At 38.7% G+C, this 60211-nt stretch overlaps 4 protein-coding genes across 12 annotated transcripts; 2 read left to right on the top strand and 2 right to left on the bottom strand.

The window, feature by feature from the left end:
* Positions 1–8870: 8870 nt before the first annotated feature.
* spns3 (SPNS lysolipid transporter 3, sphingosine-1-phosphate (putative)) lies at positions 8871–25567 on the bottom strand. Of its 8 annotated transcripts, none has more exons than XM_077240725.1 (13): positions 25215–25567; positions 23769–24018; positions 23612–23677; positions 15619–15755; positions 15254–15405; positions 13907–13973; positions 13190–13332; positions 12746–12898; positions 12164–12353; positions 11655–11720; positions 11290–11388; positions 10795–10966; positions 8871–9566 (listed from the first exon to the last, which is right to left on the bottom strand). In XM_077240725.1, exons 2-13 carry the CDS (start codon positions 23974–23976, stop codon positions 9523–9525), a joined length of 1497 nt encoding a protein of 498 aa, XP_077096840.1. In that variant the 5' UTR covers positions 23977–24018; positions 25215–25567; the 3' UTR covers positions 8871–9522. The 8 variants fall into 8 exon arrangements, with proteins under 8 accessions (XP_077096840.1, XP_077096846.1, XP_077096841.1 ...); XM_077240731.1 differs by having other exon boundaries at positions 15619–15742; XM_077240726.1 differs by lacking the exon at positions 23612–23677 and adding an exon at positions 21436–21501.
* A 1127-nt stretch (positions 25568–26694) lies between these two features.
* ube2g1a (ubiquitin-conjugating enzyme E2G 1a (UBC7 homolog, yeast)) lies at positions 26695–35688 on the top strand. The gene is made up of 6 exons (XM_077240724.1): positions 26695–26888; positions 28669–28771; positions 31852–31949; positions 32821–32999; positions 33156–33279; positions 34175–35688. Exons 1-5 carry the CDS (start codon positions 26843–26845, stop codon positions 33240–33242), a joined length of 513 nt encoding a protein of 170 aa, XP_077096839.1. The 5' UTR covers positions 26695–26842; the 3' UTR covers positions 33243–33279; positions 34175–35688.
* A 769-nt stretch (positions 35689–36457) lies between these two features.
* Positions 36458–56577, top strand: ankfy1 (ankyrin repeat and FYVE domain containing 1). 2 transcript variants are annotated; one of them, XM_077240722.1, is made up of 25 exons: positions 36458–36555; positions 38628–38832; positions 40188–40306; positions 40474–40609; positions 41854–41977; positions 42540–42689; positions 43075–43240; positions 43466–43670; positions 43801–43869; positions 45837–46036; positions 46122–46219; positions 46772–46982; positions 47066–47164; positions 47242–47395; positions 47926–48094; positions 48224–48342; positions 48928–49084; positions 49230–49430; positions 52493–52669; positions 52772–52919; positions 53011–53101; positions 54078–54202; positions 54342–54488; positions 54577–54667; positions 54835–56577. In XM_077240722.1, the coding sequence occupies exons 1-25, from the start codon at positions 36546–36548 to the stop codon at positions 54965–54967; spliced, it is 3504 nt and encodes a 1167-aa protein (XP_077096837.1). In that variant the 5' UTR covers positions 36458–36545; the 3' UTR covers positions 54968–56577. The 2 variants fall into 2 exon arrangements, with proteins under 2 accessions (XP_077096837.1, XP_077096836.1); XM_077240721.1 differs by lacking the exon at positions 36458–36555 and having other exon boundaries at positions 38285–38832.
* On the bottom strand, positions 56395–58150 carry cyb5d2 (cytochrome b5 domain containing 2). Its single transcript, XM_077240723.1, has 4 exons — positions 57770–58150; positions 57554–57694; positions 56902–57088; positions 56395–56826 (listed from the first exon to the last, which is right to left on the bottom strand). The coding sequence occupies exons 1-4, from the start codon at positions 58065–58067 to the stop codon at positions 56649–56651; spliced, it is 804 nt and encodes a 267-aa protein (XP_077096838.1). The 5' UTR covers positions 58068–58150; the 3' UTR covers positions 56395–56648.
* Between the last annotated feature and the right edge of the window lie 2061 nt (positions 58151–60211).

Raw genomic sequence — 60211 nt, 5'->3', positions numbered from 1 at the left:
GTTTCCTGTACTGCTTTTTTGGCTGAACTATTATTAAAAAATTTGTTTTTATCAAATGTTGGTTGTTTGTGCGAATTCGCAGTCGGTACTTAATGTGATGCAATATTAAAACATGCACTAATGGGAAGTTCAGATCATTTTACTGACTCTGAGAGCCATTGACCGCAAACAAAATTACATCAAAATGAACGACTCTTCGAACTCTTATGAGCAGTTTCTTTAATTAATAGACCAGTTATCATTATCATTAGGTTATCATTATTTTCAATGTCCATATCAAAATTCTTTATTTTAAAGAATTTAAATTTTATTTTATTTTTATATTATCAAACTCTGTATTGTATTTATTTAGCATATTTCAAGCTATTTTTTCAAAAACATAATTAAACAGTATAGGAGACCCCATTAGTGAACTGCAGTTCATTAGCAGAATGTAAGCAACCCAATCAGCACATTCACAACAGGTCCTTGAGTAAAAGAAGAGGAACACATACAAGCGGGCAAGGGTAAAAAAGAGCTCACTACAAAACATTGAATTTATTACACTGACTGGATTATTCACATATATTATCTATAAAGCAATAAAATTAGATTTTTTTTTACACCGTAGCACCAATGAGTCGAATTTAAAAAAGAAATAGGGTCAGTTTTCATTTCATGTTGACCATTTCAGTTTATATTCCTTTTTAATTGCACGTGTCAGGGGAATACAAACTTTTCTTGTGTGTCAGCCCGTGTGTGTGGCCTGTTCGATTTACACAAGTTATAAAAATAGATACTGAAATTGGCATAACTCCATTCATGCTCTGAACTGACAGACAGTGTGATGAGTCCGTATTATGAAGACACATTAGTAATCAAATGCATGTAGGGGCCCTCAGTGATGTCATGGACCCCTCCGGACGAGGGTGATAAGACAGGGAGTGGCTCTTCCTCCCTGACACGAAAGACACTGATAAGAAATCTTTCTTTTTGTGCCATCTGGCTGAATAGTAGCTGGTATGAGACAAATAGTGAAGGTAGGCCTATGTCTCAACACTGGGGAAGGTACTTTAAAATAATATATATACAGTAATGTGTATGTATATATATATATATATATCTCTCACACACACACACACACACACACACACACACACACACACACACACACACACACACACACACACACACACACACACACACACACACACACACACACACACACACACACACACACACATACACACACACACACACACAAAACATAGGCCCAAAACATAGGCCCAAATGAGAGAGAGGACTATTTAGGATGAACCGATTCACTATGATAAATTCCTATTGATAATGCTATGAATTATGGAGAAAGCGAGCAAGAAAGACGAGACGAGCGTGTTTTATTCCCTCAGCTCAGATAAAACAGCGATGTATTGGTCGTGTTACACCGCTACATGTTGGAAAAAGTAGCACATTAATGAAAAGCAGAAAAGACAATATGGGCAAGCTTACTGAAAAACATCATGACTTTTACTTAGTTATTCAACATTATACTTAGCACAGGTATGACTGAGCATGAAGATGCATAGCTTAGAGCAGCACAGCAACATGCAATTCAACAATAATTACAGCACTGTAAAGCAGAACATGATTTATAAAGATCATAGCATCATCATAATTCTACATATGCAAAGCTAAGGGCATTTTAATCAACAGCACAGCAAATTACAAAGGAAAATGTAGCATATCCCTTGTTCACCCCGAGAGTTACTGTAAGGCGCTTTGTTTTTTCATATTGTTCCAGATCAGCACAACAATAATTGACTGTTTATAAAATTATGAGCCTGTTTGTGCATAGGGTATTGTGTGTGCTCACACTGTGTTCCTCTTATTTACGGTTATGAAAAGCACACCAGGTCTAAATAAACACACACAATGTCAGTTACCTCTCTCTCTCTCTCTCTCTCTCTCTCTCTCTCTCTCTCTCTCGCTCCTTTTGGCTCACCGCTTCTCATTGATCGCCCTGTAAATTTATTAGCCATTGTGACAGCTTCCTGCCAGGTTCAGCAGGCGATCAGGGGAAACACACAACTGCTCAGATAAAGGGGGGGCACACAATACCTATTGTGTCCTGATTGCAGGTCAAAGTATTACCCTGAAAGGAATGTTTTTCAGGTATGCATGTACATTTGTGTCTATGAATGTGTGGCCATGTTTTCTCAGTGTGGTTATGCATGCACCTCCTCATCCAGTGAAGCTGAAGAATGAAGATTGTCACTAGAAAGGCTTAAAAATTCCAAACACAAGGTCAGAAAAACAAGAGTGCGGATGAGAAGAACAAAACAGGGTAAAGGAAATGGATTCTAGCCAAAGGCAAACAAATGAGCGGCAATGGCTTTAAATGAATTACCTTGACCTTTTAGCACTCCGAGTTTAAGTTCAGTGTTTTGAGGAAAGTATTCGAAAGGGTGTGCACTGGACTACTGGCTATAAATGGAAAACAGTATTATCTGTCCTTTCAATACCGCCAAACAGCAATGTTACATTACCTATTAAGCTCACGACTAATTTTAAACCTTAGGAGTGAGCTTTGACTATGCAGGTCTATTTGTATAAGTGATGACAAAATGACCGTGTAACTGTTGCATGTGTCTCAGTTTATGTTTGGAGGTCTGTGTTTGTGTATGTACTTTTTTTTTTAAATATGTATTTTATGGTTTCTGTGTGAGAGAGGTTGGGGGCTTGTCAGGGCTTGTTTGCATGTCTGTTCATGTGTAACATGTCATTAGAATTAACACTGATGGTATGACACTGGTTAAGCTGGATGATTGACAGCTCCCTTTTTCAAAACAGGCATCAAATAGACAGATGCACACAGTAAGACATAAATAGGATTGGTCTTATGGTTTTTTTCCTAATCCTAACCAAAGGGACATAAGTGCTGAGGTTCATGTAGACTTAAAACATCTTATTACACATCAGCACCAGTTATTCAGTATACCACTTAAGCAATAATCAATAACTGAACAATCCTGACTATAGAGCTCGGGATCGTTTCGTCACGTCGCGATGCATTGTGGGAATCACGGTATGGAAGTAGATGTACTGTATAGTAGGCAGTACGTAATTACGTTTTTCATTAGATAATATTAGGTTTAATTTAGGTTATTTTTAGGAAAATGCTTCAGTATTGCTGTATTGTGAACTGCTGTAATCGGTCTCCCGATCGACAGGGCAAACGCCTCATAAATCATATAAGTGGTGGTCTTTTTGCTTTGCTTTGTAGTCAACTCCGTTAGTGCTAACGGCTAACTATAACTGATATTTTTATCACATGGTCAATAGATTTTCAGCTGCCAGAGTTAACTAGCTAGCTACATTTACATTGAATGTATTCATTTGGCAGTTAACTAAAGTTCTGCTGTTCAGATTATCGTTAAAGCAGTAAGTACGTTGCTGTGTTTTGGGAGCAAGCTGTTATACTGATGTAGCTGCTGTTAGCCAAATCAGCATATCAATTCTCGATTAGCAATGTCACCTCATTTATTCATCTAGATTTTGGTGGATAGACTAGGTTAGTGTAATACTGACAAGCTATGGCATAATTTGTACCTTACACTTCTCTCCTCTGTACTGGACCTTAAATAGTATTCTGTCACTGAAGCTGTAGCTCTGTAGCTTAAATGTTAAAATGCTTTATTATTACTAACAGCTTACATATTATTCTATTGCTGGAGCTCTGTGGTTTAATTGTTATTATTACATGGCTTGGTTGAATACTAATATTGAATGCGGTCTGTTATTTCTTGATAACAGACCACTGCTAAGTATAACACAACGTTGCCATGAAAAACAGAGTGTTGCCATGGACACAGTTCTGTTCATTCTGGAGCAATACAATCGTTTTTAAATCAATAAACGGAGATCGGCCGGTTACGCTATTACCTTATTCCAAACCGGCTTATGTGTGACCTCTAAAATGGCCGCCGTTACCCACAATGCACCGTTCCATGACGTCTACGCCCGAGCTCTATAGAGTGCCGAAGTTATGACGTCACTTTGTAGGCCAAAACGCAGAAGTGAGTTCCCTCCGGTTCCCTCGCTCTAAAGTCTATGGGTTTTTCCAATGGGTTTTTGCTAAATCGCCTGAAATAAAATGGTTAACAAAGCCTCTAAATTTTTTCACATTTTGATCTATGACATAAAACACACCAGTTATAACCTGCTTGTGGTTTTTAAACTTTATTGTGTCTGCTTGTGTTTTTTTAAACTTTATATAGGCTTCAAAATGTATACATTTTGGATTAACTTGTAAAGATTATCTTGATAGACAAAACGTGTAAGGGTCACAACTCTTTGTTGAACACTTGCGATTTTCCAAAAGTGTATGGGGAACATGCATAGCTATTCGATCGAGGGAACCCATGCGCCGCTAACTTCAGAGTTGTCCTACAAAGTGACGTTATAACTTCCGCACTCTATACATGGATTTCCTCGGCGACGTCATCACTGCTTGCTCACGCAACCAGGAGGCAAAAGACGCGCGGTCTTCGTACCGGAGTAAAGGGTTTAGGCTAGTAGCATAGTGGTGGTGTTGTCGCAAGTCAAAATGCCAAGGAGTTGTTGCGTGGTCAATTTCACATTATATGCATCAAGGGATTTGTACGCTCTAAAAATTTTTTTTGTAGACACACTTGGTGTCTGAATTAGATAATTATATATATCAGGCCATACATTTGCTGGCCACTTCTTGTCATCCACAATCCAAAGATCGTCAGGTAGTGCGTAGGGATCCGGCAAGATCTCACCATTGCTGAGAGTAGGTTTTTTAATAATCGCCACGGTCGGAGGTACTAAGGCTTCCCACATAATCCAGCGTCAAATCTTTGATTTACAGTAAAGTAACGTTATATGTGTGCAGTCATGATATGTTGCAGGACGTAAACAATGTTAACTTATACAAAAGCAAATTCGGGCTCTATAGAGGCTATTAAATTACTAACTTAGTCTAACATGATAATTCATACATGCATCACAGCCGGATTTTGATTCGTAAACAGTTGGACGTTTTACATAATGTCATATTAATATGAAACACAAACAAACAGATCCAACTCTGAAATTGCTGTTTATTATTGAGTCAACAAGAAATTACAAACAATGCGAAATCTAAGTTAATTACAATGTTCTTTTACAGAACTCAGCATAACAGATAGTGTTTTTTTGCCTCCTGGATGCGCAGGCATCCGGTTTTGTTTGTATACAAGAAACCCCTGCACCAGAGAAACGAGGGCACCGCCATCTTTAGAATATTGTCTTTGAACTTCCGTTTTTGCGGTCGCTCTGTATATTTCTAAGGCATCGCTGTCCAGGAGTAATTAGCTGGTGAAGTGGATTTACTTATTGTAGAGTTAACGAAAGTTATCATGAGCATTGTAATGTTTGTCATAAGCATTATAAAGCATATGTCTTAAATGGACCTTGACATTTTTTTAAACGAGCCGTTCATTCATAACTACACAAGATCGCTGTGAAAATACAGACCGGAAGTCAAAAGACAACGAGCTCAGCGCTGAAAGGGGGCGTGGCTACATAAGGTCTATACTGGTATCAGATGACATGATATGCTTTGTACAGGTAGCTCATTAAACTGCTTAACACACAATAAAGGACTTTGCTAACACCTGGAATAGATTTTTAATGATACCTTTATCAGGTGTCCTAATGGTCTCTAATGACCAAGGTTATTTTCGTAAACGAAAACTAAGACTAAAACTATTGGTCAAAAAACATTTTCGTAAACTGAAATAAAATTAAAAACTCATAATAAATGAAAAACTAAAACCAAACGAAAATAACAACAGTTACTGAAAAACAAACTGAAATAAAATAATAATCAGTAGTAGTAATAGTAATTAGTAAGCCATTTACTTTGGCGGAATGACCTCCAGTAGGGGTTCAATCTTCAGCTGGCTGTCAGGAGCCGCCACTGGTATGTCACGTGACCTGTCAGTGGCCGGCTGGCAGCTGCCAGTCTGATTCTAATAAGAAAACAATTAATTTCCGTGCAGCGAGAGTGAGAGGCAACACGTTATACTCGCTGATCAGCCGCGGCTGACTCATGAGCCTCGAGCGACTCGAGCAAAGCGTCAGTAAGCTGCCAGTCTGATCATGGCACATTTGACTGGTTTAATAGGGATAACAGTCCCCAAAACATCAAGTATACTAAAGAATAGATGCATGACATTATATGCTTAATAAGAAAACAATTAATTTCCGTGCAGCGAGAGTGTCAGGCAACGCGTTATACTCGCTGATCAGCCGCGGCTGACTCATGAGCGTCGAGCAAACCGTCAGTAAGCTGCCAGTCTGATCATGGCCATTTGACTGGTTTAATTGGAATAACAGTCCCCAAAACATCAATCATACTAAAGAACATAATCATATCAACATTTGTGTAATAAATGAGCTAGAAAAGGGAGGAACACAAAACACAAAAACTGCTAAAAAAACAATGGATTTGAAACTTGGCAAAGGCAGACTGCCAGGCAACTAGCCAACCACTGACAGGTCACGTCACATGCTAGAATCAGACTGGCAGCTGCCAGCCAGCCACTGACAGGTCACGTGACATGCCAGTGGCGGCTCCTGCCAGCCAGCTGAAGATTGAACCCCCACTCATGACCTGTGGCTGTTTAGGGAAATGCCTGTATATGGCACTTCATGCACGTTAAGTTGCTGAGGCGATTAACCTCTGTCCTGTCCCACGCTCAATGAAGGACCGCGTATCCCGTAACATAGAACACATCGCTACTGCTAAGTGGCTGTTCATGAAGGATGCATCTGTTGCAGTGGAATGGGAAATAACACAAGATAATGAGACGCAAGTTGTACTTCTTTTAACTTGAGCGCGGCACTTTTAGAATGCCGTTTCATGTGCGAGACGCGGTTGCAAAAGCAAAACAAGTCCGTCAAGCACAAAAAAACAACTTTAATGTACTACTACTACTGCATGTTTGAGATGTCATGTTTTCATGAATGTTGACAGGTGCTGTTATTATCTTTGTTTTTACAAAACATTTAACGTTAGGCTATTGTCCATGTGGAGACATTTCCCCACAATGTAGGGAATACCAGGACACACACACACACACACACACACACACACACACACACACACACACACACACACACACACACACACACACACACACACACACACACACACTATCTTTGTGGGGACTCTTCATAGACGTAATGGTTTTTATACTGTACAAAATGTATATTCTGTTTCCTTCCACTAACCCGACCCCTAAACCTATACCCCATCACACACAACATTCTTCATTTTTACATAAAAAAAAAAAAAACTCATTCTGTGAGTGACACGAGTCCCCATTAGTCTGTGTGCATTCAGGTTAAAGTCCCCACGGAGATAGAAATACCTTATTTAATCACACTGGCATCAAAGCAGGTTGTGTTGGCTGTAGTCAGATGAATTGAGCTGGTTTTTTTTGTGTGTGTGTTTTTTTTAAATGTAGACTACAAGTGATCACTCTGCTACATTGTACAGCTGAAAAAAGTAAACTTGGCATGTTTAACAAGATTTCATTTTTATTATGAATTAGTTTGTCTGAATTTTTTTATAGTTTTTTCTTGTATACTTTTAAGTTCCATTTATTTGGTGCTTTGTTCAATCTCAAACCATTATTTCATTTTTATTATTAAGATGTCTGCTCAAGAGTTAACTGTAATCTGTGCAAACATTAAACTTTGCTGAAATTAAAAGTCTCGAATTTGGTCTACACTGGAAGTGTTCTGTTTGCTCTGCTAAACTATAATTACTAAAACTAAAACTAAATAAAATAAAAACTAAATAAAAAATGCATTTGCAAAATAAAAACTAAAACTAACAAAACCATTAATGAAACTAACTAAAACTAAACTGAATTTTAATTTTCAAAATTGAAAACGATATTAAAATTAACTAATTTATTAAAAACTAATTTATAGCAAAACTATAATGGCTATTACAAAAGGTTCAACAGTAATGCCACTTTGGTGTCTCTTGGCATAAATACCATGTTTTATTGTTTTTTGGTAGGACATAGATATGTTTGATAAACTGTTATCTAACATTATTCACCTTGCATGAAAAGTAGCTAGTTTTAAACATAAAATAGCTGAATCCCCCTTTAAAATGTTTTTTATCCTGCCCCACCTCAGAGATATTGAACTTCTATTGAAATCCAATTCACTATAGTAAACTCACTTTAAAAAAAAAAAAGTTTCTACCTTAAAGTACGTACAATCAACTAAAATTGCACTAAACTGACTTTAAAAAATTAGCTGAAATCTTGTTTAACTGAAAAATGCTTAACTTATTTTGGGGAGTTAAAGCAATTTTAATACATATGTTGTCATAACTTATTGATCATACATTTTTTACAGTGCAAATTAATTATAAGTACAAAACAAATTTAAGCCGTGTCCTAAATTAATTTGTGTGCAACCGTTACCGCCTAATGAGTGGGCGTACTATTACACACATTTTTTATTGTTAAAAAGAAAAAAGTTAGCAACCCATTTTTTAAATATATTTTTGCTATTAAATTCTGATGTTTATTTAATGTTTATTGTGTTTAAGTTGCTATATCAAACAATTCAAGGTTTTAATTAGCACTTAGACCTATCTTACATTTTGATAACAGGGTTGAATAAAGGATTCATGGTTTGGCTTAGTAATACTACATCTGTTCAGGTCATGAATGTTTTGCAGTCAACGGGTGCTGGTGGTTTAAACTTGAGTATATTCTGCTACCTACTGTTGCTTAAGGGTATGACAGAATTTAACTACTGTATGTGGAAATTACACTGCAGCCAAAACATAAAAATAAAAGCATATACATTTATTTAAAAGCTTTTTTGTACAAAAAGAAATTTAAAAAATTATATAAACAATACAAACAAATGTAAAAGTACAATAAAAATGACATTTAAATGACCTATAAAATGCTAAAATTATCCAGTCTCAGGACTAATTTGGCACATACAGTATTTCAAGATTTAAGTTTTAGTCCAGGAGGGGATGTTCTCTCCCCTTGTTCCCCTGAGGCTCTCATTAGTAGCACACAGCTGCTGAGAGAAGAAAGCAGGCCGAACGCTTCTAATGACAAGTACATGATATGCTGTGTCAACATTTTTTTGTTTAGCATAAATGGGTGAAAACGGCAAAAAACATAGCAGGCAGTTTAATTTCCCTTATGGAAAATATGTAAGCAAGACAATAAGTTACACATACAGTAGGTGTGAGTCATGACTAATTCAAACATGTTTAAAACATAAAAACGCATTCTAGTGCGTTTGTTTTTCTCAGTAAGATGCCAGTCCAGTGTTTTAGTGATGTAAACTTGTACATTCCACGTATCCGGTCACAATGCATGCTCATTGTCATTTGAAAGTTTCTAAAATATGTCCATGTCTCATTTACAAGCACTTGCTTGATGTAGCAAAGCTCATCCAAGGTCTTGGTCGGTGTGTAAAAGGTCACAGTGACTCTGTGGATGTCTCCGGTGGTGCAGGAGCCTGTCCTGAATTGAAGAAGACAGAAAGGAAAGAAAATTATTCAAATATATGCTTTTATGTACCGCTATGGAGTAACATCCAAAACCAGCTTCAAGATAGCATAAAATGTGACAGCGTTTCACATTTTAAAACGGGTTCTTTGGACTGTGATATTATTAGAGTTCGGCCCTCAGTAAAACAGAAATATTGACAAGAACAGAAAGAGCTGCAGTAAACAGTATCTTCCGTTCTAAACAAGCATTGTGCCGGTATGAACAGTTTTTAACACATCTCTGGTTAATCTTACTTACATCTGTTTACTACTAATAGTTTTACTTTCTTTATAGATATAAGAGAATACATGGTAATATACATGAAAATAAAACAGAATATTTGATGATTTGTAAGCTTAAAACAAAGAAACAGTGCCATAAAATAATTAAGGAAAAGTTCAGATTTTGCAAATGTTTGATAATATACCTTGTATATGCACTACTGTTCAAAAGTTTGGGGTCCTTAAGATTTTTAAATTGTGAAATAGTATCACACTTTAAAATAACCATTTTCCATTTTAATATATTTTAAAAATGTAATTTATTCCTGCGACGACAAAGCTGAAATTTCAGCATCATTACTCCAGTGTCACATGATCCTTTAGAAATCATTCTAATATGCCGATTTGCTGCTCAATAAGCATTGTGTTTGTCAGGATGAATAATAATAAATAAATACATAAAAAATATATAGGCCTTTGTCCCAGACTCAACTTTGAGACTTGTGTAAAAATTTAACACGCGTTTCGGCACAGATTTGGTCACGGTGTAATCTTTTATACTTTGTCTCTAGCTAGGATGTGTTATCATCTGTGCCAAGTGTTGGCTAATAGAGGCCATTAGGTGTGTTTAGAATAAACATACAATTGCAACAGCAAAGCTTGTGAACTAAAATGACAATTAATTTTTCACATTTAAATAAACTTTTTATATTTAATCATTTAATAGCTTGACATACCAGCTTTTGTTTCAAATTAATCAATCATTTTAATTGCCGATTTTTAATGTCCCTTTTTTACTTATTGTTTGTCTTTTTTATCTGCCAACTACTGGATGTGTCTTGCATTCATTAAACGCTTTATATTTATTCATTTTTAACATCGAATTGGCTGATCATGTCCAAGAACATACAATCATTATCTGAAGGCACCAAGAAGACAGACAGTTTGGACAGTCTGTAATTACAATAGCCTGTTATTACCTGAAGTGAGCAGTTCTGCTGCTTTCCTGTCCTCTTTGATATACAGAGAAGTCATTAGGAAAAACAGGCCTCCCAAAACCCCAATGAAGGGGCACAGAAGAAAGCTATATTCCAGTCTATGGAAGTCCCAGCTGAGAGAGTCTGGCTTATACTTACGCAGAGCATCTGAGATCTGAAAGAAAAATAAACAAATGTTTTTATTTATATATATATATAGTGCTGTCAAATTGATTAATCGCATTTAAGATAAAACTTTGTATGTATAATATATGTATACATATTAATACAGTATATGCTATGCAATTAATCGTTATTAATCATTTCAATAGCACTGCACTGTATTAAAGCCATTGTAGTTATGCCAAAATAATGCACAAGGTGCAATTTTGTATCCAGTAGTGCCATGTGTTCTATAGCACTTCTGGATAGTGACAGCATAGCCTTTGACCCTACTGCTATTAAATGTGAAAGTATTGTGGATTCAAATATGCTTACCGCACCAATAAGGTAAGGACTTCCCGCATCTCCAAGAAGATGACAGACCATAATCTGTAAGGCCTCAGCTGTACCTCTTCTAGTAGGCACGACAACATACTAAAAACAATATGAATATAATTTAAATGATGCCTTTTACACGCAACATTTTTCAGCAATTCAATCTAATCACACACTGGAAACAATAAATCCCTGTTCTCAACGTTTCTATATTTAATCATAATGGAATTTTACTTTTATGCTATTAGCTTTATTGAATCACTTAGCAGGTTTTCACATGCTTGTCGCCCTGCGCTAATTAAAAAGAGTTTTTTTCCATTTCTGCACTTTTTTTAATGTTGTATTGAGAAGTGTAAACCTCTCACCAGCAGAATGTCCGCCAGAAGAGCCCAGTTGAGGGACAGCAACAACTCTCCAATTGCAATGAATGTCTGTAAAAATGGCACAAACATAAGAAACACACAGTATATTTAGAGAGCATATCGCAACCTGGTGGTCACACTGTGCCATAACAGCAAATACTCTGTGTTGTTCTGTATGCACTCAATGTCCCTAATAGGATGAGCAGAAGTCAAGAAAAATTCGCGACCGAAATTAACTTATACTAAAGCAAAATATTGAGTAGTTATTGTCTGATAAAACATTAAAAACTCCGTGGAGGTTGAGTAGTGTAGAGAGGGCAGCCGCGAGCTCAGTGAATGAATGTGCAGGCAGCCAGTGGTAAAGAAGTGATTGATTTGTCGCGGCCAAAAATACTTCGGCAATGAACAATTACTACATATTAGACTACAATTTACCAATTTTAATATTAACACAGATACTGAATCACAAAATAAACCTGTCAAACGCAGAAACGTGTCTGAGCTTTGCTTACATAAGTGGCCGGGATGCTGGTGCCTGCCAGGACGATGGCAATGAAAAAGCAGGGGGAGGAGCTGAGCATGCCAAAAGCACAGATGAGAGGGTCTGCATTCGGGAATCTGTCTCTCAGCTTCTTTGATATGTAGGTGCCCAGAAACACTCCCACAACACCTGTCACCACTGTGATTGCTCCAAAAATGTAACTTTCACAAGAAAAAAGAAGAAACAGTATGATATTACTCAAATTTGGCCTCAGTTTCAGAAAAAATGTTTTATTCCTCATAGGAACTACCAGACCAGTCTGACTAGTCAAACTGATAAATACTCTCTCAACTCAGTTTGGAGGTACAAATGGCTAAGAAACATACTTAATCAGATATATTGACAGGATTGTGAGAGCAAAAACAGCTGCAGTAAACAGTATGTGCCATCTAAGCAAGGAACAAGCAGATATGAACACTATCACAGAGGAAGTCTCTGCCGTTTAACCAATCTTTGGCTAATCTCACTTTTACTAGTCTACTGCTAACCTCAGTTTTCCATTAAGACCCGTTCAATTATATCAAGTCAGAAAGCATCAAGAAACTTGCTGTACCTGTCTAAAGGGTTACAGGGCTCTTCACTACAAGGTGGTCTGAGACCCTGTGTAACCTGTGCACGAGACAGAAAGTTGGGGGTCCAGAAGGCCAGAGCTCCTGTGACAAAAGCCATGGCAGTCACGCCAAGAGAAGACCAGACAAAACTCCGACTGGAAGGAGGGCACAGAACAAAACAATAAAAAAGGTAAACTTTGCAACAACCTTTAATAAGTGAAAACCCTTAGAGCAGTGGTTCTCAACCTTTTTGACCTGAAAGGCCTCCATTGTCCAATACAATATTTGAAGCCCACCCCCCACCCCATTTTTATTAATAAAGTTATATTACTTTTTAGTTTTTTTTATGCAATTAAAAAAATAAGCTTTGAAGATTGTTGTGAGCACATGCAGATTTAAACCAAATGAACATTTAATGTAGTGTGGGTCTTTAAAATGTGACCTACTTCTTCCAGAGGTACTTGACATCCTCAATGTAAGAGGTACTTTCCAACGTTGCTCCTCCCTGGGTGTCCGAGGCTCCACGAGGAGGATTGGGAATCAGAAACACAAGGAGCAGCAGACCCAGTCCTCCCAGAGCAGGACTGAACTATATCAGAAGAAAAACTCAAACAATATGCTCAACTTTCTTTAATAAATGTGGAAGGTAATTGTCTTGATTATATTACTCAAATAAATGCTTACATAACAAAGCCACTAAAATAATCATCACTGATGTACATAATCTTGTAAAAATTATATTTTTACATAATGCATTTCAATGATGGAAAGACAACAAAACATCTTCAACTTTGGTTTAAGTTAACCCTGATATTGCAATTTTGTTTAATACATTTAATTTTTTTCTGTTTGAGACCTAATAATTGCCAGACTCTCTGCAATACTGCTTTGGACCCCCTGTTTAAGACCCCTGTTTTACTGGGAACAGAGCATATAAACTGGTTAAAACTATTCCACTTTAAAGTGAACTTTTTAGCTTGAATATAGAACAGATATGCCATATAGGAATCCAAGGAAGGAAATCCAATTAGACCCTTAAAATATAATGCAATGCAGAGCCTATTTTATACCTGGCTACATTTCAGTTGATTGCATGATAACAAGTTTAGATTATTAAAACTAAAACGGTAAAGTTAACATTTACAAAATATATATTTTCTTACCCTCAGGGCCCAACGCCAATCCCCTGTTGCATTAGCTATAGTTGCTCCCATTATATATCCTAGACCACTAAATAAAAATAATTAAAAAAAAACTTCCGTCAGAAAGCGTAAAAAGATTCAACAAAAGTCTTGTCAACATGCAGGAAACATTGTATAGTATATATAAAAATCCACACAAGTTTTGGGGGTAAATAATTACAAGTATGTGAGTTATGTAATCAGACTACTTTTTCAAGTAAAAAAAGTAGCAAGTTTTTTTTGTTATTAAAAAAAAACACCAAGCAAGGTGACAAAAAGTAACTCAAAAGTAACTTAACATTACTTAAAAGTAAGTACTGCAATCAGTTTTTAAGGGAGTAACGTAATATTGTAACGCATTACTTTTAACAGTAACTTTCCCCAATGCTGGCCAAATAGTACCGATTTTATACAACAGTTTAAGAAACAAGAGGCTTGTTCTAAACAAACCACAACAGAATTAACTCTGTGCCTCATATGGATGGCTGCGCCCTTAAGAGTTCACATTTGTCTGCAACATACGTCAATGAGGATGTCTTATTTCTGAAAAGTAACCATTATAAAACTGTTATTCCTTGTGAGTCGTAAATTACTGTAATTCCTTTCTTACTTTGCAGTGTAATGGTCATTTTCTCTTAAATGAGCCTCGACAGTTTCTGAATTAATCAGTACTTCAAACAAATTAGTTAGAATGACTCAATGAGACAGTTGTTTCGCTCCTGAATGAGTACATCATTTGAATAAACGAGTCGATGACACACACAGTCACACACAAAGACAGTCACTTGTCATCCCTACTGGCATAAAGATGTAACCTGCAGAAAGAGCTACTGCATCTACACTACTAAAGGACAGACTGACAGTAAGTCTGGAACATGGAAACACAGACAAGCAAAGCATGATTATTTTTCCCCAAAACAAGTTCAGCGCAAATTCCACCCTGCACCCAATTTCTTTGGTGATGGTTAAGGTGTAGGGTAGGGTTAGGGGCTAGTATTTGTTTTAACATTGTGTAGGCAAAAAGCACTGTTTTACATGACCAATGAAATCTTTAGAATCGGCTGAAGAGCAGAGTTTGCTCTGACCTGGGCTGCATCTTAAGCATAAGTTGATCATAGGACCATTGCCATCAATGGTCTCTACGATCAACTTGCAATACTTTTGGGAAATGCTGCCCTGGTCATACAAATGGTTAAAAGTCTGTATATATGCACTTTTAGACTGCCTCTCAGCCCACTATGTATAAATTGTGATATACATGATTATTATTAACTTCTTCAGATCAGAGTATATTTCTCTTTCTCAAATATAGTTTAGTAAGACCTTCACCTTCCGACCGGTATGCAGATATAGAAGAAGGAGATCATGAGAGTTCTTTGGTTGCCAGTGAACAAGTCCCCAATGATAGTAGGAGCTATGGTGGAGTAACTGGCCTCTCCTGTCCCAACCAAGGCCCTCGTCAGGACCAGAATCCAGAAGTGCTGTGGTGAGAATCAAGACAGATCTGTAACTTAAAATAAAAATAAAAATCTGTTCTCTTCCATTTTAACTGTTAAATATAGAAAAATAAAGATATTGTTCAAAAGTAGGCCCTACAGGTACAAAATTAAACAATTACACATTATAAGGGTTGTAAGACTTCACAAAGATTACACTAAAACCCCGGAATTCCCCATAAAGACTTTGTACTATACCGTATTTTTGACGAAAGAGCTGCCCAGTGTTGTGACAATCCACACAATCAACCCAGCGATCATGAGAAGCTTCCTGTCGTAGCGATCTCCAAGGTAACCAAAAACTGGCGCCAACAACATAAAGCTACAGATAAAAACTGTACATATGTTAACATAGGGTTGATGGCAAAGATACACTATACCATTGAAAGTTTGGGATTTTCACGGTGTGGCTGTAACAAGTAAGCACAAGACACAGGAGAATAGGGTCCAAAGGGGCTAAAAGCAAGAAAAACTTGCTTTTGACTAGTCAAGTCACCTACATTTATATAGGCCTAGCACTTTTTACAGTATAGATTGTTTCAAAGCAGCTTAAAAGTGATATGAAAATAATGTAACAATGATTGTTTTGGCTGTACAGCAGCTCTAGAAGAAAGTCATTGTCCAGCTTAAGTACGTTTTTAATTGATTAATTTCCGTTTTAGGGGCCACTAACATGGTATCGTGAAAACAGAAACCTTTTAATGCGTTATGTGGTTCATTTACACGACAGCACCGTTTGGTGGCCTGAGAACGCAAACTTTGAAATAGGTTCAAAGTGCTAGTTTTTCAAAACTACACCGTTTTCAATATTCGTGTAAACTTAAAAAAACGGGAATCTGTGAAAACGTACTCGGTTACTAACATAACCTCGGTTCTCTCTAGAGAGGGAACGAGTACTGCGTAATATCTTTCGCTATGGGGAAAACCTCTTTTCCACGAGATATTGAAGCCCAAAATTATCCTTAATTTTGAATTAATGTAAAACGCTGTGCAGCAGCATGCAGACATAGGCAAGACGGCTCGCGCGCCTATTGGCTGCCCTGCGGCAACAGCAGCAGCCTATCGAGAGAGGCGCTGCGTGACACCTTATCCAATCGGGGCATTTCGCACCCATTTCGTCACGTCCCGCCAGAAAGGGCGTGGTCTCGCCCTATAAATATAGCTCGATAAGGCTGGTACACTGGTTTTCATCGCCGAAGCGAACCAGAGCTGTGTATGCACGGCAAGATACGCAGTACTCGTTCCCTCTCTAGAGAGAACCGAGGTTACGTTAGTAACCGACTACGTTCTCTTACGAGAGTATATCTCGTACTGCATAATATCTTACGCTATGGGGAACACAATGCAATACGCCGTGCGTGGCGGGCTGTGTTTGTGTGTAGAAATGAACACTGGGCTGTGGCATTTTTAATATACTCATAACACCATCGGCTGTGGCCGGAATACCAGAAAATACACTGCTTATATGATTTTTCTGGGTCGCCGTGGAAACGGCATTTGTGTGCAGGCAAGCGGGCCATGGTACCAGCTTGTTTACTGCAAAATACACTGGAACAGTCGCATTTTCTCGGAACTGAACGAGTGAAAAGTTTGGGTGTAAGTCTGGCTGCGGTGAGACTAAATTTTATCTGCTGCGAGCGCTGGGATCAAACACGGGTCTCCTGTGCAAAGGCTTTGGGTTTCGCCACTGAGCCACAGGGGGAAACAACAAAATCTTAAAATAGCCCGAACAGATCAAGAGCGCCAACACAGTTTTGTGTGTGTCGGCGTTTGTTTGCAGGCGTGCGTGTTATACAACAGGCTCATTGCTGCAATATTTGTCATTTTCAGCCGCTCAAACTAAGAGCTGAGAAATGTTTGATAAATGGAGATTGGTCCGACCTCGGCGGGACTAAAACACACTCTTTCCTTATTTCGCCAGTGACGCACGCCCACGGGGGCATCGAGCAGATAAGAGAGCGTCATCACAGTTCTGTTTGTGTCGGCGTTTGTTTGCAGGCGTGCGTGTTATACAACAGGCTCACTGCTGCAATATTGATATTTTTAGCCGCTCAAACTAAGAGGAGTTGAGAAATGTTTGAGAAATGGAGATTGGTCCGGGCTCAGCGGGACTAAAACACACTCTTTCCTCATTTCGCCGGTGACACACGGCCACGAGAGGCGGGGGCGGGGTGGCATTCTTGTACCGTAAAGAAAGCTAGCCGCGGTTTTGATAATGGCCCGTTTCCCTGACGACTCGCGGGCAGAAGGGGGGGAGGTCCACAGAGCTTGCCCCATCCTCACTGTCCGATGCCAGGATAGAGTAGCTGGTCTTCTCTACAGATGCAGCTATCTAGTCGTCATAATGGCGGAGGCGGCGGCCCGCGGCGGCCGTTGTCCGTCAGTGAGCGACTCGACTGAAGCTGGTGAAGCTGGCGGGCGAACCGGCAAGCTTTCACGGGCTGGAGAAGGCTCAGGGACCCGCTGAGTATGGGGCTTTACGGTGCGGCACTACAGCTGGCGGGAGTGCAGACTCGGAGAAAAATGCCAGGCGAGTCCTCAGAGTCACCATGGCAATAGCTCGCTCAGCGAGCGCGAGAGCTGCATGATCCTTACCCAGGCGGGAAACGCAGATGAAATGGCGGTCCCCGTCGCTGAGTGGGGCTCGGCACGAGCCACAGGAACGAAGCATCTTTAAAAAGACGCTGCTCTTTTAGATAAAGAGAGAGAGAGTGCGAGTCGCGACGGCGAACAAACACTCTCAGCAGAGTTAAAGGATATTGACGCCGGAAAGCGTAGCAGGTACGGCGACTGAAGGCGGCGAGCTGAAGGCCAGCGGCTTCAGGTTCAAGGGCTCGTCCCGCAGAAGGCTTGTGTCGACGGCGCGGCTTCTCACTCTGGATCCAGCGATGCGTTCGCTTCGCTGAAGAGATGAAAATCAGGGTACCAGCCTTATCGAGCTATATTTATAGGGCGAGACCACGCCCTTTCTGGCGGGACGTGACGAAATGGGCGCGAAATGCCCCGATTGGATAAGGTGTCACGCAGCGCCTCTCTCGATAGGCTGCTGCTGTTGCCGCAGGGCAGCCAATAGGCGCGCGAGCCGTCTTGTCTATGTCTGCATGCTGCTGCACAGCGTTTTACATTAATTCAAAATTAAGGATCATTTTTGGCTTCAATATCTCGTGGAAAATAGGTTTTCCCCATAGCGTAAGATATTACCCAGTACGAGAGATACTCTCGTAACAGAACGGTGACGCATGCACATGCGTATTATGCGTTGAGTCTATAAGCAAGCGCTTTTGAATGCATATTTATGTGGTTGTGTAGACTTTTTGTACAAAGTGAAATCTGCAATTACTTGTCTGGCAAGCATAATACAGCGTTTTTAGTGGAATCATTTTGATAACGTTTTCATCTGTACAGAGGAAAAAACTTTTATAAGGAAAATCAAATTGTCCTGTCGATGAGGGCTTCGCAGGAGATAGTCTGGTTCTGTCTCTGATGACACTTCAGGGCTGCATTGTGGTCGTGTCTAGGTGAAGGTCGTTCGCCTGATCTTGATACGGCGCGGATCTGGCTGGTTAATATTAGCGTAGATGCCATTCTTCTTATGATGTAACGAGCACATCAGGTGTTATGGTAAGCGTTCCAGTTAATGCTGCAGTGTTGTGCCTGAACGAGTTTATTGAACGATAGTTCATGAACTCGTTCATATTTTGGGCGAACGTGAACTGAACGTACTGTATTACTGCCTGATGAACGTTACTGTGAACTCGTTCATTCTGGTGTCTGTGAATGGCACGCTCTCTCAGTTTAACTTCTTTCAATAGGGTGCCAGATTTCTTGAAAGCCTTACAGGCGAAAACCCAGATAAAACACACCGTAAACTGGCCTTAATATGTAGCAGAAAAAAAACACCCAATCTGGCAACACCAGCCACCAGTGTCGCACCGCCGCATGCGTCATCAAAACAAAAAGCATCAAGGGGGTGTCGTATGATCATTTAAACGAGTTTTATGACAAGGTCGGTGAGGATGGGAAAAATCTTACATTTCTATGCAAACTTTGCCCGCCGATAAAATAAGTGCTGTCTGTGGTTCTATATGGGTTGTGGCAATAATTTTGAAAAATAATAGCTTGCAGCAACATATGGAAAAATAACTATGAACTGAACTAGTTCATTTTAAAATTTGTGAACTGAGCTTTGAACTAGTTCATGTAGAAAGTGAACTTTCCCAACACTGTCTAGCTGACATAGTTTATGCAGCCTAACAATCATTTCACATGATTTGAATTATAGAAACTATCCCTATGAGGTCATAACAGACCACCAGAATCTGGAATAAAGGCTAAAAGTCTCACCAGGCCCATTGAGCATTATTCTTCACCCAATTACAGTTTACTGTCATCTACTGTCCTGGCACAAAGAATTTGAAAGCGGACACCCTTTCTCGTATTCATGCACCTGATCAACCCAACAGTAATCCAGAGCCAATACTCCCTCCAGCCGCCATCTTCTGTCCTATTCAATGGGCCCTGGACGACCAGATCACAAAAGCAAACCTGCTTCGCCAGGATGTCCTGAGGGATGGATTTAGGTTTCATCTTACGACTGTCCCTCATGGACTCTGTGCACTCTTCCCAGGGGTCCGGTCATCCAAGCAATCAACAAACACTCATCTGCAGCCGTTATTAGTGGCCAGGCATGTCTCAGAAAGTCAACCGCCCTGTCCAAGGCTGTACCACGCATCTTCCTGCAGGAAAGCTCCAGGTACTGCCCATTCCTCGAAAACCCTGGTCACACGTAGGAGTGGATTTCATCACTTCTTCTGAATAATTTACCTGCATCCTGGTGGACGTGGATCAATCTCCAAAGCCTGCTGCCTCATCCCCCTTACAGGATTACCATCGGCTATAGTAACTGTTGAGGCCCTGTTCCCTTACGCGTTTTGCAATAACAGCTTACCTGAGGACATTGTCTTGATTGTGGACCTCAGTTCATCTCCAGAGTATGTAGGGCATTCTTCCATCTCCTAGGTGTGTCAGTGAGTTTAACATCCGGCTACCGCCCACAATTGAATAAGCAGACGGAGCAGAAAGAAACAGGAGATAGGATGCTCCCTGAGATCTTATTGCCATAGCCACCAGCCACCAACACCAGCCAGAGCCACCCAAAACTCTCCACACCAATGGACAACAGGTGAATGGAATAATGAATAAAGGTAATAAACTGGGACAAACTAGGAAAACTAGGTCACACAGACCAACAGGAACAGAACTAAAACACAAATAAACTAAGCCAAAACAGAACATAATATATTTATTTTTTTGAAAGTCGTCTTTTATGGTCATCAAGATCAACAGTAATATTGTGAAATATTATTACAATTTAAAATAACCTAAGTATTTATTTGAAACAAATCTTTTTTTAACATTATAAATTTCTTTACTGACACTTTTGATTAATTTAATGCATTATTGCTGAATAAAAGTATCAATTTCTTCCTAAAAATAAAATAAAAATAAATAAAGTCCAATTTTTCTTTTCACTCGATATTTCATTTTTTTAACTACATGTCATTAGATTTTCCACAGCTTTGTCAAGGCTACAACAGCTATAAAACACGATGCTGCGTAACATGGTGTCAAGTATGGATTATGCAAATCCATGAAACAAATTGTGTATTTTTTTAATGAATGTCAGTACGCCAAATAATCAACCAACCAGCATTTTGGAGATTAGAGCAGACAGAGATCGAGAAAGCATGAAACTGCAAACCAGATCGGCGTTAGATTAGATCATTTAGAATTACTGGTAATTTCAAGTAATGTAAACTCCAGGACTAAATTTAACATACAGTATCTACTTGTGTTTTGCTTAATACCAGGCTTGTTACTAACTTACATAATGACCGTAAAAGACCTATTAGTTCATCTCCAACAAGGATGTACTCTTGTAAAATGAAGTTCTGCAATGTTGTTTTCCTTGTTACTGTTTTGTCAGTGCAATGGGCTACAAATTCATACTGATACCTGTCTGTAGGAGACCTGATGTGCTGTCAGAAATATTGAAATAATTCTGGATGCTAAGCAGCACACCTGGATCAAAATCAGAACAGCATCTGTCGCTATTTTAGAAATTCTGTGAACCATCACAATTGCTTTGGTATAGTGTGCTCACCTGCTATAGAATAACGGTCCATGTAGTTGAGGAGATTGATGTAGCAGAGCACTGCAACTGCGATGTAGGAGCGTCTCTGAGAAATTGAGTTTGTTTGAAAGGAGGATGCAGAAAGTTCCATGGTGACGGAAAGAAAGAAAGAAGAAAAAAACGCAGCAAAAAAACTACCTTTTCGGTTCAGTGTTCTGTCACTTTGTGCCTTTAACAAGGAAGTGCACGACGCAGGAGAAAATACAAATAATCAAAAAGATTTGACAACCACGTAACTTAGGCGAAACAGAACAAAGAACTGAATGAAGACAGGACTTAAATACAAAGCGGAACTAATGAGTTAATTAACTGGACAACAGGTGAACAGAATAATTAATTAAGGGAACAAACTGGCACACACTAGGAAACTAGGTCACACAAACAGGAACAGACCTAAAACCCAAAGCCAAAACAGAACATAACAGATTATAGCAGTTACAGTACCACCAGTGGAGAAACGGGAGACTCAGGGCTGGACGGAACCAGTGATGAAGGGAGATTTAGGGAATACAATCTACCAAATCTAATTCAAAGTCAGAGGCCAGTGGAAGCTCACAATCAGTGGCGGAAGTGTGGGCGGGACTCAATTCCATGCCCTCGAATTCCACAAGAACTCCCTTGGGGACAGGTGTTGTTGGCGGCTCATGCACCTGGTCAAACGCGTCGGCTGGGCTAAGGCTCAGGGGTGGGTAGGGGTATGGTTAAAATTGGTCAGGCTTGTTAACCGTGGCAGGATCTGGCTCCGTGACTGTGGTGGGCAAAGGCATCCGTCCTGTCCAGCGGGGTGCAGGCTGACTGGGCTCGGGGTCTCGAGTGGGGCTTGTGTCGTCCTCCGCAGGGCAGGTGGCGAGTGGTGAAAAGTTGTTCCCTAGCACCCACTCCACAAGTGTGGCGAAGTTGTCATAAGGACCGCTGCCTGGGAAGTGTGCCCTGGACTTGGCACACCAATTCCAAAAAAATCCCTGGTGCGAGACTCCAAGGAGCGGTCCCTCTGCTCCAGGCATAACATGTGAACTACATGGTGACAAGAACCATGGTGATGGAGGGAGGGGAAAAAATAAAAAGGTTGCAAAAAAAACAAACAACACACGGTGGGGCTGTAACAAGGAAGCTTCTGACGCAGGAGAATATAATACGAATGGCATTTAATTCAAAAATCCACAGAAACACTCAAGAAACTGATTTGCCAACTACGTAACTTAGGCGACGTGGAACAAAGAACCAAATGAAGACAGGACTTAAATACACAGAGGAACTAATGAGTTAATTAATTGAACAACAGGTGAATGGGATAATTAGTCAAGGGAACAAACTGGCACACACCAGGAAACTAGGGGGCTGTTTACATGCCACAGTTTTCAACTAAAAACGTAAAACTTTTAATGCGCTTTGGCTGTTCATTTACACGAAAACGGCGTTTTGGGTGCCTGAAAATGCAAACTTTTGAAAACGGGTTTCAAAGTGGAAGTTTTTGAAAACGGTCTCCGTGTAATCAACAAAAACGCAAATCTCTGAAAAAGATGACGTCATGCACATGCGTATAACGTGTTCAGTCTATAGTGTTTCATTCCCGCAATGGCCTGGCCTATGAAACATAATGCAGTGTAACATGGTGTCAAGTATGGACTATGCAAATCCATGAAACAAATTGCGTACTATTTTAAAGACTGTCAGTATGCAGAATAGTCAACCAACCAGCATTTTGGAGATTAGAGCAGACAGAGATTGAGAAAGCATGAAACTGCAAACCAGATCAGCGTTAGATTAGATCATTTAGAATTACTGGTGCTTTCAAGTAATGTAAACTCCAAGACTAAATTGAACATATCTACTTGTGTTTTGCTTAATACCAGGCTTGTTAATAACTTACAAAATGACAGTAAAAGACCTATTAGTTCATCTCCAACATGGACATACTCTTTTAAAATCAAGTTCTGCAATTTTGTCTTCCTTCTTACTGTTTTGTCAGTTCAATATGCTACAAATTCATACTGATACCTGTCTGTAGGAGACCTGATGTGCTGTCAGAAATCTTGAAGTAATTCTGGATGCTAAGCAGCACACCTGGAACAGAATCAGAACAGCATCTGTTGCTATTTCAAGTGACATTCTGTGAACCATCACACCTGCTATGGCTTTGGTATAGAGTACTCACCTGCTATAGTATATCGGTCCATATAGTTGAGGAGATTGATGTAGCAGAGCACTGCAACTGCGATGTAGGAGCGTCTCTGAGAAATTGAGGTTATTTGAACGGAGGGTGCGTCACTTTCTGGTTGCTCAGAGCTCATGGAGCCATAACGTACAGTCGTGTTTGAGCGGAGGCTCAAGCGGGGTTTTGGTCTGTGTTGGTTGGAGGCCATAGTGCTCTCTGACTCTATCGCTACCGAAAGACTTTTTTCCCTCTGTAAGAAGAAAAATGACTTTTAAGCACAGATGGTAAAAGTGCCAAAACATTGTGGTTTTCAAGCCCTCTTATACTGATGAATGATTTGTGAACTATGCCATAAAACTCACATGGCTTCCATGTGATTCCAGGACACTGGACAATTTTTTAAGATTGAAGTAACCATGGCAGCAAGGAAAAGCATGTAGTCGCAATCAATGAACTAGGCTGGTGACAAATGCCTCATATGGAAATAAACACCAAACAGTGTTTTATCAAATAATTTGGTTTAGTTTTGCTGGATTATGAAAACTTAACTTGTATTATGTGCAAAAAAAGCTAATTAAATGCCAAAGGCTTTGTACGAATCAAGTGTCTGGAAGATGTTTACGACCAATGATGCTATTATACTCATTTGTGAAAACAGTGTTTTCAGTGTCAAAACTACCTTTTAGCTCTTATAATATGCCGTGCAAATACCATACAAAGCATTGGTGTTAAAAGGGCTGCCACAACATTTCTGTAGATACAGTAGAATTACCTACTTGTCATTTCATTCATCTCACAAACAAATTTGTCCTTTTAATAGTAATAATTTTGCAATGCATCTGACTTGTTTTTCTGTATGTACTACAGACCTATACATTTTGTGAGAATGGAAAATGTAGACCGGAACTTCTTATCTCAAAGTTGGTTGTGATCTTAGTTGCACCCAGCAAAGCAGTCTTGTTGTCACCAACTCAACCCACGAGCTGATGTTATTGCAGCAGTCCTAATTATGGTCTCACATTTGTCACAGGAAGGGCATCTATTACCTAATAATAATATGACCACTATTATCTTTTTACCTAAAGTAATATGTGTTTCATTGTGCTTGAAGGAAGATTTATAACATTAAACCTTCCTTTTAGTGATAGTCTGAACAGATACTTCCAAATGGGTATCATTAGATCAGTTCAGGTCAGGACTTAGCGGACTGCCAACAACGCCACTGTTGTGGTGATTAGCTGTGTATGACCACCACAGGACAATGCCATATGATTGTTTGGCCTACAACCAGTCTTTTAGACATTGAGGCTATGCTAAATTTTAGTTTTCAGGTTCACATTTTTTATCTATTAATTTGTTCATAAAATGCATATTTCATGAGAAGACCATTTTACCTTGACCATTTCAACAATTTAAGCAACTTGCTAATTCATTTAAGTTACTTACACTTCAGTCGATGTGCTCCAATGTCCAGCGCTGCTCTAATCCATCTTTTTTTCTTTTCTCTTTTGTTGTTTGCTGTGTTCGTTGAGATGTCACTTGTAGAAACAGAAAGGCATTCCTCTGCATATACAGCACACTACAGGGTTATCAAGTTAGAATCAAGCCCTACCCCCTTTTTTCAGGTCACAGGCAGCAGAACAGTTCCTCCTTGTGTTGCGATATAGACCACAAACCAGTAGATTTTCATCTCCATGCTCCCTTCATGCTTTCTGTTTTACACTGATCTGTTACCCAGATCTGCAGGGCTTTTGGCATTATGTTTCACATGAATGCTCTTCCTCTGAAGTCTGAACACCAGGACAGTGAGGGAATTATTCAAATGGAAACCTTATCTTGTATTGTCTACTCAACTGAGACTGAGTGAAGTTTATGACCCTTGTTTTTATACAGTTAACATTTCATACTGTTGGATGCATAGATCATTCTAAATAAGCCATAATCATGTTTACTGGATATAGCTTGCCAGTGAGAGTCTGTATTCAGTTATAGTGGGCCATAAACTCATCATTTCCCCCCACAAAGTTTCTTCACAGCAGAATTGTGAAACTTCAGTATTTTGCTGTCCGATGACGCACAAGTGTTTCATTCTTATGAAATCATCTCAGCCTATACCAACTTCTCCAAAATACAAAGCCTCTGTACATTGTACCATAATATGTAGCCTAATACTGTACTTGTGTACAGTGAGCAGTGACCTCACCACATCTTTTCTGTATTGCTGATTTCAGGTTAGATGAAAAAGTAGGTTGTGGTATGTGTTATAATATGGGTTACCATTATAAAAAGCAGGATGGGTGTCGTTAAATTGTATATTAAATTATATGCCGATCAATAATTATGCAATAGATTAAATGGAATTTTATATTAGCCTACTCTTTACTGTCGCCCAGTGGTTGAATGACACTGTAGGCTACTGTCCATAAAATCAAAAACTTTACACCTAAACTGGGTTACAAAAACGAAGAAAACACAACCTAATCAATCACTAAATATACACTAAGTAGCTACAGCATTAAGCTATAAGGAGAAAACATAGGCTGTATGTTACTTAGTGGTGCTTATCGTGTCATCTTGCATTATGAACTTGTTATCCTGCAAACATTCAGAATGTCCTAGCAATTGCCTATTGACGAGTTTTACACCACTCACATTTTGTTCAAAAAATTACATCTAGTTATTATTTTATGGTCTTCTGTGTGAATTTTGGACTGGAATCAAGTTTTCAATAGACTCACTAACAACATAATTAAAATGTACATGTCTAGTTATTATTGTATCGTCTTCTACGTGAATTTTGAACAGTAAAAAACGTGTTCAATAGACTCACACAACAACACAATTGGAGCTTCATAGTATTGAAGCCATCACCGTTTTTAGTCGTGTTTGCTGGGGCATGCGCCAATCCTTTTCTCCTCGCGGCCTCATAGAGAGCAGAGCGCATGCGCACACCGGATCAGAATGTTGAGCAAAACGGACTAGAGAAGAGACGGAAAGACGTGCAAGCCAATTCAAACATATTTTCTCCTTAGCTAAGTGAACGACTGTCGACCTAGAATATAACTTATAAAAACATGACGGAGCCCCAGTCAGCACTGTTACTCAGGAGACAGCTAGCAGGTAATTTTTCAAGGCTGTTGGCAAAGCCAGGCTAACAAGCCGGTGAACATTTAGCCTGTCAATGCAGTCAAGACGGAGGTGTTAGCCGCTAGTTTAGCTGCTAACGAGCGCTGTATTTATTGTGAAGCATTTGTTAGCGAGTTAGCAGCTAAAGTAGCCGGCTAAAGGCTATCTCCGCTGTCTTTTGTTATTTTAAAATGCTGTTTTGGTACGACTTATGATGAAATATTCATCCGAGAGTCGTTAAGATTTAATTAAAATAATACTACGCGTACATTTGTTTGGTTTTATTTAGTTTGCTTTTGTAAATGTATGTCAGGCAGTTGTGTCTGTTATCACTCCGGCGGGGCCGCTCGCTGTCGGCCAGTCCGTGTTTTGACATCTGTGTCCAGACTCCGGACGCAGTTTTCATAGGAGCACCAGGCGTCGGTTATAGTCTCAGGGAAACTGTCATTGGTGCCATTTCCGTTCACCATGTTATCTTGATCCGTCAAACCAGTATTGTTATCACAAGGCGCAAAAGTGAGATTTATAAACCGTAACGTTACATTGTGTACCATGTCCCCGCAGCGGGGCAATCAAATCCCTTTGTTTTTCTAGCTGGCTAACAGGCTAAGCTAACAAATTGATGGTTGCTGTTTGAACACCAGCTCACTGGTACAGAGAGAACTACAGTACAGTCCAGTCCAGCTGTAATCTTCATAACAGATTTACATACTTTATCAACACACAACGTGCTTTTTTATATACGAATTTGGTTATAATAAGCTGTTACTAGAGTCGTTACTACTATTTTGTTTCTCCTGTTCTTTGGCCAATAAACATACTGAGCAACATGATCCGTGAGTGTCAGCTTTACAGAGCTCAAGCCAGAGGATGATATCTCCACTGGGCCCCATTTGAGCAGTGCAGCCAGTGAAGTGAATTGAATTATTTGTAAAAGGGTCAAACTAAGCTGATTATATGAGTTCTCTTCTCAGTTTAAACATGAACATTTCAGATCATGTTAAAAATGTTAGATCTGACTCATGACAGCTGTCTCTTGCTGCATAGACAGCTCAAGCAACTCCATCCCCCCCATTACTCATCTTACACGCTCATAGAGGCAACTCGCCTATTTCTTTCCAAGGGTTGACAGGGTGAGTGGCACCCCGGGTCTGTCATGGCGTCAGGTTCTGCGGTGGCCCTGCTAATTCAGGGGATCGGGGCTGTTTTGGTTGTCTCCTTTCAGCAGGTCCAGCATGGTGAACTCACCGGCCTTGTTCTAAACTCAGTGAACCCTCTGTGGGAACAAAAGCCTCACAACTTCCATTTATGCTGGACTTAAAAGATACAGGGCAGGAAAATGTGGCACTTGTGAGATCTTAATGCGCTCATAAAAATGACATCCATATGAGTGGATTACCCAACTGTCAACTTGTCTTTGTCAACAAGGTGGTCATCCCCAAACCTACAGTGATTTTGTTTTGCTCTCTCTTATAAGAACACAGAAGTTCAGACAGAGCGTCTGAGACCACAGGCACCAATAGACGGACGTTCTTTGGCTTGAGGCTCAGTCAGTTGAACTGATAACAAACAGGCAAATTGCTAATTTCTTGTCTAAAATTCTCCCCAGATGTGAAAACCGTTTTTTGTGTTGTTACTGTTGAGGTCCAACTATTAACACCCATGTGTAAGCACAAATGCACGTAGTGGCCGGAAATGCCACATTTCCTTTTTCTTCTTTCTTCTTTCATCTAAAATAGCTAATCAGTATCTTCATGTTCTCTCTTCCTGACAGAACTAAATAAAAATCCTGTTGAAGGTTTCTCAGCTGGTTTGATAGATGATAATGACCTCTACAGATGGGAAGTGCTAATAATCGGTCCTCCTGATACACTCTAGTAAGTCTTTTTGTTGTCTTATGAAATACCATGTGACATTTTTATTTACAAATGTAAATTATGTTAAAGGATTAGTGCAACCAAAAATGAAAACTTTCATCATTAACAAAGAGTGAGCAGTACAGTTATTCAAAATGTAAGTTCTGTGTTGCTTAAAAGAAATTTTAAGTCATGTAGGCTAGGGCTGTAACGATACGCGATATAAAATCGAAATCGCGATACTCAGGTCCACGATCCTGTATCGCGATGTGAGAAGGCAGAATCGCGATCACACCCCTTCCAACTCCCAGAGTTATCCTTCCTGTCCAGAACCAGGGCTCGAATTTCGGCGCGGGTATTGCGCATAATTCTAATCATTCCCGCAGGTCTCCCATTTATAATGTGGGAAATTCCCGCAATCGTAATCCACACAGATAATAAAATAAAATCATTCTTTTAACAACTATCTTCCAGACGCAATTTCACAAACAGCGTGAGTGTTCAGCGGTGCCGCGCGTCTTCTATCTCTTCTCATAATGTTTTGTGCAAGGCAGGCATCAAGCGCTGCGGCGATAATACACACTCGCGTTTTGGAGTCGGGACCATAGACTGTAAGGTCGGGACATGACGGAATATTCACTTGCACAATCGGGCCAGCAGTGCATCGTGACTGAAGTCTTTTTAAGTCTTACCAGTTTAAACATTCAAGCGATTTTAAACTAATCAGTGCTCGCGCGCTCTCTGAGATTATTTTCTATGCGCACATTCATAGAAAATCCGCCTCAAAAACAGCTGGCTAGTAACTATTTTTCGCGGATTATATTGCTTTAACACGCAAAATTGTCAATTTCGGTCTTTGTGAGTAGGCTATACTCTAAATAGGCTATAGTCGGTTTTGTTTTTAATAAACATAAAACGCATGCCAGTATAATGAACACAGGATCCGTGCACTAGCTCTTAAAGTGACGGCAGCCATATGTGTCTGTCATTAATTTTGTTGTCAAAACAACAAAAGATGGCTTTAAGTTAAAGGAATCAGGATTAATAGCCTATGTATTTAATTTATTCAGGACTAAAATACTACCCAGTGTTATTTTCCATTTGATTACTTTATTCAGTATCTGTATATAAATACTAGTGTTAGACCTATTCAAAAACTTTTCTCTTTAATTGTCTTTATTTGTATCTTTATTCTATTGTATTTATTTGTGCTACTTTTTTCAATTTAATTAAACAATTTAAATCAAGCTTCCTTGTGATGTGTAAATTCTTAACAACAATAGGCTATTACCCCATTGTAAAAATGCAATGAGCGCAAACATTTAGGCAAGATAAATGTAATAATTTTGTTTGGAAAAAATGCCCCCCCTTTCTCCCCTCAAACAAAAAAAATCCCCCCCATGAGAATCATCTAAAGGGGGGATCCCCCTCCTCCCCCCCTCCCCTCCCCTCAGGCCCATGAGAACTACCACATCTTTAAATTACTATTAGTATTATTTGAAGTTAACATTATAAAATAGCCTACGTAGACCTACACCACAAAACTAGTTGAGGATAAATTATTTAAAATTTGGCAATTTCAGCATTATGGACGTGAAATTTGCAGCCAAAACTTGAAATATAAATTCTCAGAAAGTGCATTAAATTAATCCTCAATTGACCGGCAACACGTCCAACATGCAGATGCATATTACGGCACCATCCCGAAATCAATTTAGTTGGAGTACAGAACACAGCCCAAAAGCAGCAGCCTACACTGCCGTATAGTATAATAATTTGCATAGTTATTATTGTTCTTTGGTGTTTAGATTATACAGGTTTTTCCTAATGTTATTTAATAAAAATACCGGTATTTTTTTTCTTCTCTCAAAATCTCTTTTTTTCACCACAAGCCCCGCCCCCTCAAGCCCCGCCCCCGTGATAGAATCGCGATACGAATCGAATCGTGGGTCAAAAATCGTTATACGAATCGAATCGTGGGTTTGGTGTATCGTTACAGCCCTAATGTAGGCATGAGGGTGAGTAAATGATGATGACAGAATTAAATTTTTTGTGTGAACTATGACTTTAATATGAATTTCCCCATGACAAATGCCAGTCTGGTTGTGGTTGTTCTTAAAGGGACATTAAGTAAGAATTACTCCCATCTAGCGGTGAAATTGTATTTTGCATTCAAACGAATTGTGCTCTCCAGCGCCTTGTGTTTTCAAATGCGTGTTGCATCTACGGTAGCTGTTATGTACCAAAAAGCTATGACAGGATGTCTTCTAATAGCACTTCGTCGAGTTTTCCTTCGGGTGAACAGCTTTGTTATTTCAAACAAACTTCAAATTGACACAACGAACAAACGAATGTTACAGTATGAAGTAATGAGTGTCAAAAACATGAACTATTGTTATTAGTAGTTTGTAATTAAGACTGTAACATTGATTTACCTGTCGAGGAGAAAGCAGGACTTCAGCGTCTCTTTTGTATTCTTTCTCCTGCATTAGCTCTTCCCACCGGGAAAAAGCAATCCCGACATTCACTCGTGTTTTTTGTATCCTCTGGTCACGTTTCCTTTTACGATCATTTTTGGTCTGTTTTGGCGAAGAGGATTTCTTATCCAGTGGCTCGGCATAGGTATGGTCCGCCATTAAAAATAAAAGTGACAAGCGCCTCTCACTGCTTTCAGTTACGTCTCGCGTTGTGGAAACCCTTTGGCGTACTTTTTGACCCTCTCTGCTATTATAGTTTTTCAAGATGGCGGAACTACATGGAAGCCTCCGTGGACTTACCCCCCCCCCCCATGTATATAAAGATAATAAATTCTTCGTTTACGAGGATAAATCAGATAATTGGCAGAGGTATTTGTACACCATTGGGGACATATTTATGAATAAAAATATTGATTTTAGATTATAAATTACCTAAAAAGTTACTTATAGTCCCTTTAATGAAGATGTATATGTATACACACACGTTTTAGTGGTGTCATAGGGGATCCTAACTGGCACAGTTTAAGCAGTTGCAGAATATTTTAATACATTACAAAGAATGTACCACCACAATATTGTTTCTGAATAATACTTTAAGTCTGTTATGTTTTTTTCTGTTTACAGTGAGGGTGGTGTCTTTAAAGCTCATCTTACATTTCCCAAAGACTATCCTCTCAGGCCTCCTAAAATGAAGTTCATAACAGAAATATGGCATCCAAATGGTAAGTGTGGGTTCCCACTGGGTATTTCACATTTTTTCTGAGCAGTATTCATCTGCAATGTTTGTATTTAATGTTGTAAAACTGAGAAACATTTTTGTGAGATTTGTTGTTTGCAGATTTCCACAGAATGTAAACATCCCTTATTCAGGTTGCAGAGCCATGGGTGGACCGTGAAGTTCAGCTCCTCCTCTCTGGTTGTAATTTGGGCATAATGGGTGAAGGTTCAACAACATCCTTACCCTACCCATAACTATCCCCCCACCCATTATATCCACCGAGGTGGAGCTGGACTAGGTCAATCTCAACCCATGAATAGCTGGAGGTCATTGGGCTCTGCACTGCAGTGAGCACCATTTGGGCTTTATATAAAAGCTATATTATATTGCACGTACACTGACACCTAGCGTTGTGAAATGCTTTTTGTTGCTTATTCAGAATGTAAATATTGTATTTTACTGGCAAAATGTCTAGTAATGGGACTTGCCTAACATTGTGTGTGTTTTTGGCTGGTCTTCTAATCTTAACTTGTCTGCTCACATTAGGAGACCTCTATATAAAATAAATCGCTTTAAAAAAATATATTGATATGACTGGAGGTTTTTCATGTGAATGTACATGATTTAATTTTTTTTATTAAAGTTATAGGTATATTTTTAAAGGTATATTCTTCTGTGTAATATTTTAATGAGGGAAAAAATATGGAATATACCTAACTATTATTTTGTTGATTTAATAATTCTTTCAGCAACCATATTTTTCTATTTTATTATATGAATAGCAACAGAGAAAAATGGTTCATGTATGTCAAACTGTGTAAGACTGTAATAACTTGCATGCAATCTCATGTCCTGTTTCTGCATTGTGTTTGCAGTTGACAAGAATGGTGATGTTTGTATTTCGATATTGCACGAACCGGGGGAGGATAAATACGGCTATGAGAAACCAGAAGAGCGTTGGCTCCCCATCCACACCGTAGAGACCATTATGATTAGCGTCATCTCTATGCTAGCTGACCCCAATGGAGATTCCCCTGCCAATGTTGATGCAGCAGTAAGTCTGATGCTATCTATTTAATAAATAATATATGCTTCGTATTCCATTGTGGGCATGTTAGCAGAATGTGATGCTGCTGTACTTTTATTCACTTCAGAGATAAATGAGAAATTATGTGTGTATTTATGCATTCATTTTGATCTAATATTTTAGAAAGAGTGGAGGGAAGACAGACATGGTGAATTCAAAAGAAAAGTTGCCCGCTGTGTGAGAAAGAGCCAAGAGACTGCCTTTGAGTGAAAATCATCTAGCAGCTTGTAGCTTCACTATTTTCAGGGTAAGCAAATGGACTTTTACCATCTTGTTTTACTGCTGACGTCTTGTGACCATTTTTTTTAATTCCCCAACTTGACTGACTTATTGAAAACTCACGAGCTCAGAGCCAGGTGATGCAGAGAATTGTTATCGCAAGTTTTAAAGCTATCCCTCAGGTGACTTTTTTTATTAGCATGTTGATTTATTCTGGTCTGTTTTTACCTGTGTTTTTTTTATTTTTATAAAAGGTAAAATGTGCTTTATCTGCATATGAATGTGTAGCACATAAAAAGTCAGGAAATTATTTCTGACATTGCTGATTTGTATAGGGTTAAAAATCACACAACTCCCATGTTGCCTCACTATCCCGTACAGAACTAATCCCCTCAGAATAGGGCTTTTGTCAGTCTGAGTAGAGTTCTGTCATAGTAATGTTGTGGGCTAACCTGTTAGAACAGGTTCACAAGGCTTGTTTAAAAATAGAGGTTCGATGCTAAAGATTATTAGGTAACAGTGGCTCTTTTGTCTGCTTAGCCTATCATAGGTAACTCATAGACCCTTTAGTCCAGAGCATTTCAGTTGGTTGTACTGTTTCCCCCTCGTTCTCACATGATCCTTCAGAAGTCATTCTAATATGCTGATTTGGTGCTCAAGAAATTGTTGTAATATTATTGATATGCTGTCACTTATCAAAAATAATGCATCCTTATTGAATTCAATAAAAAAAAATTGTGCTGACCCCAAACTTTTGAACTGTAGTGTATGTTTAAAGTAAGTTGTTAAGTTTCAAAAGATTGATATTGCTGATGTATGTCACTGACAAAATGAACTGTTGAAAGTTTTAGATGTCTAAAGGTCTATTAGTCTGACATTTGTTGAAATATCTAATCTAATATCTTTGTCTGTGTCTTTCACAGGTCTCCAGTTGAGAAACAATATGGCACTGTTTTCTTGCACTCTACCACCCTATTGCTGGACTGGTTTTCATTGAATGTTGGCAGTAACAGACTGGCATTAATAGGCTGCAATAGAACATAAGGCCATCACAGATGCTGACAGAACACGCCAAGCAAGTGCCAACAAAAAAGAGAAAAAAAAACTTACAAACAATTACGCTTTTTTCCTTCTTTTTTTTCTCCAAGTCTACGAACTGATACAACTTTTCAGGAAGAGATTGTAAAGACGTGTACATAGCACAGACATAAAAACCGGATAATATATAATAACTTGTTCCTATCCATCCAGCAGGACTTAGTACCAAATAAAATAGCAATTCTGTAGTTAGAGTGTGACATCATGTACAGTTCTTGAAGAGTATAGTTCATCTCCTACCCTCCACCTCCTGCTGCCTCACATCTCTTAGTGTGCATCAGATCTGATACAGGTGCAAGTGGCCTCACGTACCCGCCTGTCAGTTTGAACAAAAGTCGCTTAAACTCAATCCAGTTTTAGGGTGGGGATGGAAGGGGTAAGCTATAATTAGACCTCAAAGCATGCTCGTCATGTTGGATGGCTTTCTCACTCGGGACACTTCAGGTAAAAATAGCTGTAAAGCACGTCATTTTCTTATTAATTAGGTATTTGAAGGTATTTCTCTGATTTGCTTTTTAAAAGGGGTTGGTTGGGATGGGTGGGTGCTCTTATTTAGGCTGAAAGGAAGGATGTCTGCATTCTGAGTGTCAGGTTCTCATCTTTTCTCTTGTTTTGTCCGTTTGAGGCGGGAAGGGAATGGCAAGGAAACCCATCAGATGTGATTTTCTTTTTTTCCCCTGCATGTTTTAAGTTCTCGTTTGTTTTCAAAAGTGCCTCCAATTTAAATCGCTTGGTTTGTTACGTGCCCTGCATCAAACGGGAGCTAAAGGGAGGAACATGTTTAAGAACTGCTTAATATCCTCTCAAGTTTGTGTGTATGTGTAAGGTTTTTTTTTTTTCATAACCTTTGTACCAGCATTCTGAATTATTTGGTGTAGCAATAACTGTGTTGCCCACTTTGCGAGGACATCCTAAAATTGGATATTCATGTAAGATTTCTAGTAAAGATTCTCCCTTGTATCAGAGCAGGTTTTTTTGTGTGTTTGCTCAACATCTCTTTTGTGTGGTTTCTTTGATAGGTTTCTTAGCCATGCTTTAAATGTAGATTTCTTGCTAACAGTTTCTGGGATTTCAGATGAGGTGTATGTGTTTAAGGGTGAGTGAGCATTAAGTGTTATGCAGAGGTGTGTGTGTGTGCGTGTGCGTGCGCGTGTGTGCATGCCTGTATCCCATCCTCTCTCCCACAATCTTTAATTCTCTGGTTAATTTTATTCTGGCTCTGACAGACTACTGCAATTCTTTTGCCTAATGTACAAAGACAAAATACCGATGTATATTTTTCATGTTATGAAAATTGTCACCTCTAGTGAGTTCTTCTAAAATATAATTTTTTCCAATACTTGTGTGCTGTCTGTGTTCAGTTCAAAGTATTACCACAAATCTGGATGTGAAAGGACACTCATCCATTCATCAATACCAGCATAACTACAAATGTATTTGCTTTTCATTAAAAATATACTTCTCAGAACATGGCGGTCTTATATAAACCACTGGGTAAAAAGTGTATCTACCGTTCTGTAGTTTTAAAAACATCTATTTGGGCAAGTGTGATTTTAGTATTTATATACTATTATAGTATTTACATTTTAAATTTGTTTTATTTTTCATATTTTTATTTTAGTTTAAGTAATTTCACATGCTTTGTTATTAGTTTTGTTATATTTCTATATAGCTTTAATTTTGTTTTTAAGCTAAAAATCATCTTAGTGCGTAAACGTATAAGTTAGTTGTTAAGGGGAAATTTGTAATTTTCTTTTAAGCCTTTCAGCTATTTTAATTTTTATTTCAGGTCATTTAATTTCAATTTCTGAAAACAGGTTTGAATAGTTTTGTGTTAGCTAACAATAACAACACTGGTTAGAAGGACAATGGGAAATATTGATTGGCCATCACAAGGACAAATTGAATTGTACAAAATTTGGATGTGCAAATCCTGATCCCTAATATATCTGCAACAGTCTTGAGGAACAGTAACACACAGGCTGATGGTCAGAATTAAACTTAAATAAGATAATAAAGACCCCGTGTAACAGTTGGTTTCCTTGCGACACAGACTTGGATTTTTTTTTAAATCTGCACTTTACAAACGTAATGTATCTTTGGGTCATTGCTTGCTTCCACCAGCACGCTCCTCCCAAATCAAACCCTTCCTCCCGCTCTCTCTCGCGATATTAGGCGACGAGCCACGGATCCAACATGGCAGAAGGTATGAGGATGGTTTCTTTCTTATTTTTCACGCCCTTTCTGTTTAACACGTACAGCTGTTATTACTTTACTCGATGGACAGGCCTAATACTGCATTTAAGTGTTACCACCAAATCCATTTGGGGATAAATATTGCATAACGCTGAAATGAACCACTTTATTGCATAGATTTTTGTCTAGCCCTGCTGGTTGCAAGTCAGGTGGTGGGCTGGGCGGTGGTAGTAATAATTCGCCGGGTGATTTGAGCTCTCATGTAAAGAGATATCCAATGAATCCTTTTTGAAAGGATACATTCAGCTGCATTTAGCGCAGATCATATACAACCTAATGCTTTTGAAAGGTAAATGGTTGATTTTAGAGACATTGTCGTCCTGTATTCTCATTTTGCGCTGGTTTTCCTAAAACGTTTCTAATCAGAATTTTCCCTTTTTAATCTTTTGTCTCAGTCTTCATCACCCTGAATGAGTATTCATGTGGCTTTGCAAATTGATTAAATCTGCCATTGCTCTATTTAATGTAGCCTATGTGATACAATTGAATATAACTCTAAAATTATATATAATAACAGTAGAAGATAATTTTATAGCTCTGCCTTGTTGATTTTTATAAATAATTTTCATATCATGATTGCATTTAGTGACGTTGCAGCAGGCGTTTGTAACCGTTACTTTTATCAGCTGATGTGTGACATCTCCCTTCTTTATCTTCCCTCAACATGCTGTAAAATCATAATAAATTTAAGTGGAATTGCCTTCTGCGTAAGAACACTTTAGCTGTCTTTCTGTCATTTTGATTTACTTCTTATTTAAAGATTGGGTGCCTAATGATAGGACAGTGAAGTTTTATTGTAGTTTCAACACAACCATGTAACTTTGAGACAAGCGTATTGGTTAAAGCCATGGTTGGTTATCTTGGTAATATTTTGTACCTTACCTTTTGTACCTAATTTTCTGTACCCATTTCCTGATTAGTAAACTGGTAGAACAATTTATTGTATATTAATTTCACAATTTCTTCAGAATTATTTATTCCTCATCTGAGTTCATTGAGTAATTCATGGGCTGTTTTAATTCTTGTTAATGCTTGTTGGTGATGCAAGCAGATTATTGCTTCACAAGCTTTCCTGTCATCTGATTGGCTGATGAGCTTTTTAAATACTTTATGGGACCTATTTGGACATCTCTGTGTTGTTGATTGCTCAGCATGCTGGATTATTGAATCTAGGCTGAAGACAAATGGCTCACATATTAAACTGAAAACATTCTAATCCTTTGCTTACACACACACACACACACACACACACACACACACACACACACACACACACACACACACACACAGGTTTAATGGTGTGCAATGACTAGGGTAGACTCTATTTTCTTTTCACAAAATGTACAGCTTTGGCATGTTATACTTATACAAGGCTCTGGCTAGCTTGCTGTTTTTTTTTGTTTTTTTTTAGCAGAATTCAAAGATTTTCCTAGATGTCAAATGGTAAGACATTACTAGAGCAGCTCTCTCAGTACCTGAGCTTATGTGGAGCAAAGTGTAGCCTCAGCATTCTGGAGAGATGAACAGAAATAAATTTAAGGAAAGAGGAAGGAAGCGGCTGTGTTGGAATGTGGGTTAAGCTGCGAAATCCTCTAGTCACAGATCCAAGGCAATTACCACATTTAAGATGGCGAGTTTAAAGTTGTTATTTTGAGGTTTAAGTGGAATGAGACTGATCAAGGTTGTATATTAACTTTTGCGATTGTGGTTATCGTGAATCGGACCATGTTAAAAGTTTTTACTTATTGTAATGTGTAAAGGCAGTTTTGCTCACATGTCGTAGGTCCAATTCTCCCTTGAGCATGCTCAGGAAGTCTGTTTGTGTCAGCAGTTATCATGTGAAATCTGTATTTTGTCCCTCTTTCTCTCGTCTACATGGCATTTCCACTTCCCCTTTGCTTTACCCATCACATTTGACGGTTTATTCTTATTTGTTTACCCTTATTTTCTCCTTGTACTCCATGTGCTCATTCCTTTTGTTCCACTACTTATCTCTCGTCATCGTTTCCATCATGCCTGCAGAGGAGGTGCAGAAATTGCAGAAGCACCTTGCTCTGCTGAGGCAGGAGTATGTGAAGATGCAACAGAAGCTGGTGGAGACGGAGAGGCGGTGCTCTGTGTTGGCTGCCCAGGCCACTCTCCCGGGCTCTGCGTCCCAGGCCAGTGACTCCTTCATCAGCCGCCTGCTGGGCATCGTGGCTGACCTTTTTCAGCAAGAGCAGTACAGGTGAGAACTGGACACGAATGCACACATACTGTTAGATGAGATGTTGGGTGAATGTTAACCAAGAAATGTTCAGGTCATATTTAACCCCAGAAGCAAAAGAAATAAGAAAAAGAAAGATGTTTTGCAATATATATTGTTTGTGAAAAGAAAATTGCATTTACTTTGATAAAGTTTTTCTTAGCAATACCAATGCAAAAAATGATAAATTCCCCCCCAAAATTTTTGTTTACCATCAAAGCTCAAGCTATGTATTTACACATGCACATAAAATATTAATATTATATATCAGTATTTTTTTGCATATTTAAATGAAATATTTATTTTTGTTGTTGCGGTATTGAGAATGAAACCGGCGCTTAAGGCCGTGTGCCCACCAAAGCGTTTTTAGCCCGCTGAAAACGCTGGACGCTCTGCTGAAAATGCCTAGCTGTGGGCGCTTGAGAGCGTTTTGGCAGCGCTGCGTTTTTTCAGTTGAGACGATTCGTTGCTATGATACAGATATCCGCAGCACAGTTTACTTGTAACTGATTTCGCAGATAATTTTGTTTCATACTAAATTTATTTTTTCATCCATTTTGTTCGGTTAGCTCTGCTGGTTGACGTCGTTGTACAGAAAGAATGTTGTGACAGTTGGTCGTGTGGTATTTGTCCCGCCCCTCCTCAACTGTGATTGGACGGCTGTGTAAAAAGTGACAGTGATGAGCGCATCGTTTTACCCAAAGTTGAACATTTTTCAACTCTCGGCGACCAGTAAAAAACGCCGGGCGCTCAGCGCTTGAGCGTTAAATACACGCTCAGCGCCTCGTTACGCTCATGGCGTTTAAAAAACGCGGCGCTCCCATTGAAAACAATTGGAATTTTACGCCAGCTGCGTGAAAAAACGCTTTGGTGGACACACGGCCTAAATGTACTTAATTGTCATGAAAATAGTCAAAATTTAATTGACAGTTTTATAAGATGCTCATTGTAATTGAAATGCATTAGTAAGCTTGTTTGTGGCTTTGTCCTGATTTTAAATTTCTTCTTCCACCAAATTATAAAAGTTATGATTTACAGTTTCATTTTCCTTCTCAGTGTATAAAAGCTGGCTGAAAGTATTTTAATATGTCTGCTGGGTCTGTAAATGTAGGAAGTTCTATTACAGTTGTATTTCTTTTTATTGCACTACTTAAGAGGTTACAGAATGACCTGTCTGAGATTTGAGCCTGGACTGTTGTCTCAGATCTGACCTCACTGAGACCAATGCATAATACATTAGGTCTTATGCGTCAAATGATATATTAGCTGATTACTGCATATTTCACAGAAATGCTATGTAAAATCAGTATGACCACATCAGTCTTTTTCACTCTTAGTGATCTGAAGGTGAAGATTGGAGATCAGAGGCTCAGTGCTCATAAATTCGTGCTGGCTGCTCGGAGTGAAATCTGGAGTTCAGCCAACATGGCCTCCACTACTGAACTGGACCTCTCAGGTAACAATGGCTTCTGTTTCCTACAACCTGCACTAGAAATGTAGGATGTCTAGATTACGTTTGGCTGTTTTTTCCCCTTATTGTTCTAATGCAGTATGCAGCAGTAATCCCTCAAAACTGAACTTGTTGTTGGATTCTTTCCTGTACATCCCCATGTGACTTCCTAGATGCCAAACCAGAGGTTGCCATGGCAATGCTGCGCTGGGCGTACACGGATGATCTGGCGTTGAGTGGGGACGACGGCTTCCTCATCGACCTGATGAAGTTATCCAACCGCTTTCAGCTCAATCTTCTGCGTGAAAGGTGGGAACGCTCCCTTAGAATAATAATTGACTGGATAGATTTATGACTCATGTTGCAGCTCTTTACATCTCATAGTGTTTCACCAACAAAAACACCATGTAACTGCACTTATTGGGTACTCGATATGTAAGAATATCAACTACAAGTAAAAAATAAATAAAGAAAAAGCACCCCTCAGATTGATGAGGAACATGAATGATTTTGCTGATGAATGCTACACTTGATGATTAATACAGCATATGCATAATGCCATCATTTTAGTCACTCTGGTCATGTTCATCAAATTAAATAGACATCTCCCTGAAAGAATGTGCTCTTTGCATTTGCTTGTAAGAGGCTTCTAGTTAAACTGGAGAGTTGCCTTGAGTCCTCTCCTGTCAATAAGTATTTTTTGGATAAAAGCAGCTGCTTAATGGCAAGCAAACAGCCTATATGTTTGGTGCTTTTATGCTAATGACCAGCTTTTATCTTTGAGCACTGGGACTGCAGAAATGAAAAATATGTCTGACATTTGTCACATTTTCTGTGTCACATATTACTTTGGATAACTGGGCTTGCATAACATGAATAATATTGCAATTAAAATCAGTTTGTTAGTTGTCATAGCATGGTTGGGACAGGAAATAAATACACTACCGTATAAATGTTTGTGGTCGGTAAATCTTTTGTGCTCACCAAGGCTGGATTTATTTAGTCAAAAATACAGTAAAAACAGTCATATTGTGAAATATTATTACAATTTAAAACAACTGATTTCTATTGTAATATATTGTAAAATGTAATATATTCCTATACAAAGCTGAATTTTCAGCATCATAACTGTCACATGATTCTTCAGAAATCGTTTTAAATATGGTGATTTGGTGCTAAAGAAACATTTCTTATTATTATCAGTTGAAAACAGCTCTGCTGCTTAATAATTTTGTACAAACCGTTGTGCATAATAAATGTTTTACTGTAACTTTTGATCAATTTAATGTACTGTATACCAAACCTTTGAATGGAAACATGCAGTATATAAAAAAATGTGTGATGCTGAACTCATAGCAGGTGAATATAGAAAATGGACCTAATTTATAAAAAGTATCAAGTATATTGTCTGAAGTCAGGTGGTAATAATTTATAATTTTAATAAAGTAAAGATAAAAGATTTTTATGATATATCTACTTAATTACAAAACTGAAATGTTATGTAAAAGAATACAAAGCGAGCTCTAAACCTAGATATTGTTTTTGAAATGCAGATGTGAGAAAGGAGTGATGTCATCAGTGAACGTGAGGAACTGTATCAGGTTCTACCAGACAGCCGAAGAGCTGGACGCCACAACATTGATGAACTATTGTGGAGAGATCATTGCCAGTCACTGGGTGAGTCAGAAGAACAGAACCATCATCTTCATCCTTGAAAGATGAGGAATTTGTTCTATAGATGCACATAGCATGGACCCTTTATTTTGTTTGCCAGAAATATACATTCTAGGCATCATTTATCATCACTAAATACAATAAATATTGATTTAATAAATGGACAATTTCACTGTGAAAGATAGCCTTCCTCCATTGAATGCTGTTTAAAAGCAGCATGATCTTGTCCTCCTCGATGTTTGGGGTCTTCTTTATGGCTTCTTGTAAATCCCCACAAGTAGTGATGATTCTTAAGGCTATGTCTAAGATTGGGATAGTAAAGGAAACCTTTTCGTAGGTTTACAGGCGTGCTCTCTGCTGAGTGAACTAAACGCATCAATATCAGCTCAGCAGACCTTGAGCAAGACCTTGAAAAAGACCAGAGGGAGATTTGCATAATTATTACTTGTTGTCACCTGCTGTTTTAAAGGAGAAAATCATTGAGATATATATATTTTTTTTTTTTTGAGTGTGTATTCATGCAAAAGGTAGGATTAATATTTACTTCCTCTTCCCTCTCAAACAGGATGATCTACGGAAAGAGGACTTCAGTACCATGGACGCTCAGCTGCTCTATAAAATGATCAAATCCAAGACCGAGTACCCCCTTCACAAAGCAATTAAAGTAGAACGAGAAGATGTTGTCTTCCTTTATCTAATAGAGATGGATGCCCAGGTAAAGAGCCAGCACTGAATCAAAGAAGTGTTCTTGCTTTATATATCGTGATATAAAAAGTGCAAGGTCCTATATGTAGTGAAATCAATATCAAGTGATGTTTTTCTATGGTTAATGTTTTGCATTAGGTTTTACATTGGACAATTAGTAGTGACCCAACATACTAAAATATTTCTAGTATACAAATAAACAAAAATGTGAATATTATTGATTATATTTTGAATGACTCTCATTTTATTGTTTAAATTGTTACAACACAATCATTGTTACCCCTGATTTTTAGCAAATTTTTTCCCACTGATTAATGTTTTATCCTCTATTGATAAGCTTGTTTATTGCGTGGCAAACTCATTATGATCAATGTTTCTTTCATTTCATTCCCAAGTTACCAGGAAAACTGAATGAGCTGGACAATAATGGAGATTTGGCGCTGGATCTGGCTCTGTCCAAGAAGCTGGAGAGCATTGCCACCACACTGGTCAACAACAAAGCAGATGTTGACATGGTGGACCAGAGCGGCTGGAGTCTTCTACACAAGGCCATCCAGAGAGGTGAGGAGTGTTTGTATTTGGGGTGAGGGAATATAATTTTATGATGAATTTGAAAGTGGCATACAGTCGTTTAGCCCACAAAAGGCATTCATTTTGGATATCTGTCTTAAATCTTTTGAGAAGGTTTTTTTTTTTTTGGTGGTCTAAATACTGTCCCTGTCCTGTATCTTTCTCTTTCTCTTTCTCTCTCTCTCTCGCTCTCTCTCTCTCTCTCTCTCTCTTTAGGAGATGAATTTGCTTCCACTTTTTTGATCCGTCACTCTGCACAGGTGAATGCTGCCACAGTGGGTGCAGTTGAGACGCCTCTGCACCTTGTCTGCTCTTTCAGCCCTAAGAAACACAGTGGTGAAGTTATGGCTGGCATGGCCCACATTGCTGAGGCTCTGCTCAAAGCTGGTGCCAACCCAAACATGCAAAACAGCAAAGGACGGTGGGTAACAAAAGTCAAAGGTTTCTTCTGCAATAATGAGTTTCGGGATTATTATTTTATCTGCAATGTTTTTTGGGAGTAATGCTTATTCATTGTATTCATGACCTGGTTTTATTTTTCTAATTCTTAGGACGCCATTACATGAGGCTGTGGTGTCGGGAAATGAAGCAGTCTTTAACCAGCTTCTACAATGCAAACAGTAAGCTTAAACAGGCTTTATCTGGGCGAATTCATAAAATTTAGTTTTTGTGCCCTTGAAGGGAACTTTGGGAAGGGGAAGCCATTTGTAGTGCCATTCCAAACGAAAGTGAATAGTTGAATCCCCTCACGAAGGGCCTCTCCACAAGTCTGTTTACAAGGGGTACATACGATGGTCACTTCAAAATAAGTAATTTAATCGTTTATGGTCATGTGACGTGAATCCTCGCGATTCATTTTAAAGCTAGATGGCGCGAGAGTTCCAGTTAACATATAAACAGAATAATTAGTTGTTTTGATCGTTTATGGTCATGTGAAGTGAATCCTCGCGATTCATTTTAAAGCTAGATGGCGTGAGAGTTCGAGTTAACATATAAACAGAATAATTAGTTGTTTGCTTGTGATGTTGCTTTGACTTCTTTGCACATATTTTTGTCATACATTTCATATGAAGATTGAATAAGTTTAATAGGTAAGAAATGTTTAAAGTCCCCCTGTAGCCAATTTTATCCCTTAAAACTCATTTTTGATCACCAAAATGGCATAGTAAAAAACGTTTCAATTTGATTTTTTTTTTATTAATACCTACAAAAAAAAAAGCTTGAATGTAACTTCACACCCTTGCTTAAACAAGTCAAGTTTATGTATACGCTGATCCATGAATAAGCAGTTTTAGACCCACCTCCACTCACTCATATGTGCTTAGATTAGCTGATCTACTCAGTCAACTTTATTGTAGTAAATGCGGCAAAATGGCAAGTGGAAATACTGGTTTAATTCAGCCACATATGTTTGAACCAGAAACTGATTCCAAAGAAGTGGAAGAGTGAAGTATACAGGCTTGTATAAGTAGATGTATCAGAATAGTAATGCATTTTATGTATCGCTCTTTACAACGTCGGACAATTAATATGTAATTAATATGATTAGCCTTTTGCTTGACTACGTTGTCAAACGGCTAATAATGTGTTACACACACCATGTTCCCGTTCGCCACCTCAGAGTCAAGACAGCTGTCTTCTAGAAATTAGCTTCCTTACAAACTCTTTGAACAACTCAGAACGCCAGCGGAGAAAGGCATATAATTCATCATAATATTGTCATATAGATAATTCACCCGCTATATTGATAAATGAATCTAATTTTTCATATCAACAGAAAAGTATACCAGGATAACCTGGCTTCTCTTGAGACTCCCCTGCTTCAGAGCAGTTAATGATATGTTAAAGCCCGTCGGCACATTGACGTGATTGGTTACAAGTTAGTTTGTGAAGTAAGAAACGCCAGCGATTTCAAACTTTTTTTTAAGACTGTCTCTAGATCACTGCAGTTTCTAAAGAGAAAATACTCTTTTTTCACCATTGAAAATGCAATGGTGTTGACTTATGAATGTTTTGTCTTAAAGCATATTAAAAACACCACATAGACATATAAACAACATTAAAAAAATATCACAAATTTTCACAACAGAGGGTCTTTAATAGTAGATAAATATGAATATAGTCCAAAGAACAGACGAGCAAATAGGAAACACACACACTCACTTCCGATTGGGAATTCGCCGCCTTTTTCAAAACGAATGATCTTAAATTGTTTATGTAGGTAATGAAAAAGCATAATACCAAACTACTTTCTGTATGATATGATCATCACAGAATGATCTAAAACTTGAATTCAAAAATGTACAAATGCAAGAGTCTTGTGTGGGATAGTGTATCCCATGATGCATTACTTCACCTCCCATTGTGATAAAGGAACTTGATGTAATATCAAAATGTTATTTGTAATCTTGACTTGGACTGCCTTAACCACTGTTTTTTCATGTGTTCTCATAAAAGTATACATTGTATAATGTTCAGTTAGCTAGTGTTCTGAACATTGAGATAGTTACCTCTTCCTTCTTGGTGTAATATTGTCCCTTTCTTGTTTCCTTTTTGTAACACTGTAATCCCTCCCCTTCCTGCTTAGATTAGACCTGGAGTTGAAAGATCACGAAGGCAGCACTGCACTGTGGCTGGCCCTGCAGTACATCACTGTGTCCTCTGACCCCTCCGTGAACCCTTTTGAGGATGAAGCTCCTGTTGTGAATGGAACCTCATTTGACGAGAACAGCTTAGCAGCAAGGCTTATACAAAGAGGGAGCAATCCTGATGCACCAGACTCCAATGGTATCAAACATCTTGCACTTCATAAAATGTGTCCCTTTAGTCATTACCCATTTTATACCTGCTAATCACAACATCTCCTCCTCAGGTAACTGCCTCATGCAGAGAGCAGCTATCACAGGAAGTGAAGCAGCCGCTATCTTCCTGGCCACACATGGAGCTAAAGTCAATCACACCAACAAATGGGTGTGTGTGTGTCAGCTTTTTTTAGAAATACACTGCCAGTTAAATGTTTGAACATGCATATTCCTTTTAGACAATTTAGAAAACTACTAAATGGAACAAATTTAAAGTATGGAAATTCTGCTATGATCCTGAAAAAATATGCAGCACGGTTTCCACAAAGATATTAAGCATCACAACTCTTCTCAATGTTGATAATATTAAGATGTTTTTTGAGTACTAAAACAGCATGTTAGAATGATTTCCGAAGGGCAGTGTGACACTAAAGACTGGCGTACTGAAAATTCAGCTTTGCCATCAGAGAATAAATTACATTTTAAGTTTTCTATTTTAATATATTTCAAAATATTCCTGTTTTACTGCATTTTTGATCAAATAAATGCAGCCTTGCTGAGCTTAAGACTTCAACATTTTGAATAATAATTTATATATAAATGTATTAACTAGCAATTATTATAATACAGGAGTAGTAGTAAAGGGGTTGGACTGTCATAAATGAAATATTTATTAATTTTTCCACCTTGTGATTTCTTATGATCACATTTTCGTTTGTAGGCTGAGACCCCCCTCCATACGGCGTGCCGCTGTGGCCTGGCAGGGCTGACGGTGGAGTTGCTCCAGCAGGGGGCGAATCCTAACTTGCAGACCGACAGCGCCCTGCCTGACGGAGTCGAGAAGAGCCAAGGAGTCTTCCTCCAGAGCCCGCTCCACCTGGCCATCGTTCACAACCACCCAGATGTGGTGTCTGTCATACTAGAGCAGAAGGGTGAGGTTTGATTTGAATACTGATCTGTGCAGCTGTGCCATCTCTTGTCATTCATATCTTTATTTTTGATCCATCTCTCAAAGCCAATGCACTACATGCCACCAACAACCTGCAGATCATCCCTGACTTCAGTTTGAAAGACTCCATGGATCAGACCGTTCTGGGTCTTGCACTCTGGACCGGTGGGTTCTGCTAAAATCTCCTTCAGTGAGTTCCCTGCTCATGCAGATCATTTAATGTTTCTTATTTACATTGCTAGGTATGCACACTATTGCCGCACAGCTGCTGGGTTCTGGAGCAGCCATTAATGACACCATGTCTGATGGACAGACGCTACTGCACATGGCTATAAAGAGACAGGACAGCAAGAGCGCCCTCTTCCTGCTAGAGCATCAGGCCGACATCAACGTCAGGTACTAGAACTGCTATAAAAACATCGGTTAGCACTAGCAGACATCCCTTTAGACATGTTTAGCCGTGGAGTTCATGTGGGCAATAAAGGTTCGAGTCCTGCCTGTGGTGTGCATTAATCAATTCCCTCTCTGTCTCCCCAAATAGTTATTGCTGAAAGAGTTGATGCATATAATATCTGATATTTCGATCATGAAAACAAATCCTAACACTACAAATCATACTTTATATTATATACTAATATTCAACAATATTATTGATTTGACAGCACTGAGCTGGATGACATCGTCACTGTTTTTCTGCAGAAATGCTTTATAGATTAAATAAAATAATTTAATAATTGATGATCCTTACAGCAGAATTGAATCAACACTGAACTGACTTCAGATGCACAATGACACTGTTTTCTTTTAGAGCTGCAGTACAGCCGAAATGAACTGTTTGCATCATTTAATCATTTTCTTGTCATCGCTGTAAAACTACTTTGCAACAATCTGTAATGTATAATAAAAGTGACTTGACTTTGTTTTAGGACCCAGGAGGGGCAAACGGCTTTGCAGTTGGCTATCAGTAACCAGCTCCCTTTAGTAGTGGACGCCATCTGCACAAGAGGAGCTGACATGTCAGTGGTGAATGAGAAGGGTGATCCTCCACTCTGGCTGGCTTTGGAAAATGGTTTGGAGGACATTGCGTCCACATTGGTGAGAACTGCCTTTTTTCCCCCTGACATTCGGTTCACTACCTTGAAATTATTGTTTTCCCATATTTTTAAATAATGCTTGTTTATGATGAGTTTATTTGATTCATCAGTTATATATTTTTTGGATTAGGTCAGGCACGGGTGTGATGCAACATGTTGGAGTTCAGGGCCTGGAGGCTGTCAGCAAAATCTTCTCCACAGAGCCATCGATGAAAACAACGAGGTCACTGCTTGCTTCCTTGTACGCAGGTTTGTACACCTCTCCTTGTTTTCTCTTGCTTCAGGATTTGTGTTTTTAAAAATGTGTATGACAATTCATCAAATTTATATTTTCAATAAAAGCCTAAAAAGGTGATTAATTTTGGCACTTCTGGTTCCATTTGACTTTTCTTTTTTTTCTTTTTTTTATGCTTGAAATAAGGTCTGTGGTTAACAAGCTCAGGATACTGTATATTCACACAAGTTGTTCATTTGCAAAGATTATTCTAATGAACAAAACGTGTTAATCATAAACTTTTGTTGGTCACAAGCTCACGTTTTACAATGATCCAAGAGCCAATGGAAAAATCTCATTGCATTTTTGTCAAAGTAATCAGGGTGATGCTAACTTTCAGGTTGTCCTACAAAATCACGTCATCACTGCAGCCGTCTATTCAGGCTATAATTAAGACTGGGGCTTTTACACAAGGTTTTAAAAGCTTATATAAAAAAAAAATAGGGAAATAAAACTTTTACAGCCACTTTTTGCATAACACACACACATAATTTGATTTGATTTGATTTTTTTAAACAATTGACAATTCTATCATAAATGATCTCAACATTTGTTTTCAGTGGCTGTGATGTGAACAGCCCGAGGAGGCCTGGTCCTAACGGTGAGGGCGATGAGGAGGCAAGGGATGGACAGTGCCCACTGCATTTGGCTTCGTCCTGGGGGCTGGATGAGGTGGCACAGTGCCTTTTGGAGTTTGGAGCCAATGTGAATGCACAGGTTAATACAGATATACAGCAGATGCATACACTCACCCTAGTTTTTCATTTTTTCTTTAGATGACAAGGCTTTATGCAGATATGCTCCATATACTCATTGTTTTCAAATTCCCTGAGAACTGTAATGCCCATTTCTCTGCACGCAGGATTCAGAAGGCCGTGCTCCGATCCACGTCGCCATCAGCAACCAGCAAAGCATCATCATCCAGCTGCTCATCTCCCACCCTGAAATCCGACTGAATATTCGAGACAGACAAGGCATGACGCCATTTGCCTGTGCCATGACCCACAAGAACAACAAGGCTGCCGAAGCCATCCTCAAGAGAGAGCCTGGCGCTGCCGAACAGGTGTGTGGGCATGATTATATCCACAAGTGTATATATGTGTGTGTGTGTGTATATATATATATATATATATATATATATATATATATATATATATATATATATACATATATGAGTTTCCCCTAAAATGTATTAAGCTGCTGGATTTTCAGCGATGCTGCAAAATCTTTCCATGATCAGTAATAATCACGACATTCACTTCAATCACTTACACACCTAAAAACACTGAGACATGGCGACCGGTGGTGCTGCATGCGGTGCCTCCAAATCTACTTGTTGACAAGAAAGGAGGAAAGAGCCACATATGGAAATATTTTCGACTAGGCTAATGTCACGTTGCCATAAGGGGCCGTTCACAGTACGTTTTTTTTTGCGTGTGCAAATTGCTTATTTCAAATGCGGCATGCGCGCATCAAGGCGCTCATAATAGAAGCGATGTGCTCGTTTTTCCAAGCGCACCTCTGTTCATGGTTACAACGACAGACGCCTCTGTTCATAGCAACGACAGATGCCACGGGAGAGCAAGCGCTTGTGTAAAGGAAAAAGCGGTACGAACTGCGCTCTCCATGCGGATGAGGAAGTATCACCTATATCACATATATATATACTAGAGGTGGGCATAGATTATTTTTTTTTAATCTAAATTAATCTCACTGGAATCTTGGAATTAATCTAGATTAATCTAGATTAAAATGGATCATTTGAATTCTGCCGAAGGCATTCAGAATATGTGTGCTACCCAAATAATGACTAAAAGTAAGTCTTTGAGAATAGTTCGCCTCGCATAGGGATGTGAATTTATGCCAAAAATGCCATTCGACAATAGAGGAGCAAAAGTCGAATATCGGTCAAAAAATTTTATAAAATAAAATAAATAAATAAAACGCACAATTACAATGACAGAAAGGGAGGCCAATTTTAATCTTTAGCGATTTGTCATCAAACAAACTGTTTATTAATTGAACAAGTAACATGTTTTCGTCGTTTTTTTTTTAACATAGTAGCCTAGACTAATAGAGGGAATGCATTAACGTCACTTTCCCGCCGGAACACGCCCCCTCAGCCGGACTGAGTGGCAGAAGAGCAGCTGCGTGACTGGATTTAATAGGAGAAACTGCGAAAACGCAAGAAAAACAAACGATTATCAATTTAAACTAAAGATTGGACTCAATATAGTGTTCCTTACAACTTACTAAAGATCCAGTGATCCATGGATATTAACATGCAGCCAGGAATCGTGTTTCCTGACATTTATATGTGCCTGATTTTGACACCGGGGAAATACATACAGCAAATTTGCCTGTGAACGCTTTATATAAATACAATATAGGCAGGTCTAAATCCACTTTAGACCTGGGTTAACTAAATCCAAGGTTATCACTTATATCAATGTTATATATATCATCATATCGTCTAGACTTAAAACTTGTATAGTTTTTTGTCAGTGTTTATTTAAAAATGTCAAATTATACAGAATATAGTGGTAAATATTTGATTGATGAGTTGTCACTGTAATATATAACAATACAATATATAGAGAATGATTTTACCACTAAATTCAGCATATTGACACAAAAATGATAACTGCAAATCCACCTTTCGCTGCCTGGAGTCCAGTTGTTTCTATGAATTGCAGTGATCTATTTGCTTCTCTGTTCTGTAGCTTTCGGCAATCTGTAAAAATATACCTCAGATTTCTTGTCAAATGTAGTTGTACAGTCAATCGCAAAGCTCGTTCCCGTTCTAGATGTGTTTTTTGTGTTTTTCACGGCATTCACGCTGAAAACCAATGCTGTCACTCAGTCTTTTTGCCACTCAGTTCGCGTGGCCTCAATCACTCCAGCTGACGGTGACGTCACGCGTATTCCCTCTATTGGAAGAAGAAAAAAACAATAAGCACGACGTAGCTACAGTCCGTTTTTACATCGCCAAACCGGATGCTCGTTAGATCAAAAAATAATGTCATATGTCTTAATGATTTTATGTGAACATGCCTTTACCGGCAATAGCCTCCTCCTTTTTAAACAAATTAGTTTCAATCAATGTAAACTATTCGTGTGACTATGCCCCTGCGCAATACACACACATTACCGCGGGATGGCGGGTGTTCATTTCATAAACTGTACACAATGGTAGCTTATTTATTTTGTAGCCTATAAATTAATGTATATGTCCAACGGATAATGTCATACTTTTTAGTAGTGCTATCGTGGCGTAATAATCTGTTTGGTTGTAAAATGTATTACCTGAATGAAATGAAATCGAATGTATCGTCCTGTGGAATCATTCTTTCACAGACAGCATACGAAGATGTTCAACTAATAAAGATCTTCATCGCTGGCAAAAATATGATGCATTTGCATATTTGCTTTCACTAGACTAAACTGTAGCTCTTGGTGTTCTTAAATCGTCCTGTTACGACTCCGTGTTGAGTGTGATTGAACGCGCTTCAGTGATTCAGTGCGTGAGGAACTGAACAGAACTGATTCGCGAACCGATTTAGACAGATCTGCCAACTTGTTTGATGAAGTCTTTGAACAGAATCGACCCAAAAGAGTGATTCATTTGTAAATTGAGCATCGCTCATGCCCATAAAAAAGATACAGCGCGCTTGGAATAAACTCATTTAACAACATGTAAAGTAACGAGAGGAACGATCAACGTAACATTTCTTTACACCTTGTGTCCCTGACGGGAAAATACCCTGCTGCGCGATTTGCGCGAAAATATAACGATATTCGATGGCTATTTTTCAAAAGCTATTTTATGATCCCAACCCAACTTTGAGAATAGATTAACGGCGATATTTTTTTTTTCGCCCGATAAGAGTCTCACGTTAAAGCAGCACGTTTACGCCGACAACGGCCCACCACTAATATATACAAACACACATACTGCTTGCAGTGTGTTTGTGTTCATTACTCACTGCTCATAATGTATGTGCACTAACTTGGATGGGTTAAATGCAGAGACAAAATCAGATTTGTCCCAAAAATTACTCCACATTGTTTTGATATGTGACGTCACAAACCACTGAATATTATGAATGTTCTCTCTCTGCCTAGGTGGACAACAAAGGTCGTAACTTCCTGCATGTTGCTGTGCAGAACTCAGACATAGAGAGTGTGCTCTTTCTCATTAGCGTACAGGCCAATGTCAACTCCAGAGTGCAGGACAGTGCCAAACTCTCTCCTCTACACCTGGCCGTGCAGGCAGGATCCGAGATCATTGTCAGAAATCTGGTAAAGCAAAGAGAATAAAAGTGTTGGAGGAATTTTTATTTTATTTTCAATTCAAACACTGAAACATATGTTTGTTTTCTCTGATGTACGTGTGGATTGTAGCTGTTGGCTGGTGCAAAAGTAAACGAGCTGACCAAGCATCGTCAGACAGCGCTGCATCTCGCTGCACAACAGGACCTTTCCACAATCTGCTCTGTTTTGATCGAGAATGGCGTTGACTTTGCTGCCGTAGATGAGAATGGAAACAATGGTAGATTATTGTGCTAAACTTATTTATTTTAATATTCTTGAATGACTAAACTCCATTTCACTCTCTTTTTTTTTATATCTCCTTCTACTAGCACTTCATCTGGCTGTGATGCAGGGGCGTCTGAATAATGTACGTGCGCTACTCACTGAGTCCAACATAGATGCTGAGGCCTATAATCTCAGGTTTGACTCAAAATATATTACTCCACACTTAAAGGTGAAGTATGTACGATTGTTTTGTTAAAATACATTCTCTTTAACCCGTTTATTGTTCATTGACTACTATTAGTATGCCATTCATGGGTTTATCTCCCCCAAAAGTTTAAACATTGAGCCTCCCAGGCACCATCTAAACATTGAGAGCGATCTGCTCAGATCTGTAGTAGAATAATATATAGAATTACTCATCCAATAGTGTGAGTTTAGGACATGACTACTGTAGCAGGCTGAGCCAGAGGGTGTTTAACCCATGTGGGACCCTGGCTGACGCTTGTGAAAAGACATTCAGCTTTGGTTATAGAATCCAAATTGCATTTAGACCTTCAAAGATAAGACCGGTCATGAACACGTCAAAGCAAACGGGGCATTGTGCTAAAATCGATGCTTAAATACCGTACAGTATCATCATGCACCTGTTCAGAAAGACAAATGTTCCAGTTTACTTTGATGTGTCCCAATTAAACAGCCTCAAACAGCTGTGGGGCGTCATATCAAGAAATGCGTGTTGTTCAGATACGTTGGATGGGTTTATTAGAAGCGAGACGATTCAATTGCTTACTCATGACACATAGCGATAGCTACACATCTAAAAGAGTATTCCTAAACATGTTGGACCTTTTATTGAAAGTAGGTTACTTTTACCTGTTGAGACATGCCTTCACAAGCACCCGTAAGAGCTGTGATTGTGATGTTTGAGTTGGGGAGGTGTGATGCACAAAAGGGGTTGTAATTTCACTAGTGTAGAAGAAACTACATTCTTCACCTTTAAACTCTATGTAATATATTAGTTCTTATTTACCACTAATATATACACAGTGTATGTGTGTATATCACTGAACTATGAATTATTTACACTATTTAATTCACAAAAAAATTCAAATAAATTGTGCATTATTCATGGACATTGACTAACTTTTTTGCCTTATTTTCCCTTGTCTAGAGGTCAATCTCCCATGCATGTCCTCGGCCAGTATGGGAAGGAAAACGCGGCAGCCATCTTTGAGCTGTTTTTAGAATGCATGCCTGAGTATCCCCTGGATAAACCTGATAATGAGGGGAACACAGGTGAAGCACAAGCGGTTTGATTATACTGAATGTGCATTTTTAAATGGATAATTTTCCATATTAATAATAACAATAATGCCATTTTGCTTGTCAGATACAAACACTGGATCAATGATAGTTGATGTTTTTCTCCTTTCAGTGCTTCTGTTGGCCTATATAAAAGGAAACGCTAACCTGTGTCGTGCCATCGTGAGGGCTGGAGCTCGACTCGGCGTCACTAACAACCAGGGCATCAACATCTTCAACTATCAAGTAGCCACTAAGCAGCTTCTATTCCGTCTGCTAGGTAAAAGATACAGGTTTAGTGTTTCTACGACATTTACAGTGCTTGTAGTAGTTATACCTAACTAGTCTTTTGTATCGTGTTTTGAAAGACATGCTTTCCAAAGAGCCCCCGTGGTGTGATGGATCAAACTGCTATGAATGTATAACCAAATTTGGAGTCACCACTAGGAAACATCACTGGTATGTAGCCAACTAAATGAGTTTAATCGGTCTGCCTTTATAAAGAATGAAGACCTTGTTTCTCTCTTTCGTTGTTTCTTTTCAAACCATAAATCTTCCCTCCATTTATGATGTTTTGTCATCTTCCTGTTTCCTAACCACCCATTCTTTGTCTTTTTCTCTCATAGCCGCCATTGTGGACGTCTGCTCTGCCATAAGTGCTCTATAAAAGAGATCCCCATCATCAAATTTGATCTGAACAAACCTGTGCGTGTATGCGACATCTGCTTTGATGTGCTGACATTAGGCGGCGTGTCCTAACACACTAGAGGAACTTGAAAGACGGCACCAGCCAAGCTGAGTATGAACCCACAGGCTGGGCCTAGCACTAAAAGGATGGAGAAATGGAGTAAGACACATTGAGAGGAAGAGCTCTTGAACAAAACCATTCCATTCTTGTCAAAGGAAAAAATACAACCATAACAATGTGTTTGTTCTAGCAGTTCTTTTTAGAACAAAAATATTATGTGTCGAGGGTCCAGATTAAAACAAGTGGAATTCAGATGCTAATGTAAATGTAGTTCCGAGTTCAGCTTTCGACAAAAACCAAGTGTGATTGAGAAGGGCAAGTATCCTTTACTACAAAAAAGAAAAGAAAAAAAAAACCATAGGGGTTTTATACAGGGCTAATGTGCTATATGGACAGTTATGATTTAAATATTACTTCATTTCCCATTACAATGACAAGACTAGTATGATTCCCTCATGCTGTCAGCAGTCGAATTGACTTTCTACAGATTGGTCGATCAATATTTCAAGGAAGTTTGGTATTGAATGTTGCTTGATATGAAAGAATCTATAAAAGGTAAGTAGTGTGAAGCCTTAATCATACTGTGCAGGGTCTTTGAGATGTTAGATTTAGGTTTTGAATTTTAACCTCTGGAGAGATACAGGCAAGGACATTTCTCTGGAGTTCAAATCAAAACACTAAGAGAGAGATGGAGAAATATACCTTGCTGGGTTTGTTATTAGTAAACTGATCACTCAATCATGTATTACCGGTAATCTGCATATTCAGTAGACTTTATTTTAACTGATCCATTAGTTAACGTCATACTAAAATTTGAGAAACACTTCAGATGTGTAAGTGTCCTTGTTGTGGAATTCAAATCGTTACTTGTGATTCTATTAAGTCAGACAGGTGCAGAAATACAAGCGCAGAATTATGATATGCTTACTATGCATATGCATGACATTTGTAGCCTGTTATTATTGTCATCATTACATCATTAATTACACTTTATTCATTTTCTGATCACCAAAAGATACATTCCAGTTAACGTTTTCAAAAGTCACATTATGTTTCCTATCATATTTTAAATGCTTTTTCATGTCCATGCTTAACAGGTGCACTTTATCAAAGGTTTTTGTTTTTTTACATATCTGATCACATTTCAAAGGTTTGTTTGTGGGGGGAGGGCAGGGAAAGGGCCAAGTCCACAGTCTGTTATTGGTATTGTTTAACTGTACAGATAAATGTATAATATTTTTGACCACTACAACTGTTTTGTACCTAATGCAGGTTGTGCTTTTTTGTCTATGTGACAAACCTACAATTGGCCTCTGTTTAATCTTTTCTGCATATTGTATGGTATCTGTATGCTCAGATATTTAGCCTGTCGCCGCCTCTAGTATCCTTTTCAAGAAAGGGAGGACAACTTTACATAAAGGACAATTGAAAAAACAAATTTATAAAATTGTCTTTTATTTAACAGTCTTGATTCTATGGTATAAATAATATACTCGGTCACAAATTGTAAAGGAATTAAAAGTAAGAACTAAATCACAGAAACGATACAATTGGAAACAGAACTAGCAGCATTGGTCTCTTGGCATGTGCCTGCTATAATAAACCAATCATAAAAACTAAATGGAAATCTTGAGAGTCCTTGAAATCCAAACCAAATTCACTGACACTTGTAGTGTGGTGAGGACTTGTAGCTCAGTCTTTAGTTATCTGGCAGGATTCTGCTTGAGGAGGACAGTCCTTGTACTCTCTGAGGTTTCGGTTCTCTGAGTGAACAGGATCAGACGGTTGGATACACACACATCGGGAATGACCAGACCCAGGGGAGAAAACCATTCTGGGTACTCCAACCCAGTCTCTTTGAATGCCACCGCTACAGAGTAAAACTTGTTACATTTTTCCAGTAAATGTATCGAACATTGTCCGAGATAAAAAAAAATCATAGTACCTCATTGTGGAGCACCATACCCGTCCCCCGCTGGCTTCGCTCCACTCCGAGTTACAGGCTGGGTACAGCTGCATCTCACTCTGAGCCTGGGCCTTTTTCTTCAACCCCTCTGACAAGAAAGCCTCAACACGTAGCAAAGCATCAGTTGGCTGCCCGGTTTCTCTGTAGAATCGGCCTATCAGTTTACCTACAGCACAGTGGTTATAAGGACAGAGACCTTAAAGGGTCTGTTCACCCTAAAATCTGTCATACTCATGACAATTTTCATTTGGGGGTGAATTATTGTTTTGTGTGTGTATTTTTGCAACAACTTAAGAAATGAATGTGGAGTGCATTATATCATTGCATCTAAGATCTTACAAGTAATTGAACTATCAGTTCTTTAAATAATTAAAATATATTAAAACTATGATATAAACACTATTCCAGACTATTGTTTCAAGTTTGCTGAGTAGCAATTATGAGTTATTTTAAAAGAAACTTTTGAAAAAATAAATTGACATTTTGTCAAAGCCAGAATTATTATTATTTTTTTTTCATGGTGGCATTGAATTAATTATTCCAAAAACGTATACAGGCAGGTAAAGATATCCGAGTTCTTTATTTGTGGTTGAATTATAGCAAATTAGTTATATCATCGTGAGGTACCAACCTACTGGAGTGTAGTCCCTCTGATAAAATGACAGCCAGTCATAAAGAGCCACAATCTGGGAGTCCAAGAAATCCGAGACATCGCTAGACAAGCCAGACTCTGTGAAATCACCTGTAATAAACGCCCTTGACGCGTCTTTTCCTGCATAAACACACATTTTTAATGAATCTCTATGGCATCACTCAAACATCTGTCTTGTAAAATGCATGAACTAACCTGTAAAGAAATGGTAACCGCCACCAGGGCCGTAATGTTTCCTCCCCTTTTCAACGTCAAACACCTGTCCTAAAATCGCCAGGTACAGTCCTTTACTGTTGTCTCCTCCGTTGTATAAAGACAGTTCATCTTCGGTCAGCATGCGTCCAGGTGGAGATGCTGACACATCACTGACCTGCTGCCGCAGCCACGACTCTAGTACATTCACAACATTGCCATAGATCGGGAATGTGAGCCACTCGGGAACCGTCCACACGGCCAGGACCATTGAAATAAGAGCTACTAAATACTTAAGCATTCTACAGACAAACTGTCAGGCAGTCAGAAGCATAGACAGGTCAGAAGCAATTTGCATTCCGTACCGAGTATCTTCTTCTGTTTGGATTTTACGGCAGCTGGCATCCATTGAGTTGCATTACTGCCATCTTCAGGCTTTACCTACCCTTTGCCAAAGAATGTCTAATATGGGCCTTTGCTTTCATTCATACTAAATCCGTCTATTCCAGGCCCCCTCAGAAAACCAAAAATATCCATTTCCTACCCTCCACACTCTCTCCATAGTCCAATAAACTTTTTACTGTATTATCTACCCGTCCTATTTTTTTGTTAAATGTGTTATTTCTTGTCTTTCCTGATTAAATTTCCTGCATGTTGTAAGAATACGTTCTACTGTTTCAGCCTCCTGACATTGTTCACACATTCCTGTAGGATGTTTTCCAGTAATTAAAAGTGTGCTGTTAAGATTGCTATGCCCAATTCTAAGCCTGCTTATTATCACCTGCTCTTTCCTCTTTGCTCCCCTACTTCTTGATATACCTACTTTGCTTTGGATTTACTGTAAATGTCTCCCTTTGTTTTGCATTATCCCAGCTTTGTTGCCATTGTTGATTTACACTTTTCCACACTATGCCTTTCCCCTCTGATTTTGATAATTTAATGTTGACTTCAACATCTCCTTTTTTAACTGCTTCTTTTGCCACCTTATCTGCTTTCTCATTTCCCTGAATTACCGAATGTGCAGGGACCCACAGAAATATGACATTTTCCCCCTGCCTATCTATTCTTGAGTTCATAAATAAGACTTCATACAGGAGGTCCAGGTGACTTCTAGTTGTACATGTCTTCATGCTTATAAGAGCTGACACAGAGTGTAATATGTATACATATTAATATTTCATTATCACTAATTTGTTCTGTCCATTCCATCAAAATGGCAAACAGTTCAACTGCAAACACACTCAGACAATCCGATGTTCTTTTGCTAAGTTCCACCTGATATCTAGGAACAACAACTGCAGACCCTGTTGCATCTGTTTGCATGTCATTTGACCCATCTGTGAAAATCTGAATACTTTCCTTATACTTACATTCCCTATAGCTATAATATACACTAGTTAAATCAGCATTCTTAATATTGCATTTAATCTTAAGTAGTTCCATATCTACACATGGTATTTCTAATTCCCAAGAAGGTCTGATAGGCCACACCACATTTTCCCGTACCGAGTATCGCATCGGATAAAACAATATCAATATCACATGTTTCCGGGTGTGGGAATGCGCATGCGCAAATTTATAATTAAAAAAAAAAATTAATATAGAGCTTAAATGTGTTTTTATTCAGTGAACAGCAATATTAATCGACACTATAGACAGCAACCAAAAGAAAGAAAGAGACAAATAACCACCAGGGAGAATTAAAAAAATGTACTGTGACAAATTTCAAAATAAAGTTACAGAATAATAAAATTTGGCTCTTGGTGGCTTTTTAAATGGAAAGAGTCTCTAAAAAACTCCCAAAGTATGGCTTGGTTACTCTTATAAATCTATATATTTGGGTATTCTATTAGTAAATTATTATTATTATTTAAATAGGCTAGGCTACAATTAAAATGCACTTTTATTTGCTGATTGAAGTTTCAAGTGTTTGAAATAAATACTCTAAATAAATAATTGGACAGTAACAAAGTAGGCCTACATTTACTCGAGTATAAGTACACTTTTTGAGTATCTGTACTTTACTTGAGATGATTTTTTCTGGAAACTTTTTACTTTAACTTCACTACATTTGAAAGACAAATATCATACTTTTTACTCCACTACAATTCTGTTAAGGTCCTTGGGTAAAATGTAGTAACGTCAGTCAGGGGATCATTTTGGTTGCAGGGGTTGCATTTTGGAAATGAAAGTCGGGTTGACGTCAGAACCCGACTGATGTTGGTTTCTGACGTCAACCCAATTTTCATTTTCAACCACAGTTGGAGATTAATGTCAATCTGGCATTGGATTCTGACATCAACCTGATTTTCAATGTTGGGTTTGGCCTTCTAAATGCGAAGTTTGTCATTTTGGAGCACACTACCTTATAGATAACAGTAAGGCTGGCTAACTGTGGCGAGCAGGACGAGGCCGAGGGGCGTGAGTGAGTGAGCGGCACGAGGA

The sequence above is a fragment of the Siphateles boraxobius genome, unplaced genomic scaffold, assembly GCF_051911475.1.
Source record: "Siphateles boraxobius isolate OS27281-9 unplaced genomic scaffold, OSU_SipBor_1 24, whole genome shotgun sequence".
NCBI classification, from domain to species: Eukaryota; Metazoa; Chordata; class Actinopteri; order Cypriniformes; family Leuciscidae; genus Siphateles; species Siphateles boraxobius.
This window is presented reverse-complemented; position numbering and strand designations above follow the sequence as displayed.

Excerpts from the sequence above, each read along its gene's own strand:
- cyb5d2 (XM_077240723.1), bottom strand. The coding sequence starts at position 58,067 with ATGCTTAAGTATTTAGTAGCTCTTATTTCAATGGTCCTGGCCGTGTGG. Across the intron at positions 57,695-57,769 it reads CGGTTACCATTTCTTTACAG|GAAAAGACGCGTCAAGGGCG; the intron begins GTTAGTTCATGC and ends GTGTTTATGCAG. Across the intron at positions 57,089-57,553 it reads GAGGGACTACACTCCAGTAG|GTAAACTGATAGGCCGATTC; the intron begins GTTGGTACCTCA and ends ACTGTGCTGTAG.
- ankfy1 (XM_077240721.1), top strand. The coding sequence starts at position 38,408 with ATGCTCAGGAAGTCTGTTTGTGTCAGCAGTTATCATGTGAAATCTGTA. Across the intron at positions 49,431-52,492 it reads AGCCTGGCGCTGCCGAACAG|GTGGACAACAAAGGTCGTAA; the intron begins GTGTGTGGGCAT and ends CTCTCTGCCTAG. Across the intron at positions 54,203-54,341 it reads TGATAATGAGGGGAACACAG|TGCTTCTGTTGGCCTATATA; the intron begins GTGAAGCACAAG and ends TTCTCCTTTCAG.
- spns3 (XM_077240725.1), bottom strand. The coding sequence starts at position 23,976 with ATGGCCTCCAACCAACACAGACCAAAACCCCGCTTGAGCCTCCGCTCA. Across the intron at positions 12,354-12,745 it reads CCCTGTAACCCTTTAGACAG|TTACATTTTTGGAGCAATCA; the intron begins GTACAGCAAGTT and ends TTCTTGTGAAAG. Across the intron at positions 10,967-11,289 it reads GTCCTTACCTTATTGGTGCG|ATCTCAGATGCTCTGCGTAA; the intron begins GTAAGCATATTT and ends TTTTTCTTTCAG.
- ube2g1a (XM_077240724.1), top strand. The coding sequence starts at position 26,843 with ATGACGGAGCCCCAGTCAGCACTGTTACTCAGGAGACAGCTAGCAG. Across the intron at positions 26,889-28,668 it reads ACTCAGGAGACAGCTAGCAG|AACTAAATAAAAATCCTGTT; the intron begins GTAATTTTTCAA and ends TCTTCCTGACAG. Across the intron at positions 28,772-31,851 it reads GGTCCTCCTGATACACTCTA|TGAGGGTGGTGTCTTTAAAG; the intron begins GTAAGTCTTTTT and ends TTCTGTTTACAG.